Genomic DNA, 72,089 nt, shown 5'->3' on the forward strand with positions numbered 1-72,089 from the left:
CCGGTTACAAGAAGAATTTCTTGTAACCGGTGATACCAAAAACACCTCATAGAAAAAATCACAGATGTGATTGAAAGTCACAATAAAACCTTTAGAAGGCCACATGTATGCCTCCTTGCCTTGAAATAACCAATAGAATAAGAAGAGGTGAAGGACTCCAATTGTCGTAAAAGACAGTGATGTAGAAAATTGCTACAGATATTGTTGTGCAATGGATACTTTGGGAACCTTCAAAAAGAGATGCTGGACAATAAATTTCTATGCCAAAACATAGATTAATAGAATAGATGACTCATTCTATTAATAAAAGTTGCAAAAATCTATGGGGAAACAAAAAAACGGCCAAAAGCTTCCTTAAAGACCATTGAACATATACACCCATGGTTATGAGTCTGTGTTAAAGCTACTAGCAATACAAATAGCACATCAATGCAAAAACTCTCATTGCTCACACTCGCTCTTCCGGTGACCAAGCACATTACTATAGTAACAAATGATTTGGTCTAGAGGACCATGAGGTGGTCTCTAGCAAGGGCAATAGGTTCTAGCATCAACAGTAGTGAGATATGCAATCATTGCCATTGGTTGAATTGGAGCTATTGCCATGGTCTAAACAGGAATCGCTTGGGGTAGGAGTGGTGTTCTACAGGCATTATATCTATAGTTATCACAATGATGTGAGTTGCCGTCTAGCATATTGCACACCATAACTGGATAAGGCCACATTCATCTACTCCATGGCCATTGTTATGGCATTTGGAACACCAGATACCATGATGCAACTATGGCGGCAAGGCTTCAATGCAATCTTCAAGTAAGCGAGGGTTAGTGAGACCATGTTCTATGGAAGATGTCTTGGTTTTCTTGAGAGATATTTTGCACTCATGATGTTCATGGGCTCTTTCTTCTCTACTACTATCATTAGAGTTTGTATTGGAGCTCTGGTCAGCTTGTTAGGTTGATGGTTCATGCTTGGTATGGATCAGCATGCGCTCAACATGGTGGGCACCATCAACAAGTTGGTCGAAGTTTAATGCTGCCATGTTTGAAGAAGCAATTGCTTGTTTCAATTTACGGTTCAACCCATGCACAAAGTATGAATTCAACACTTTTAGGGCAAAGTGTTGTACTTGTGGTAGGCAACTGGTGAGGGTACAAAACTTGGCAATGCAGTAGTCCAAGGTGAATCTTTTTGATCATTGCATCTAAGTTTTGCGAGGATGTCAACGGTTGTCTTCTCTATGTGATAGCAAAGAAAAAAGGCTACACAAAGGGTATCAAAGTCTGGGAATGGGGTAATGGCATATTGCACAGCCCAAATCATATCTTTGCTTTGAATCAAAGCTAGGAACATAGTAGGAACATCACCATTTTGATGGCTTCTATTGGATACACCACTAGAACATTGGTCTACCACTCACTTTCAAACAACATTACATGTGCATCAACATCCTAGTTGGGGAATTCAAAGAACTTGGGGTACTTGACCATCATGATTCCATATTGAGCATGAACACAAATGGGTAGACGGCAAAAGACAATCAATGGAGGGTATAGAGGATTGGCATTACATTTGGATCACAATCCAACAAGGAAAAAAGAAGGAAAAGTTAGCCGCCCGTGAAAGCCCAAAGGCCAATTTCTACATGTTAGATATCAAAGCTCCATTCTCGTGTAGCTATGTAGGAACCAACTAACTCTACTTGTAAGCCCCCCATATGAGGAGAAGGCATTTGAGTAGCTCGGTTATCCAGTAGGTCCTGGTTTGTACACCAGATGGGGGCCATGTGTGGCCTAATGGCTGGACAGCTTCAGATAGAGTTGGCACCTGCCAACTAGGCTACATGCAAGTGCAAGAAGATATCCCATGACTGACCGCACTGAGGGTAGACAGAGCATTTCCTGGGGCAGTCCACTCTCGAGTTGCGGGGCCCTTTGGAGCCCTAGATGATCCCGGATGGCTCTGGGCTGAATGGAAACCAAAGGTGAGTTGCTCTATTCTACACCACGATTCTAACATGTGATCAGTGGCCTATTTCGAGACCGAGACCTATAGTCGGCCGTTTTGGGCCAACTAGGTCGGTCTCCCAATTGGGTCTAACTGACTATGACTAGTGGCTATATCAGAGCAAGCCCGTGAAGCCCATATTCATCACTAGCTATAGCAACCCTGATTCCTTAGCATCCAGCCTCCGTTCTCTACTATTTCCAGCATGTCATCGAAGCTTCTCAGATAGGAGCGCACAGTTGGGAGGGAGCGCCATCTATTGTATCAGTTTTACAGTAATCAAATTTTTGATTTTCCATACTATCTGTTTTTCTCTCTTGCATATGAGATCCTATTATCTGTTGAGCACAGACGTTGTATTGTTTTCACATGGTATTAGAGCTTGGGCTCTAGCAAGAAGATTTGGTAGTGTGTTTTTGTTCGCGAGTAGATTGTGAGAGATGGCCCAGCCTACAAGACTATGAATCCCATCGTTCGACAAAAGCAAAAAGTTGGATGGTACTAACTATCCACTCTGGAAGTTCAAGATGAAGACCATCCTAAGCGCATATGAGCTTTGGGATACTGCTACTAGGGTGGAGTGGAGCCGGTTAGGAGATCGGATCTAGCCAAAGCAGGACAACAGATAGTACCAACTATGGATGAGATTCTTGCGTGGACAAGAAGAAATGCAAATGCGCTATGTTCTATTGTCTGCAGTGTCAGTGATTCTATCATGGCGTTAATTCAACATGTCACCACAGCGAAGGAGGCATGGACAGTGGTCTTGAAAAATCAGTACGAGAACCCAAATCAGACACAGATTTAGAATCTGGAGACACAATTCACAAATGAGAAACTATTTGAGTTTGAAACGGCAGAGAAGTTCATCACCAGGATGATAAAAAGAGAAAGAAGAAGATCAAGTGCTTCTATTGCAACAAGGCAGGGCACAAGCAGAATGAGTGCCAGAAGAAGATTGCAGATCAGAAGAACGGAGTAAAGAAAGAGTCCAGCAATAGCATGCAGGCAGTACCAGTAGAGCTGTTCATAGCAATTGAGGAGATTTGCACGGAGGCAGTTCATGTACCTATGGATGAACCTTGGATTATTGATAGTGGTGCATCATGCCACATGACCAGTTGTAAGGATTGGAATACCTCTCTACATCCGGTAGGGAATGACATCCTGGTAGCAATCGGTAATGATGTAAAATGTCCAACAAAAGGAAAAGGTACGATTGCTCTCAAGTCAGATGGAGTTGTAAAACAATTGTTTGATGTTCTTTATGTGCCAGATATCAAGAGGAACTTGTTGTCCGTTTCTGTGATCACGGATTGGGACCTCAAAGTTTACTTCAATAAGAATGGCACATAGATTTTGGATCTTCATTGGTAAAGGTACACAGCGCAACAACATCTACAAACTCTCAGCTTTTAGTGCTCGAGCCGATGTGAGCAACACTAAGCTGTGGCATGAGAGGTTTGGCCATCTAAACCTTAGTTCTTTAAAGGAGATGCATACAAGTGGAATGATTGCAGACCTACCAGAAATTACAGATCTACCCGATGTATGTGAAGCTTGCATGATGGGCAAGCAGCATTAGCAGCCCTTTGTTAAAGAGGCCAGCAAGGCAAAGGCTCCTCTAGAGCTCGTTCACATGGACCTCTGCAAAAAGATGGAGACGAAAGCTTTGGGTGGTTCCTACTACTTCACCACGCTGATCGATGACTACAGTAGAAGGACATGGATATACTTCTTGAAGACTAAAGATGAGGCTTTTAGTAAGTTCAAAGAATGGCATGTAATGGTTGAGAAAGAAACGGGGAGGAAGGTGAAGACGTTGAGATCAGAAAGAGGTGGTGAGTTCACATCAAGGGAATTCAAAAGTTACTGCAAAAGTCACAGGATCAAGAGGTAGAAACCCCCGCCACATACATCATAGCAAAATGGAGTAGCAGAGCGCAAGATGTGCATCATCTGCGAAATGGGTAGGAGTATGATGAAAGGGAAAGATTTGCCAAAGCCTTTCTAGGATAAAGCATGTAACACGGTAGTTTACATTCTGAATCATAGCCTCACGAAGGCTGTGAATGGGACAACTCCATTGTAGGCCTTTTCTGGTAACAAACCTTTAGTTGCACATTTCAGAGTTTTTGGATGTGACTATTTTGTGCATGTCCCTGATGCTAACAAGACCAAATAAGAACCGAAGAGCCAGAAGTGTATTTTCTTGGGCTACAGTGAAGAGGCGAAGGGTTACCATCTCTATAATCCTATTACCAAGAAGGTAATAGTAAGTCGTGATGTGGTCTTCTCAAAATAGCCGCATCAATTGGAGGAGGATGTTTCCTTCCTAGATAACTAGAACCAGGATATCCATCCAGTACAACCACCAACAGCAGACCGAACTCTCCCAATGGTGCTTGGGAGGATTCAAGATAAAGAAGAGGAAGAAGAGCCTATAGAACCACAATGGCAACAGCCATTCTTGAAGTGGGTAAAGCACCTTTTGGATGGCAAAGAACCTCCAACCATTGAGGAGGAATCATCCGAACACTACCGGTCCAAGAGATTAGAGGAGCAAAGAAGGGGGTAGGAACACTTGGTCAACTATGCTTTGATGACAGAGGTGATCCACGCTAAAGAACCCAAGTGTCTTGAAGAGGCACAGGGTGATGATAGGTGGATGGAGGCTATGCAGTCGGAGTATGGCTCCATAATGAAGAACAACACTTGGGACCTTGTGAATCGACCACCAAAACACATGGTAATCGGCACCAAGTGGGTATACAAGACCAAGTACAAGTCCGACAGCACATTGGATAAGTACAAGGCTCATCGGCTCATGGCAAAAGGATTCACACAAGTGCATGGTTTTGATTATTAGGATACTTTTTCTCCCACAGCTCGACTAACCACAATTTGCAGTGTTTTGGCTTTAGTAGCATAGGAAAGTTGGCCCGTGTTTCAGATGGATGTAAAATCCACCTTTTTGAATGGAGATCTCAAGGAGGAGGTATACGTGGAACAACCACTAGGTTTTGTGATCCCTGGTTCAGAAGGTAAAGCCTGTAAATTGAAGAAGGCACTTTATAGGTTGAAACAGGCCCCACGAGCATGGTACGAGTGGATTGATGCCTACTTTTTGCAAAATGGATTTAGGAGGAGCTCATCTGATGCAAATTTGTATATCTACAGAGAAGGAGGTAGGTGTACGATCGTGGTCCTTTATGTGGACGACCTTGTCATAATAGGGGACCATGAAGAGAAGATCTCACAGATAAAGCAGTTGCTAGGAATAGAGTTTGAAATGACAGACCTCGGACTAATGCATTTCTATTTGGGGATTGAAATTTGGCAAGATCCAAAACAGATCATCATCTCACAGCTGAAGTATTGTAGAGAGATACTAAAGGCATTTGGCATGGCTGAGTGTAAGACAGTTGGCACCCATGTGGAGGTTGACGTGAAGCTCTCAAATGAGGATTCATCACCACTGGTGGATGAAGCGAAGTACAGAAGGCTTGTGGGCAGTTTGATTTACTTGTGCAACACATGGCCAGACATCAGTTTTGCGACTGGTGTACTAAGTAGGTTTTCTAATAAGCCCCAAGAGAACCATTGGAGGGTAGGGATGCGGGTGCTGAAATACATCAAAGGCACACTTGATTATGGCATCACCTATACCAAGGACCTTGACCAGATTTTGTGACTCGGATTGGGCAGGAGACGTGGACAGTAAGAGATCAGTGACAAGTTACTGTTTCTCACTAGGATCTAGAGCTGTGACATGGGTCAACAAGAAGCAACCCACAGTTGCTCTTTCTTCTACCGAGGCTAAGTACAAATGAGCATGTTTTGCTTCTTGTGAGGCAGTGTGTTTGAGGAGGATTTTAGGGGACATGGGTGCAGTGCAGAACAAGCCTATGCAATTATCATGTGACAATCATAGTTGCATGGCAATTGCCAAGAACCCGGTGTACCACGCTCACACAAAACACATTGAGATTCAATATCACTTTGTATGCGAGCTCATCATGGATGGAGAGGTCAACTTGGTGTATTGTCTGACTATAGAGAATGCTGCGGACATCTTCACGAAGGCTCTTGGAAGAGACTTGCTGGAGAGACATCTTCATCAACTTGGCATTGGGCCGAACTAGTAAGTTCACTTGCAGGTGGACATTGATGGGGGTGTTAGATATCAATGCTCCACTCTCGTGTAACTACGTGGGAACCAGCTAACTCTACTTGTAAGCCCCCATATGAGGAGAAGGCATTTGAGTAGCTCGGTTATCCAATAGGTCCTGGTTTGGACAGTAGATGGGAGCCATGTGTGGCCTGATGGCTGGACGACTTTAGATAGAGTTGGCACACTACCAATTAAGCTACATGCAAGTGCAGGAAAGCATCCCATGACTGACCACACTGAGGGTAGATGGAGCATTTCTCGGGGCAGCCCACTCTTGAGTTGCGGGGCCCATTTGGAGCCCCAGATGATCCCGGATGGGCCAAATGTTAGTTGCTCTATTTTGCGCCATGGTTCTAACATGTGGTTGGTGGCCTATTTCGAGACTGAGACCTCCAGTTGGTCATTTTGGGTCAGACTAGGTTAGTCTCCCAATTGGGTCTAATTGATTATGACTGGTGGCTATATAAGAGCAAGCTCGTGAAGCCCATATTCATCACTAGCTACAGCAACCCTAATTCCTTAGCATCCAGCCTCCATCCTCTACTAATTTCAACATGCCATCGAAGCTTCTCACATAGGAGCGCATGGCTGGGAGGCAGTGCCATCTATTGTATCAGTTTTACAATAATCATATTTTTGATTCTCCATACTATCTGTTTTTCTCTCTTGCATACGAGATCCTATTATCTATTAAGCACAGACGTTGTATTGTTTTCTTACACTATATGCATCTACCCACATGTAACTGAAGGAGTAAAGATGATGGAAGGATCTGATGATGATGAATAGGATTTATTTCTTTGGAACAACTTCGATATAATGGCTCTCTTTGAGGTGGAGGTAGTCTGCATCCTCAACAAGTACAATTTCCATCAAGAAAGACCACCACTAGATGATGATCTACCAGTTGCGGATGATTTGAACCCTTTACCTCAAGTAGTTGATGATACTCTAGCATATATCCTATAGCTTATTCAGGCTAAACAAGATTTTGAAAAGGAATGGTAGCACTCGAGATGAGTGACAAAATATACCTTGACACAGAGAATGACTGACAAATGGTCCGCATCAGCGCCAAACTCAGTCCAAAGCTTTGGACAAAACTAAAGGAACTATAACTAAAGGAACTCCTTGCCACGTTTTTCAATTTCTTTGCATCAAGTTACATGGATATGAAGGGGATAGACCTTAATCTTATTAGCATAGAATTTTCTTGAAAGATGATGATGCAAAATCCATTACTGAATGAGCCCGAATTATTCTAAGAAGCTAAAGGAGGATATCAATAAATTCTCCCAGTTGGGATTCATCTACCCAATTGATCGTGAAACTTAGATCTCCCCAATTGTAATTGTCCCAACAACTGCAAGCTCAACAAATGTGACTGGTCCTTTCCCTCTCCCTTTTATGGATTCCACGTTGTATGCTATTGTTGTTGGACACAAGATGTAAATTTCATTCCTTGATAGGTTTAGTGGATACAATCAGGTCTGAATGGCCAGGGAATACTAAGAAAAGATGGAATTTATCACCAAATAGGGAGTCTTCATGTTCAACCAACATCATGACATTCGTCTAAAAAATACACCAACAGCATTCCAATGCTTGGTCCAAGAAGTGTTCAACAATAATCTCAATTCATTAATGAGAATATTATTGGATGATTTTAGTGTCTTTGGGGACAAAATCCTACATATTGGTCACCTCCAAATGTTCCTTACCAAATGCCATGCTATGCAGCTTTCCCTCAATCTAACAAAGTGTGCCTTCACGATCAACAACGAATGTATACTTGGACTCATCATCTCAAAGGATGGTATTTCCTTGAATCTAGATAAGTTGAGTGCATTTGCAAGGAAAAACAACCCACAATGAGCAAGAAGTTAGCCTGATTCCTTGGCCAAGTGCGGTGGCAAAGCCACATGCTTCGATACCTTGTGCATGTGGCTACCTCTCTCAATGTGCTCCTCAACACCAAACCGTCATATGGTCATAGGATTGTGATTGGGCTTTCCAATTCCTCAAGCTGATGCTGGCCGAAGCCCGAGTCATTCAACCGCCTTATTGGAAGATTTTCTTCCACATCTTCGTCGATGCCTCCGATATAGCTATTGACACAGAGATATCGAGCTCCACTCGTGATATGCCAAGGTGGCCATTGTGCATTTATGTCACCGACTTGTTAGTTGCAAATGTGGTTGGTACACCGCCCATGAATAATAGCTAAATGACAACTGTCTTTATGTACTCTAGTTAGTGGCTCAGTTAGTATGCCACCTAGGTTAGCTGAGTTTGGTTTGAGACCCACATATAGGTTTCACGTATTCCTTTTGTACTGAAAAATAGATTCTTTTGGCTTTTATAACTAAGAAGAGGAAAACTGTTTTCAGCCTCCACCTTTGTGTGTATTCCCCCATTGTGTATGTGAGAAAGCCGCAAGTGAGACTCCTTACTTCTCTCCCACTCTCTTCACATGGTATTAGAGCTTGGTTCATGGTAAAGAGGTCAAGAAAGAAAACCAAGTTCATGATGTCTTAGTAAGAGGATCAGAGTTGTTTCCCTTTTTTGAGTTTGGGAGCAAATCTCTACAGGTAGCATAGCCAAAAAGTGCAAGAGTGCACTGTTTGATGCCCTTTACAGTGTGGTGAGAGGGTAGTATATGCTGCAGCAAGGGCAAAGCCCTTGGTGACATTATTTTTTTGATTCAAAGCCATTTCGAGGCCCGTTTTAGTGGTGGAAGTTTTCCGTAAGCACTCAAAAAGGTGCCCTGTTTTTGTTGTGCGACCACTATTTTGCAGGTCGGTGAAAAGTTGCTGGCCTATGCATAGAGATATTGAAAGTGATAGAATCATTCTTATTTCTTGTTGATGTAAAATCGTCACTAGGAAGTGACTATGTGGTCAAATACCACTTTTGTCAGTTTTGCAGATTTGCTCTTATGAGGCAGAAGTTGTGTTTTTTGCAGTGACAAAATATTTTTGCAGTGTTCTGTAATGGCATCTGATGCTCTTTCATAGATAGTCACTGAAAAGCTTGACAAGAACAACTTCCTAGCATGGAAGTTTAGAATGACGAATTTCCTTAAGGGAAAAGGCTATTGGGAGTTCATTACAGGAGCTGAACAAGAACCATTTATTCCTAATGTTCCCAATCAACATCAGTTGTAGGCATTTAAAGGATGGCATGAGAGAGCTAGAAAAGTTATGTACTAGCTGTCTATCAGTATTTCAGATTCTATGATTGTGCATATTCAGGATGCAAGCACACCGAAGGATGCATGGGATACTTTGACAAAAGTGTACAACACAAATACACAAGCCAGGAAAATGCAGCTCAGACAGGAGTTGCATAATGTGTAGAGAGAAAATATGAGCATCAATGACTACCACATGAAGGTGAAGAAGATTGCAGATGCACTTGCTTCCATTGGGTCGCCTATGGAAGATGATGATTTAGTTTCTGTGACCTTGAATGGTCTAGGAAAGGATTATGCACAATTCCGGACATCCATTGCCGTCCATGAAAAATTTCATGATTTTGAGGAGTTGATTGCTCTTCTAATTTCTGAAGAGCAGAGAAATGGTGGTGCATCTTCTCTAGGAGAAACTTCAAAAGAAATCATCTTCTACTCAAATGCTAGAAGAGGTAGAGGCAGAGGTAGAGTAGGCTGATCTGGAGGCCCTCGCAGAAATCAGAATATGCAGCAAATTCAAGAAAACCAATCCTATGGAGGAGGACGTGGTAACTTTAGAGGCAAGGGGAGCCAAAGAGGTCGTGGTGGATGGCAGAGAGGCCAAAATGCAAACAGCAATGTTGAATGCTACTACTGTGGTAAAATGGGTCATATGGCTAAAGGCTACTACAAAAAGTAGAATGACATCATGAATGGAAAATTGCAGCAAGGCAATTATGCATCCTCTAGTAGACAGAGTGATGATAGAAATGAGCATTTGTTTATGGTGCAACACATGACCAATTCTGTGACAAGTGCAGAAGAAAGCAATGATGTGTGGTATGTTGACTCAGGTGCATCAAACCACATGACAGGTCATGCAGAATGGATGCAGGATGCAAGGAAAATGGAAAGACCAGGATTTGTGGAGATTGGTGATGATATTGCACATCCTATCTGATGTATTTCATGTCCCAAATATCACCAAGAACCTGGTTTCTATTGGTCAAATGGTTGAGCAGGGCTTGTAGGTCAAATTTAATCCTCATGGATGCTTTGTTGAGGATATGAAAAATAAAGGTCGCTTGATAGCAAAAGGGAAGAAGAAGGGCAGGATGTTTACGTTGGATGCGGAAATGCATGAATTGAGTGCAACAATATTTGCACATGGGATCGGTGTAGTTGCAGATACTGATATCTGGCATAAATGCATTTGTCATGTTAATGTACAGTGACTTAAATTAATGCAGGCCCAAAATATTGTTGCAGGATTGCCTAAGTTCAAGGTTGCAGAAATGCATAAGGTATGTGAAGCCTATCAATTTGGAAAACAAGCAAGGAAACCATTTCCTAGACATGTTCAAGAAATTAAGAGGCCATTGGAATTAATCCACTCTAATGTGTGGACTACTAAAGCTACATCTATTGGAGGCTATCATTATTTTATCACTTTTATTGATGACTACAACAGAAAAGTTTGGGTGTATTTTATGAAAAAGAAAAGTGAAGTGTTTGGGCATTTCAAAGCTTTTAAAGCTATGGTTGAGAAAGAAACAGGCCTGCAAATAAAATGCCTAAGGTCAGATGGAGGGGGAGAGTACCTCTCAAATGAGTTTGCAAGGTTCCTATAGGAGCATGGCATAAAGCAGCAATATTCATGCATCATACCCCACAGCAAAATGGACTTGTAGAAAGAAAAAATAGGCATATTAGAGAGGTATCTCGTGCCATCCTCAATGAAAAAGACCTACCAGATTATTATTGGGCTGAAGCAATTGCTATAGCAATCTACATAATGAAGAAGACTCCCACTACGGCAATACATGGCATGATGGTAGAGGTGTTGGTAGGCTGAAAGGAAAGCAAAGAGTAAACACAAACTCAGAATACTTGCATTATTTGCATTATGGAATGAAGAAGAGTGAGGTCCTTAAGTAGGCACCTCATACATGCTCAGTGACATCACTGATGACTTTAGAGCTCCACAATCATCTCCTCAATCTGCTCCCAGATTCTCTCAATCATCCTATGTGGCTTTCCACCACCTAACTGTGCTTGTGGGCACCTAATTGTGCCTCTCGCACTCACACATAGAAACCAAGGTGTGCTTGAGGCATACACCTTGAGATATCCCAACAAACCCCCCCTCAAGGGAATGCCTCAGGCTATGTCAAGGATACATCTAGTCTCACACTTTCATCATTCAGTATGAGACAAGAGTGATACATGACTAGGACATGTCTGGAGAAGTACATGACTAGAGGAGTACATGTCTGGGCATGTCAAGGACCGACCTTGGTCAAAGCTGATCCGCACTTCATCACATTTCAGTCACATTTGGTCACACTTTGGTCATTCAGTATGAGACAGGAGTGGTACATGACTAGGACATGACTGGAGTAGTACATGCTGAAGGAGTGCATGTCTGGGCATGTCAAGACTAGACCGACATTGGTCAAAGCTGATCCGATCTTGGTCAGAGTGAAGTATTGGTGCACTAGATTGTAGCCATTAAGGGAGCACAGGTGATGCACATGGGAAGCAGTCTAGCAATTAAGGGAGCACATGTGGTGCACATGGGAAGTTGTGCCACTAATTGAGCTCGCCACAGCAACTAGTGTCAGGTGCACTTGGAGTAGAGAGGAGTGCACATAGAGTACTCAACTCACCGAGATGAAGCAGTGGAACGGCTAAGGAGACAGAAGACAACCATAGGAAGGAGGGAAGGAGATTTCCAACTAGGAGGAGCCAACAAGGGGAAGGTGAAGAGGGATGAAGAGGGAGGATTGGGGGCATTCCAACATAGGCACATTTGGATTGGAGCATAGAGTAGGAGTGGAGAGAGAGAGAGAGAGAGAGAGAGAGAGAGAGAGAGGCTAGTCTATTCAAGAGCTCACCTAGTGTGTATCTTCTCCTGGGTGTATCAGCCATCTAGTGTAACTCTCCTTGGTGTATGATTCATTCCTTTTAATGAACTATGCTTCTTCCCATCTCCACTCACTACTCTGACACTTCTCCCTACTATGTTCTCCTCCCCTCATCTCCCTTCACTTGGTATAACAGACCCTGTGTCATGTGGCTTGAGTTTTGTTCCAAATCATGGGTTGACTCTTGTGATTTCATTTCGCTCGTCTTTTGCTTTGCTTACATCACTCTTGTACTCGTATCGATCGCAGATCGTTGACACCATCATCTAGCACTCACATCACGCACCATCGGTGACACCATTGGCACATCCTACTTGCTCCTCCTTGTTGAGATATTGAGCTCCACTCGTGATATGCCAGGGTGACCGTTGTGCATTTATGTCATCGACTTGTTAGCTACACATGTAGTTGGTACATCGCCCATGAATAATAGCTGGATGACAGCTATCTTTATGTACTCTAGTTAGTGGCTCAATTAGTATGCCACCTAGGTTAGCTGAGTTTGGTTTGAGACCCACATATAGGGTTCACCTATTCTAAAGGATGGCATGAGAGAGCTAGGAAAGTTATGTACTGGATGTCTATCAGTATTTCAGATTCTATGATTGTGCATATTTAGGATGCAAGCATGCCGAAGGAGGCATGGGATACTTTGACAAAAATGTATAGCACAAATACACAAGCGAATAAAATGCAGCTCAAGCAAGAGTTGCATAATGTGCAGAGAGAAAATATGAGCATCAATGACTACCACATGAAGGTGAGAAGATTGCAGATGCACTTGCTTCCATTGGGTTGACCTTGAATGGTCTAGGAAAGGATTATACACAATTCCGGAGATCCATTGCCGTCCGTGAAAAATTTCTTGATTTTGAGCAGTTGATTGCTCTTCTAATTTCTGAAGAGCAGAGAAATGGTGGTGCATCTTCTTCAGGAGGAACTTCAAAATAAGCTGTCTTCTACTCAAATGCTGGAAGAGGTAGAGGCAGAGGTAGAGTAGGCTGGTGGCAAAAATCAGAATATGTAGCAAATTCAAGAAAACCAGTCCTATGAGGCAGGGGGAGCCAAAGAGGTCATGGTGGATGGCAGAGAGGCCAAAACGCAAACAGCAATGTTGAATGCTACTACTGTGGTAAAATGGGTCATATGGCTAAAGACTGCTACAAAAAGTAGAATGACATCATGAATGGAAAATTGTAGCAAGGCAATTATGCATCCTCTAGTAGACATGGTGATGACAGAAATGAGAATCTGTTTATGGTGCAGCACATGACAAATTCTGTGACAAGTGCAGAAGAAAGTAATGATGTGTGGTATGTTGACTCAGGTGTGTCAAACCACATGACAGGTCATGCAGAATGGATGCAGGATGCAAGGAAAATGGAAAGACCAGGATTTGTGGAGACTGGTGATGATACTGCACATCCTATTGTGCAAATTGGTAAAATTCCTTTGTCTATGCAGGATGGGAAAAAGAAATACCTGTCTGATGTATTTCATGTCCTGAATATCACCAAGAACCTGGTTTCTATTGGTCAAATGGTTGAGCAGGGCTTGCAGGTTAGATTTAATCCTCATGAATGCTTTGTTGAGGATATGAAAAATAAAGGTCGCTTGATAGCAAAAGGGAAGAAGAAGGGCAAGATGTTTATGTTGGATGCAGACATGCCTGAATTGAGTGCAGCAATGTTTGCACATGGGACTAGTATAGTTGCAGATATTGATATCTAGCATAAATGCATTGGTCATGTTAATGTACAGCGACTTAAATTAATGCAAGCCCAAAATATTGTTGCAGGATTGCCTAAGTTCAAGGTTGCAGAAATGCATAAGGTATGTGAAGCCTATCAATTTGGAAAACAGGCAAGGAAACCATTTCCTAGACATGTTCAAGAGAGTAAGAGGCCACTGGAATTAATCCACTCTGATGTGTGGACTACTAAAGCTGCATCTATTGGAGGCTGTCATTATTTTGTCACTTTTATTGATGACTACAACGAAAAATTTTGGGTGTATTTTATGAAAAAGAAAAGTGATGTGTTTGGGCATTTCAAAGCTTTTAAAGCTGTGGTTGAAAAAGAAACAGGCTTGCAAATAAAATGCCTAAGGTCAAATGGAGGGGGAGAGTACCTCTCAAATGTGTTTGCAAGGTTCTTACAGGAGCATGGCATAAAGCAGCAATATTCATGCAGTCATACCCCACAGTAAAATGGACTTGCAGAAAGGAAAAACAGGCATATTGGAGAGGTATCTCATGCCATGCTCAACAAAAAAGACCTGATTATTATTGGGCTGAAGGAGTTGCTATAGTAGTCTACATAATGAACAGGACTCCCACTGTAGCAATACATGGCATGACGCTAGAGGAGAGGTATACTGGTAGGAAACCAGATATTTCTCATTTGAAAGTTTTTGGTTGCATTGCCTATGTTCATGTGCCAGATGAGTTGAGATCCAAGTTGGATCCAAAAGCTGAGAACTGCATCTTTATTGGTTATTCTCTGCAGCAGAAAGGGTATAGATGCTATAACCCTTCTACTCATAAGTTTACAGTGAGCAAAGATGTTGTTTTTTATGAGATGAGAAGCTGGTATAAACCAGTAAATGTGATTGATGATGTAGATGCACAAAATGGTGATGCTGCACAGAATTCACAGTAGCAATCACAAAATATTAGTGGGCCTGTAGTGTCCTCTAGCAGTGGTTCACATACTTCGCCATGGACAGGAAAATTGAGATCAAGAGAATCTCCTCAAAGCAATCCAGATAGTGGTATGCAAGTATCATGAAAAGGAAAAGAGAAAGTAGATCAGCCCATGGTTGATGTGAATGCAAGTCACTCTTATGTGGATGGTGAATCCAGTGGCTCAGAACAGAGCCTTGATGATGAGTTGGGTATTCCTTCTATTGTTACCCCTAGAGTAAGGAAGACAAGGGATGTTTTGAGAGCACCTGGTAGTGAGCCTATTTTGTGCAGGTCTACTAGAGTTAAGTATCTTGTCGATAGGCTGAAATATGATGGATTTACAGCTATTCACTATGCCTCTATGGTCAAAGTGATACAAGAACCAGAACCCACTTCTTTTGAGCAAGCCATGGGAAAAGAAAAATGGGAGAAGGCCATGGATGAAGAAATGGATGCCTCGGAAGAAAATGGTACATGGGAATTGGTGCCTTTGCCTAAAGACAAGAATGCGATTGGCTGCAAGTGGGTTTATAAGGTGAAGCACAATGCAGATGGTTCTATGAATAGATACAAGGCAAGATTAGTTGTCAAGGGGTATGCACAGACATATGGCATTGATTATGAAGAAACATTCAGTCCGGTTGCAAGGATGGCAACCGTAAGAGCAGTCATTGCTATGGCTGCATCAAAGGGATGGTCTTTGCATCAGATGGATGTAAAGAATGCTTTCTTGCATGGTGATTTGCAAGAAGAGGTCTATATGGAGCAACCACCAGGTTATGTTCATGCTGTTCATCTTGCATTTTTTTTAAGGTTGAAGAAAGCCTTGTATGGCTTGAAGCAAGCACCCAGAGCATGGTCTGACAAGATAGGACAGTATCTTGTCACTATTGGCTTTTAGATTTCCACGGCAGATTTCTCACTTTATGTGGGAAAAACAGAGAAAGGCATTATGCTGCTTGTGATTTATGTTGATGATTTGATCATCATAGATGATAGTGATGAAGATATCCTTCATGTGAAATGCTATTGAAGCAGAAGTTTGAGATGAAGGATTTGGGAGAGCTGCATTATTTCTTGGGCATTGAGGTGATTAGATCCACAAGTGGGATATGGCTCTTGCAGAGGCAGTATGGATTGGACATGCTGTCCAAATATGGGATGACAGGCTGTAAGCCTATTTCAGTTCCTTTGGAGCAGAATGTGAAGTTGAGTGCAAATGCAAGTGAGCTTCTGGAAGACCCTACTATGTACAGACGCATAGTAGGAAGTTTGATTTATATGACTATTACTAGGCCAGATTTGAGCTATGCTATTGGGTTGGTAAGTCAGTTTATGCACGCTCCAAGGAAACCGCATTTGGATGCGGCTAGATGCATACTGAGGTATGTGAAGTCCACATTGCAGTATGGACTATTTTATGAGACTGGGGTTCATATACAGTTGCATGGATACACTGATGCTGATTGGGCTGGTAGTATTTCTGATAGACGATCTACTAGTGGATATGTGTTCTCTTTTGGGAGTGCTGCAGTCACTTGGAGCAGCAAGAAACAGCCTACAGTTGCCTTATCGAGCACAGAGGCCGAGTACAGGGGTGCAGCAATGGCTGCATGTGAGGTAGCTTGGTTGTATAAGCTACTTTATTATATGCATCAGATGGGCCAGTTGTCATTTATTGTGACAACATGAGCAGTATACACTTGGCAAATAACTCAATCTATCATGCTAGAACAAAGCACATTGAGGTGCATTATCACTATGTGCGGGAGAAGGTTCCAGTAGGTTCTATTGATCTAGTTTATGTCAGCACAGAGGATCAAGTAGCTGACGGGAAGTAGCAAGCTAAGGGTGTCCACTTTTTGTTCACTCCCCAATCCTTAGGAGGTGGAAAAACAAGCTTTTTAGCACACAAAAATGCAAATCTCACGTACTTCCCTATGGATCCAGTCTTTGAAGTCTTCAGACACAACATCACACATGCTATTGTGCACACAATGGTATAGTCTGATTGAAAATTCGATGCACACACAAAGAAATTTTTTGTGTCACACGGCATGGTTCTAAGGCAGTCACACCTTTGTCACGAACAGAGAGTGTCGTATTAAATTCTAAATTTCTCACTCATTTTAGATTAAATGTTATTGAAACTTTGTAGGTGGTCTCTTTACATTATGTAGAGCTTAACTTGATTTATTGGTAATTATTTGAATGATTTATATAATTATAAATAATTATTTATAATAAATAAAGTCATAAAATACATGCATTTTAGTAGCACACCACATTTTTTTAGTATTTTGAATAACTAAGTAAATCCAATTCAGTGGAAGGTTAGTAGGCACATAAGATTGTGTGGTTCAATCATCAAATCCCAAATCCAATGGTTAGATTTAGGAAGATTGAAGTTTTATTTTTACTTTTACTCCTTAGAGGATCAACAAAGAATATTAAAAATAAATCTAGTAATTCTCAAACATGACCAAACATTTCAAAAGTGTCAATATTTTTAGTCTCCGCATGATGAATACGAGGAAAAAATTTTGGTTAAATTTGAGTAAGGGAAACGTACAATATGGCCTCCAAGACTGAAATCTCCCTTTTGTGGGGGAAAAAGGGCCACCCAAGCCTAATACCAAGACAAGGTAGGCTTGGTATTAGGCTTGGTGAGGTAGGCTAGAGCATCACCGACCCTAGTGGCAAGCCATTGGAGTGTTCATCCTGCCCATGTGGAAGGCTGAGTCATCTATTTTTACCTTGCAACCATGCCACGTTGTTAGACCGCATGGTGCCATGTCATCAAGGAGATGTGACATCACTCCATGCCATGTCACCTTAGATTGCCACACGTGCTGCCACATCAGCCACATGTGCCAGCTCATCATTCCACATCATAGGGACTCTTGGAGCCATGTCATCACACCTTGCCACCTTGGCATACCTCGTCAACATTGCCACATCACCAATCCCTCCACCTCAATTTGCCATGTCAATCTACCACCTCATGAATGCCAACTCATCATGCCACATCACATTTCCATGTCATGGAAGAGGCTCATATATTCCACACCATATTGCCACATCATCACCATGCATGGTGCCACATCAGCCACATGTATACACATCATGATGATGGCGAGCCACATCATCAACATGCATGGTAAGTTATACATGCATATGATTTGAGTGTGTGAGGCATAGAATACCTTGATCGAGGTTTATGACCACGATGTGCATGAGGCATAGAATACCTCGATTGAGGTTTATGACCACGATGTGCATGAGGCATAGAATACCTCGATCGAGGTTTATGACCGAGGCATAGAATACCTCGATTGAGGTTTATGACCACGGTGTGCGTGAGGCATAGAATACCTTGATCAAGGTTTATGAGTGAAGCATAGAATACCTCGATTGAGGTGTATGACCGAAGCATAGAATACCTCGATCGAGGTTTACGACCACGATCGAGGTATTTGGATTAACCACAAAAATTAATTTCAAAACAAAATCCAACATAATTTAGTAGCCAATTATTTCCAATCTTAGCACCTTCTCCACCAATAATAATCAAGAGCAATCTAGTGGATGAGTTGAGGCTCTCTATAAGACACCACATTTTGGTTCATTTCACCCATTCTTAGCCATTCTTGCCTCCCCATCACTTTGTCACACCTTCCATCCTACTTTCATTGAGAATGGGTTCTCAAAGCCATAGAGCTAGTAGACGTGAAAGATGTAGGAACCCCCCCCCCAAATCTCATTGACGAGGAGTGCAAGCGAAAGGCTCGTGAGCACAAGAGAGCCTCTAGAGCTAGAGCTCGTGCTGCCACCACCGACCCACCTCCACCTCTACATCCCACCTCCACCTCCACCCCCACCCCCACCCCCACCTCCATTGTCCCCCCCTCCACATCCTCATCCGCTCCCCTACCTCCAGCCTCCGCCCTTCCCCTAGCCACCTACATTTTGCCCTCCACCTCTACCTCTTCCCCCTCCACCCTCCCCCGTCCCCCGTCCCCCTCCCCCTCCCCCTCCCCCTCCCCCTCCCCCCCTTCCCCTTGGCGCCTCCCTTGCCCCCTCCACCCTACCATCTCCCATTGATCCCCTTGCCCCACCTTGCAATAGCAGTGTTGCTTCACGACGTGACTTGCCGAAGTCCACTATCCGTCATCGTACTAGCAAGATCATGGAGTCTTTTTTTAGTGACCTCATGCCAGCTTCGCAGTCTGCTCTTCTCACATCCTTGATTGATCACCCTGACTTGGTAGAGTGTAGGAGGCTTGCTGGTCTTGGTGCACGTAGAGATAGGGTTGTATGTAGCGAGGTCCTTAGCAGTGTTCGACGAACTCCAGTGATGCCTTGGTAGCACGTCGTGCTATTGTGGCTGCCATTAGTAGACCTCATATGATAGGCCATGTGCGTACCGCTTCACGTCTTCTTCAGATTACACTGTGCACATTGCAAGCAGGCATGATTAGGAGGTAGAGTCTAGAGGATAGTAAGACTGATGCTCTTTGGGCTTCGAGTGGTCGTGTGCCTCACAACGATCGATTGTTGGATGATTCCACTAGGTCCTTCATACAACAGTTTTGGGAGGAGCATTGCAGAGCATCCCCGGTTTTCAAGAAGGCATTGCAGAAGAGGGTGTCACGCGGTGTATACATTGAGCATGGTGCATGTTTTTGGAGTGTACCCAGACTGAGTTGTACACTCAGTTTGTAGAGGTGCACCCGAAGTTCAAGATTGGGCACAGGTCATTTGAGCGATGCAGGCCATGGTTTGTGCGATGCTCTCAGGAGCGTGACACATGCTGTTGTCGCTGCCATGTGGATTTTGGATTGATGTATGACGTATTCCGTTCCCTTGATGGTCATAGGGGAGTGGTTCCTACTAGCCGTCGCGACTTCATTCATTCCATATTGTGTACACGAGATGGTGATGCTTTATTTCACTCCCTTGATTGTGTGGAAGCACGTGTACTTTGTGTGGTGACTTTGCTAGAGTGCCACGAGTTGCACTAGATACTTGTGACATGCAGATGGTTCGTTGGTAGCAGTACGAGTACAGTACCCTGACATTAGATGGTGGTGCACAGTCGAGGAGGTTGCAGCTTGTGGGGAATGAGACACCATGTGTTGTATTCATTGACAGTTTTCGAGGGAAGCTGTACCGCTACATACACCACTCGCACACTGCGAAGTGGGAGGATCGTCAGTTCCGTGCATGTTTGAGGACATTTCCTATAGGGGTGGTTGTCTCAGTGGTGGACTTTGTGGAGAATTATACCTTTGCACCACAGCATGAGATCCAATCGGAGTATTATTTCTCGGAACAGGTGACGTGTGATTGAGTTATTGGTTTTTTTATGGCCTCATTATATTTAATTATTTCAGTAGTCTATTGCAGGTTGCTATATTTGTGCACATTAGCTATCGTCATGCATAGGCTCATGTGGATGGCATTGATAGCACCATGGACTCATGCGTCATTGTGCGAGAGTATCACTTCTACATTAGTGATGATCGATCGCATGATGCCCATTTTGTGTAGCATTGATTCACTTTGCATGATAGTTTCTTGAGGGATCATGGTGTCACATGTGAGCGGCACTGGCTCTGGTCAGATGGCTATGGTGGTCAGTTCAAATCTCCTAGACAGTTTTATTGGTTCTGCAGATGGCACCATGAGACAGGCATTCCGATCACATGGAGCTACTTTGAGACAGGGCACGGTAAGGGAGAGCACGATGGTGCAGGTGCTTGCGTGAAGCGTGCTTTGCGTCGATACCAATTGCATCATAGTGCTGATCGCTTCAAGGATGCACATGATGTGGTGCGGTGGTGCAGCCAGCACTTATCCACTAGTGCTATGCCCTCCTTTCAGTCGCATGACGATAGGGTGGTGAGCCAGTATTTTTGGTGCGTGGACATTGGGAGTCTTGATTGGTCTAGGCCTTTTGATTGTCGTTCAGTGTCTGGCACTCTTGATTTCCATTCCATCAGGAGCATAGGTGAGTCTCACCCTGCGATATTTTCTTGACGGTTTGCATGTTTTTGCTCCGCATGCATTGATGATGATTGGGGAGGGTGCTCCATGATACCATGGGCCGATCCATGGGCACGGCGAGTGCTTTCTCCCTTCTAGCCTTGGGAGGAGGTACATGATGATCAGGATGCGGGATTCAGTTCCTCTAGAGATTATGACCAGCTTATAGATATTTTGTGTATTGGTGATATCTTCGCGGTCATTGCTTCGGAGGGCAATGAGGAGGGTGTGGATTATTACTTGTTGTGATGCTCTATGGTGAAGAGTGTGCTGAATGAGGATACAACGGATGGGCATGGGATGCACTTCAATGCTCATAGCATGATCATAGGTGGCCACTATTTTCAGCAAATACAGAGGCGTGGTCGCTATATTGAGTTCCAGGAGTACATGGCGGATCAGGAGGCATACATGTATCCTCATATTGTTGTTGCGATCAAGATTACTTTGAGTCATGTTCGCACTCGCAAGGCGACGTCCACTCCACGATGGCGCCTTGCAGTGGAGGATCATGAGAGCATACTTGCAACTATTGGCATGAGAGCCAATCTTGAGGAGTAGCACATTACATATCATAGTTTTGGGATCGTCAGTTGATCATATAGATTTTTTTTGGGTATCACTACTTGATTACATATTTTTGTATTCGATATGTATCTATAGGCTCACTGTGTGACCGTACCATTGTAATTTTCATGGACTCATATTTTGTATTTCACTAGGATGGTTTTATACACATGTTCATAAACATCATTGTATTAGATTCTATTTTATACATGATGTCCGTTGTCTTCTAATGGGATTTGTTGTTTTTGTAAAACAAAAAATTGTTTATTAGTAGTAATATTGTAATTGTGTTTTGTGCTTTAGGACATTTTAAAAATGTGACTAAGAAAATTCACGAACGTACTAACCAAATACACATGTGGACTTATCTGTTGGGGATGAAACTTCGCACGGCTCTTAGGCTACCCTAGACCTACATCCATGCAAGATTTGGTCTCCAACTGATTTGGTATGTGCCACATGGAAGGTATAATGCATACATTTTTACAATCCCTACTAGTGACTACGTATGAAAAATGGCGCACGTACTAACCAAATACGCATGTGGACTTATATGTTAGGGATGAAACTTCGCACGGCTCTTAGGCCATCCTAGACCTACATCCACACAAGATTTGGTCTCCAACTGATTTGGTATGTGCCACGTCGAAGGTATAATGCGTACATTTTTACAATCCCTACTAGTGACTATGCATGAAAAATGGCGCACGTACTAACCAAATATGCACGTGGACTTATCTGTTGGGGATGAAACTTCGCGCGGCTCTTAGGCTACCCTAGACCTACATCCATGCAAGATTTGGTCTCCAACTAATTAGGTATGTGCCACGTGGAAGGCATAATGCGTACATTTTTACAATCCCTACTAGTGACTATGCATGAAAAATGGCGCACGTACTAACCAAATACACATGTGGACTCATTTGTTGGGGATGAAACTTCGCACGGCTCTTAGACTACCCTAGACCTACATCCACGCAAGATTTGGCCTCCAACTGATTTGGTATGTGCCATGTGGAAGGTATAATGTGTACATTTTTACAATCCCTACTAGTGACTACGCATGAAAAATGGCGCACGTACTAACCAAATATACATGTGGACTCATCTATTGGGGATGAAACTTCGCACGACTCTTAGGCTCCCTAGACCTACATCCATACAAGATTTAGTCTCCAATTTGATTTGGTATGTACCACGTGGAAGGTATAATGCGTACATCTTTACAATCCCTACTAGTGACTATGCATGAAAAATTCGCGCACGTACTAACCAAATATGCACGTGGACTCATCTGTTGGGGATGAAACTTTGTACCGCTCTTAGGCTACCGTAGACCTACATCCATGCAAGATTTGGTCTCCAACTGATTTGGTATGTGCCACGTGGAAGGTATATACATTTTTACAATCCCTACTAGTGACTACGCATGAAAAATTCGCGCAAGTAGTAACCAAATATGCACGTGGACTCATCTGTTGGGGATGAAACTTCGGACGGCTCTTAGGCTACCCTAGAACTACATCCACGCAAGATTTGGTCTCCAACTGATTTGGTATGTGCCACGTGGAAGGTATAATGCGTACATTTTTACAATCCCTACTAGTGACTACGCATGAAAAATGGCGAACGTACTAACCAAATACACACGTGGACTTATCTGTTGGGAATGAAACTTCGCACGGCTCTTAGGCTACCCTAGACCTACATCCATGCAATATTTGTTCTCCAACTGATTTGGTATGTGCCACATGGAAGGTATAATGCGTACATTTTTACAATCCCTACTAGTGACTACGCATGAAAAATGGCGCACGTACTAACCAAATACGCATGTGGACTTATCTGTTGGGGATGAAACTTTGCACCGCTCTTAGGCTACCCTAGACCTACATCCACGCAAGATTTGGTATCCAACTGATTTGGTATGTGCCACGTGGAAGGTATAATGCGTACATTTTTACAATCCCTACTAGTGACTACGCATGAAAAATTCATGCACGTACTAACCAAATACGCATGTGGACTCATTTGTTGGGGATGAAACTTCGCACGGCTCTTAGGCTACCCTAGACCTACATCCATGCAAGATTGGGTCTCCAACTGATTTTGTATGTGCCACATGGAAGGTATAATGCATACATTTTTACAATCCCTACTAGTGACTGCATGAAAAATGGTGCATGTACTAACCAAATACGCATGTGGACTTATCTGTTGGGGATGAAACTCTGCACGGCTATTAGGCTACCCTAGACCTACATCCACGCAAGATTTGGTCTCCAACTGATTTGGTATGTGCCACGTGGAAGGTATAATGTGTACATTTTTACAATCCCTACTAGTGACTATGCATGAAAAATGGTGCACGTACTAACCAAATATGCATGTGGACTTATCTGTTGGGGATGAAACTCCGCACGGCTCTTAGGCTACCCTAGACCTACATCGACACAAGATTTGGTCTCCAACTAATTTGGTATATGCCACGTGGAAGGTATCTGAAACACCTTTTCAATGCTTAATGTTTACAATTACTTCACACGGCATTATTTTTAAAATACCTTATGTATTAGATGTGTGAATTGAGATATCTGAAATTCAAAATCATACTCCTAATTTTAAATACGCACGTGGGGATGAAACTTCGCACGGCTCTTAGGTTTAGTGTAATAATTACAAGCATTGATATATACGAAATTCAATATGATATTCAAATTGATAAAGTTCATAGCACGAGAGAGAGAGAGAGAGAGAGAGAGAGAGAGAGAGAGAGAGAGAGAGAGAGAGACCTTATACTTGAACACTTTTTCAATGCTTAATGTTTACAATTACTTCACATGGCATTCTTTTTAAAATACCTTATGTATTAGATGTGTGAATTGAGATATCTGAAATTCAAAATCATACTCCTAATTTTAAATGTTTATGTTAGATTTGAACAACCTATAAACTGAGATAAACAAAGTAAGAAGAACATCATGAAAGTACCAAAATGCTCATACATCATAAAAGTAAGAACAATATCATGAAAGTACCAAAATGAATGTGTACATCATCATCATCATCATGCAGAAGTGCATCCCTAAACAAGATATGTGTGAAGCCTAAACAATCATTCTGAATCAGAATCTGATAACTCCACATATGATCCTCTAGTCATCCTCTGACGTGGCTCCTGTATGACCCGCTGCCCAACCATCCGCTATGTGCCCTCAGGCAAAGCCGGATCAGATGGGCCAACCTCATCTCTTGCATGAGATGGGCTAGCCTCATCCTGATGAAGAGGAGGGCATGCTGCACGAACTACCGCTGCCATCTTTGCCTCCCTCATCTCCTTTATCTATGCACGCCTTAGCTCCCAAAGTCATGCATCTGCGAATACTTGTGCCTCAAATCCAGCGCGAGTAATCGTCTCTACATGTAGAAGATGCTGGTCTCGGCCCTACCCAAGCTGTTGCTCCACCCATTGCTGCAATGATACCTGAAGCTCTGCCTCTCGCTCGATACGGCGTGCCTCCTCTGCTCGTGCCTCATCACCTGGCATGAAGACTTAATAATCAATTTACGTAATGAAAACTTTTAGCTGGCCAATTTTGATTGAATTTTTGCAAAAGCTCATGACAAGGTTTCATGGAATCACATAAGTCTTTGTATTTGTCTATGTAACTATATCCATACATAGATCTACAACCTTCCCTAGTTCCCTATTTCTATAGTTTCACGTGCCACCTAAAGGGATTGCTATCCACATGACCTACCCTCTCCTATTTGTTTGATTGATTACACTTAGTCACGTACTCCTTAATGAGGTAGGATGTCGTTGGAATCATCCTATGCACCTAACGGTAGATGGGCCAAATGTGTGGCTATGCCTACAACAGTGCTATGTTGCAAATTCAATTCGAATTTACAATTATTTACAAGTTGTTTACTTTAGAAAGTCGGTTTCTTCAAGCTCATTCTCCTTGTCTATACTACCCACCCTTGCTGTAATTAATAGCAAATAGCTTTTGTTCTAGATGCTCCCTCCATTTTTCGAAGCTCTAGACTACCATGGGCTCTACTAGCATGTCAAAGTATATAGTAGAGGTGTATTTTTGGAAGAGAGATGTAAAGATACTGAGTGATAGAAAGAAAATGTTATGTACAATACACTAAAATGGACTACAAGGAATAGATGCTAACTTGAAAGATATAACCCAAGGCAAGACCTGCATCCTAGAATATTCCACATGAAGGTGGACAAATGCACCTCTCAATAATTGCAAGTGGAAGTCAAATTGCACCTCTAAACATATGCCAAACTAAAGTAGAATAGCATCTTGAAATGTATACAATATATAGGAAATGATAATATTTATAGGATAGAGATAGGTTATGGTCATTGAGATAACCCTGGTTATACTGCTTGACTTGGAGCATCTGTTGAATGATTGGTTGGCATGACTGGCTCCTAGCTAGTTGGGAATAGCTAGCCCTAAACAACGTTTTTACTAGGCCTTAACTAGATCATCTTGCTCTAGCTTGTTAACTCAGCCTACTTACTCTACCTAAATTATGAAACAACTCTTAACCAACTATATAATCTATAATATTCCACATAAAGATAGATAAACGCACACCGCAATAATTTCTTTTTTTTTAAAGATGATTTCTAAAAACAAAATTTAAACGTTATATTTAATTCAAAACTTCACTAATTTAAAAAATAACATAAAAACTACTTTAATCTCTTTTTTTTTAATAGATGATTTTAAAAAATAAAATATATACTTTTTGACATTTAAATAAAAACTTCACTAACTTAAATAACATAAAAGCTACCTTAAACTCTTATTTTCTTTTTTTTAAAAGATGATTTAAAAAAATAAAATTTGAACATTTTTTTATTTAAATAAAAATAGCACTAATTTGAAAAATAATATAAAAACTACTTTAATCTCTCTTTTTCTAAATAGATGATTTTAAAAAACAAAATATATACATTTTCACATTTTAAATAATAAATTACGTAATTAAAAAAATAATTTAAAAAAAATTTAAAATGCATTTGAAATTTTGAAATATTTTATAATTAAATTAGATATTCCTATAAACTAAATAATATAAAAGCTACTTTAAACTCTTATTTTCTTTTTTTTAATAGATGATTTCTAAAAATAAAATTTAAACGTTATATTTAATTCAAAACTTCACTAATTTAAAAAATAACATAAAAACTACTTTAATCTCTTTTTTTTTTAATAGATGATTTTAAAAACAAAATATATACTTTTTGACATTTAAATAAAAACTTCACTAACTTAAATAACATAAAAGCTACCTTAAACTCTTTTTTTTTTTTTAAAGATGATTTTTAAAAATAAAATTTAAATGTTTTTTTATTTAAATAAAAATAGCACTAATTTGAAAAATAACTTTAATCTCTTTTTTTTATAATAGATGATTTTAAAAAACAAAATATATACATTTTCACATTTTAAATAAAAAATTACGTAATTAAAAAATTTTAAAAAAAACTTTAAAATGCATTTGAAATTTTGAAATATTTTATAATTAAATTAGATATTCTTATAAACTAAAATTTAAATAAATTTTCACCTTAAAAAAATGCTACATTAAAAAAACCTTACCTGGAATCTCCTGCTCCGTCCATCTTCATCGTTGTCCGTCGCTGCCGCAATTCCGTCGAGCTCCCACAAATCCATCGATTTCGATGAGGAGGAGCTCGATCGAGGTATGAAGAATGAGGGGGGTCCCTCTCTTTATATACAAAAATTTAGGGTTTCACTACCTCGATCGAGGTATTTCACATACCACATACATATCGATCCATCATACCTCGATCGAGGTATAGACATGCCACGATACCTCGATCGAGGTATTTGACATGCTGCATACACATTGCTCCATCATACCTCGATACCTCAATCAAGGTATTTGACATGCCACATACACATCGGTCCATCTACCTCGATCGAGGTATGGACCTGCCACGATACCTCAATCGAGGTATGTCAGCTTACTAGCCGGATGCCACATACCTCGATCGTGGTATCGGACATGTGGCCAAGTCATTGGTCCAGCATACCACGATCGAGGTTTCTGGACTTGCCACAGTACCTCGATCGAGGTATGTCATCTGCCATGTCGGATGGCACATACCTCGATCGTGGTATTTGACACGATCGAAGTCATCTATCCACAACACCTCGATCGAGGTATGTGGACTTGCCACAATACCTCGATCGAGGTATAGCTAGCTTGCCACAATACCTCGATCGAGGTATAGATGGCATGCCACGAGACCTCGATCGAGGTATAAGCTCGGTTCGGTGAAAGAAAGTCTAGGACCTCGATCGAGGTATTGGCTTGGCTCGGTTGTCCTCGTGTGTGAGTTTCATTGGAGACAATACCTCGATCGAGGTATTTCACACCGAAGCAAAACCTTTGTATTCTCACTCGAGCGGGTGTCACACTCACCCGAAAGTGGTTCGGAAGTGGACACCCTTAGCTTGCTACCTCCCTGACATATTCATGAAGGCATTGGGTACAGAGAAGCTGCACAAGTTCAGAGACCTGCTTGGTGTGCAGGAATTGAGATTGAGCTCAAGGGGGAGTGTTGAGATATCGAGCTCCACTCGTGATATGCCAGGGTGACCGTTGTGCATTTATGTCATCGACTTGTTAGCTGCAGATGCGGTTGGTACACCGCCCATGAATAATAGCTAGATGACAGCTATCTTTATGTACTCTAGTTAGTGGCTCAGTTAGTATGCCACCTAGGTTAGCTGAGTTTGGTTTGAGACCCACGTATAGGATTCACCTATTCCTTTTGTATTAAGAGAGAGTTCTTTTGGCTTTCACAACTAAGAAGAGGAAAACTATTTTCAGCCTCCACCTTTGTGTGTATTCCCCCATTGTGTATGTGAGAAAGCTGCAAGTGAGACTCCTTACTTCTCTCCCACTCTCTTCACACTCCTCACACCAGTGGGCCTAGGTGTCTGGTAACACTTTCAAAAGTTGTAGAAGCCCCTAGGAACCCTCTCCGTGGAGACACCATTTCTTCATGTATAACTTATATTGGTTGATCAGTTTGCAATCATTGTAATAAAATTCACTAAGAGATAGACGTCAAGACGTGGAAGAGGGATAGAGCTACTTATCCAACTACAATGTTAGTATTTAGCCACTCTCACACCCATACATTCATGCCTAGGCTTCTATCATATGAGAGAGTTCGACATCCCCTCTCAATTCTACCATGTGGCACATGATTGTGAGAATTCCATACTCACCCATAGTACATACAAGACTACATTGCATGTGTTGAGCACATGTCCTCAAAGGCCAATGTTACGTGCATATATTCTTCTCTTCCCACTAGACAAGTCCATGCACATTCTCGTAAGTCCTATGAAATGTTTGAAATACATACGAGGTCTCAATGTCTCCTCCTTCTGCATGCATCCATGACTCTTTTATCTTGCTTAACATATTTGAACTCCATATGCTTTTCACCATTGCCATCCTCACATTAATGATCAACACAAGACTATCGTGGACATAATCTAGCTTCCATTAACATGCTTTAAGCTTCTCTACAAAACATACCTCCTCCAACTCATGAGGATAGCAACACATCCTCCATATGGTAATGAGGGAATTTCTCTGAATGATGGTGGATGTATAAGGAAAAAGGAAGGAGGGTCTTACCTCTTGCACCTTGCCCAAAGGCCAGGGTAGTCTACTCCTCTTCAAATGTAGAGAAAAAAAAAAACAAAGGAATGTCATATCCAACATACCCACCATAAAGAAAATGAGGATACAATCTTGAATCGAGTCATGAAAATAAATCACTACTAGAGTAGTGACAAAAGATAAGAGTAGGCGCCCTCATCTTCCCTTACTCTAAAGCTCTCCCACAACAATACATGAGAATAACCTCTTGATCATGAAGAGATTTTGAAGAAATATTTTCCATGTTTGTAAACTCTCACCAATAAGAATTTCTTAATTCAATAAAGGCCAATAAATGAAGAAAATTATTGCCAATAAATGGCATCACAACCAGCTCCGTTTTTAATGCCAAAAAAAGTGAAAATGAGCTTAGTCAACTATACAATTGACTAGCCTAAAAGCACTTCATAAAGGGTCTTAAGAGGCCATAAATTGAATGGCCACGTGTTATTTAATGAGTGGGAAAAGAAAATATTAGGAAAACCAAGGAAAAGAAAATGTCGAAGCATTGCACATAGCTCTAGCAAGGTGTTGGCGATGCTTTATCCTTCAAAAAATGACTAGTAGTTCAAAGAGAAGGAGGGGACTAACAACAAGGGCAGAAAACCTTCAAAAATAGGTAACTCCAAGAAATAATACCATGTCAACAAGGTAGGATAAAAAATCTCAAGAGAAAGAATCTCACTAAGGTAGAGAAACATCAAGATATGGAAGAGGGAGAGAGCTAACTTATCCTATTACAACATTTGGATTTCATTCCACACTAGGCTACTTGGATTGCAATCCTTATCCCCTAATCCACTCACCCAATCCTTATTGGCTTATCCTTCACATGCTTAGCCACTCTCACACACTTACACTCATTCCTTGCTTCTACTGCATGAGAGATTTCAACACTTTAGTAAGTTAGTTCCCATACAAGAACGACAACCTGCAAAATAGGAACCACAACACAAGATTATTCAATATAGTACATGGAGTGAGTGAAATGACTAATCCTATTTTATGCCAACCAAACTGAGAACTCATGAAAGCTTGCCTGCCAATACCATCTTCCCATAGTTAAGCTTATGCACCATTTCAGCTAAGGCCATTTATTGAGTTTCCACAAGTAGCTGCAATTGTATATCAAGTCTAAAGTTCTAAATTATCACCATTATTTGTACCACATATTACATCTAATGCAAAATTAAAATTTGGTAGGCATCATGAATTTTTATTATAGGGGGTTAAGCCTTCAATAAGGTACATTGGCTCTATTAGAAGATATTTACTTATTTTCTTATTTTAGATGTACGAAATCTTTACAAATCCTTAAAATGACATCATCATGTCATGTTTTACTATCTAGCAAGTGTTTATTATCATGAAACCTAATAATTGTAGGTGCCTTCCATTAATAATTGCTAGAAGATGAACAAGCATAATAGAATGAATCTTGTGGAGCAAACAGTTGAGAGGTTACATCTTTGAAGTAATCACATCAAGGTCTTTGTTAACACAAAAGGTGGTTTTCCCCTTTAGTTAGTTTCTTAAGTCCATTAAGCTTCATGAGTAATACGTGACCCTTCTTGTCTCACTTCAAAAGCACTTCACAAGGGATACATTTCTTTCTTTTGTAGCTGTACATTTGTTCTTTCTCAAACTAATTTAGAATTACCATGATTCTAGAATTAATTGAATGAGTTTAAGCTAATTTGGTAGGCGACTAGTGTGATGAGAAAACTTTGAGCATACATTAGGACATGTGTAACTATTCACAATGCTTTATTGAAAAAAAAGTGAGTGTTGGGACAATATTATTTAAAAATGTATCAAAAGGAATGATTCACTCAATCAAGATAAATACCCATGACTTTTCTAAGTGTGGGTAGACTTGCAATGCATATAATAATATACAATAGTATAAACCTTGAAGACTTGCATAGTAAATAACACTTCATTCTTTAACTCCCAACTTATTGGTTGCTTCTTTAGTGCAATAAAGTTTGAATATTTGCCCAACCAAACTTTTGATAATGCTCTATGATCCAACAAGCGTTTTGAGATTCCTCCTCCTATTGGGTCACTATTAGGAGTAGTCTTGTTTGCCATGCCTCTTGCATTATGTATCCATTAATATGCACCCATTAAGACAAAAAAAGATGTTAAAGTTGCAAGCCTCCATCACAGGACACGACTTTAACTTTGATATTGCAACTTATGTAGTGCACATTATTTTAGAACTATTCTTTTTTTATAGATGTATAAATTGTCTCATGATAAGGTAGCACGTGCAGTTTAAGTAGTCATTCTCTTCATGTCTCTATCCACACATGATGAAGCGTGCAAGCACTACAAAGTAAAGAGGAGCCTCCCTACAATAGTATACGTTCAAATGATAATTTGTCTCAATTTTGAATAAACAAAGGGGTGCTGCTTTTGTGAAAGCACGGGATTATGCAAGAATTGTTTACGTTATTTAATAAAAGCAGTAACATGGAGGATTGTGCAACTTGTAGAGAGGTAGTTGATGAGGAAACAAAAACAAAGAAAATGGAGATTAGTGCAAAGTCCACCAATGTCATGAAGTGTACAAAGTAAACAAGGTGAACACTCCACAATATGTCCTCCAAAGGGTTTTAGCCAACCTAATGTTCGATACTAAACAAATGATGGCAAGAATTAATCCTCAACTTTATGGATGTGGGGAGGCAATCCCACCATGCACATTATGGGAGCACTAGCTTGTGGTGGGCATTGCATGTTGACTTGATATGGGTGGGCATTATCTATAGGGTTGTTTTAAAATGATGCTCTATCTACAACTTGGGGGTTCACCAACGAACACTTGTGATTTTAAAAAAATGAACATTTGTGATTTTAAAAATAATTTTGAGATTTGTGTCTAAAATAATGCTAAGAAAAGGGGTTATTAATTTGATTTTTAAACAAGAACATTTATGATTTGTAAAAGAATTAGAAATTTTCATTTGTAGAATAATGGGTCTTTAAGTCGACCCTTTGAACACTCATGCTATTTATTATTTTGAATAGTGGAACTCGTGAGCTTGATGTATGCAAGTTCTTCTAGCATGAAGCGGGCCAAGGATCATTGGATTGAGTAAATTTGTCCACTACATGAAACTTAACTACCTTTGCCCTTCTCCTTGTTATTTTAAGAACATTAGTGTTCACAAAAGTAGACCACTATCTGAAGTGTTGGTGAGCCTTAGTTCTAAGTTAACTCCCAACTTAGAGAAAGAAGTTATAGGGCACTCATTGGTGAGAGGGATCCCCACATCACGAATCATAACACTTCTAGAGATTAGCCATGGGTCAAAAGTTGGAATTTATTGGATCCTGAGCGTGGGCTCCCTAGCCACTATGCGATTTACGGATGTGGAGTGTGCTTTGTAAGCAATTTGAAAAGGTTGGTACTTCAAGTGCAGCCACATCATGAGTGAATTAAGAAGCGAAAGCGAATCAACACTAGTGCTAGCTAGGCAAGGGTGAGTGTAGGAAGAAGAGATGAGAGTCGTTGAGATGCATAAGGGGCACAAGAGAAAGGGAAATAGTAGGAGGAGGCCCAGATCATGTAAGGAATCTTGGCGTGAGATGGTCATTTTTATACTACACATGACATGATTGTAGGTTCGTAAATGGAAGGGGATTTTGTAGTTTTGGGGAGTTACGGGCCATTTACAGACACGAGGTATCTAATATAACTATGGTATGTACATGTAAGGAGGGGACTTTTCAAATCAAAAATTGCAACATGTATACATATGGAAGAGGGCAAATTTTTAAATATAGGGGTATTTTAGTTGTGTGCTTGATTGCAGGTATTACACGGTCTTTTATAGAGTGACCACCCCTAAGAATCCTGGTGATCGATTGTTATGCGGAAGCCCAATTTTGAGAGCCTTCCCTTGAGCGTTGTGCACTTTCCCATTTGTGGAGGACAACACGAAGGCAACGAGCCAACTTTTTTAAGAAGCTTGAAAATTTCCAAGTGTGCATTCTTGTGCCAAATTTTGTGAATATCAAAGGTGAAGATTAATCTTCCGTAGGCTCGGTCCTTCATGGATAGGGAATCAGCTAGAGGACACCTTTCACCAAGGGAACAATGGTGAGCGATGGATGCCGTGAGCCATTTTTACCCTGCCTGAAAGGTGGACTGGAGCGAATTTTCAGCCGTTTAAATGCTCAGGGGGAAGCTACTATAACCACATGACATGCCTACTATAACAGGTGTGATGAAGAGAGGCAAAGTGAAAATACGATATGCGCAGGGAGGCTCGCATAACATATGTGGGATTATAAAGGTTTGATAAAGGCAAGGCAGTGAGGTGGGTGAAGGGAGGCCGTTTGAGTGGAGTCGGGTAACGCATCATTTTTTTTTGAAATATACAAAAACTAAACGATGATCTCAGTTTAAACAGCTTTACGTAGTGCATGCTGAGCTCTCGTGTGGCTATGGCTATGGCTATGGCGTCCCTCCACCACCCTCCCCTCCCCCTTCCCTCTGATCGCCATAGCCAGCATTTAGAGCTTCGCCCTCCATCTCCCACCTTTCCTTCTCACCTCCAACCCTCTCTTCCCAGCTCCCCGCCACCTCATGGCCACCCTCTCGCCTCTTCTCATCATGACCTCTTCCATCGGGACCGGCCTTGGCGTCGGAGTCGCCTCCTTGCTTACCTCTACATTAGCTACTTTCTCTCTCGTTGGGGAGACAGGTTCCGCCTCTCTACCGTGATTGTTTCTCGGTCTGACAGATCATGGGCGCTCAAATTAAACATTAAAGCAGCTCTTGATTCAGCAACATCGAAATAAACTGAATTCAGTTTAAACACTAACTTCTTCACAGGGATACACCTTAGCACCTAGCGAATCCAGGTTTTACAAGACAATCTAGAAGCAACCGTAAAACGGAGTTGAATGCAATATGAATATGGTTAGATTTACAAATAACAGCTCCTTTACGCATCATTCATGTTGCAGTTTTATAGGATGGTTTGTTTATTGCATATTTTTGACGTTTCCGTGCTCGAGAACATCGAAGTCAGATTTTAGACACCTTGGGGATATATTATTGGCTAACATGCCAGCCTATCCACCTCATCTAAAATTCCAGAAAGGAGCTTGAGAGCGTTCGTCAACAGAAACTGAGGGATGGGCGAGTATAAGTAGAAAGGTACCTCCGTGTAATATCCTACTTTTTTATCTGCAGAATGTGGGAATTTGCTATCGGCTTATACATGATTGAGATTTGGAAGGAATCGTTGCTGCTTGTTTCACTGTACGGTCTCGTGGAAACTGCATCAGTAGTTGCTCTGGGACCAATTATTGGCGAATGGGTTGACAAGGTTCCCCGTCTAAAGGTGAGATTTCATTTCTAAGATCGTTATGTCGCAAGGACGTTGCATGCACAGCTCTCCTGAATCCCAAACTAAAGAAGGTGGACATAATTTTGCTGACATACGTTTATGGGGCCTCATTTCTTCATAACTTCAAGTGCAAAAACGCTTAGAATGGATTACTTTCATTCTACACAGATTTAAAGCAATGGAAATTGTTCCCAGTTTGACAATAATCTCGCTTTTTTCTGATGTTTTCCAGACAGTTTCCCCTTCATGGACACTGCTGGGCATTCTAATTCTTTCACAATATTTAACATCTTGTTAAGAGGCGCCTACATCGCCATAAATCGCAAACTAGCATACAGTTTGTTATGTTGACAAATTTGTTTGGGATAGTACCCTATTAACTGTAAAAATTTTAGGATTCGTGCAACGTCCTCTTTTTCTGATCTTCATAACATCCTTTACATGCAGGTAATCCAGGCTTCTGTAGCAGTCCAGAATGCTTCTATAATTGCTGCAACCCTGACCATATTGATATTGCTGCTACATCCTTGGCCAATAGCTGGAGGCAAGTTCAAAGCTTTTGCCAGTCTCGTGGTACTGGTGAATGTCCTTGGTGGAATTTCAGGTCTAGCAGGACTTGCTACAAAGATCTCGCTAGAGCGTGATTGGTAATCATCTCCAATGTGCAAGAGTGCCAGGCCAGCATTTACTATTTATAGTTAAGATTTTTTTAAAAAGGTTAGCAACATTACCAGGAGAAACGGTATACTAGAAACAGCTAGGGTTTAAGTCAAATTCGTTTTTCCAAACCCGTCTTCTCTTAAGAGTGATATGCACCAATATGCCCTAGAACTACGCTCACAATAGAGAGCGCCATGTATTGGGATCTTCCTCTTCCCTGTTCTTCCCCGTTGCCGTTCATCAGACATTCAGAATGAGAAGATGCCAATAGAGGGGGAATGTTAAAAGGTAGACATGATTGGTGATAAGATGGGGATTACACTTTCTGGGATATCACAACAAAACCAAATCAAGCATCATCTACCAATCACAGATATGATAGGTATGTATAAAGCAGCAACAATTTTCCATGTCAACAAAGGGATCATTTGTAAAGGGCTTGAAGTATTAAAAGTATTTAGCAACTCTGGTGATTATGTTTTAAGTCGATGTGCATTCCCATTTTTGATTCAAAAACGTTTGATCTTCTTGAATGAAACAATTGATCTTACTGGGAACCAGATCACGTGATGTGGAGACTTTCTTCCCTTACTATGGAGACCTAGCCTTAGATAGATTTATGCAGGTTATTGTGCTCAACCAGGATATGCTAGAAGAATCTCAAGAGGAATCTCTAGTATTGGCCTAGTCAGCATCGAGCAACCATTATATTTATCAGGACCTTAAGAAAATATTCATACGTCTTCTTAATTACCAAGTGCATGGCCATGGTTTTTGGTACACTGTGAGAGAAGTTGGCCAGATCCCCTCTCAATTCCCCACATGTAAGCATCAGTTTCTTTTCAAAGATGGGAATGTCAAGCGTTGTCTCCAAGCTTGCAATCATTTAAAAGGATCTGCAGGTTCATCATGGCTTCAATTTGGCAATCTTGAGAGCCAATTGGTCTCACTATTTAAGAGTCAAATGCAGGCTTGGTCATGGCCTTATTATCAAGAGATCATCCATCTGCTTACAAGCTATCGTCCTCTTGTCCACAAAGCAAGTGTAAAAAGTATCACATTTGGTATTGCGGAATGTTAAAACATACACTACACTAGACTTGTAGGTTGTCATTCTTTATTGGACGCCAGGCCTGGTCTCCAGGGCTCACCAAAGGCTCACGGAAGATTGTGGAGAGAGTGCAAAAAAGGTTTCTAATCGCAGAATCAAGTTTCTGAAGGAACATAATGGTAGGGAGAGAAACAAGCTAACACTAGGAACAGAAAGGAAAGATAGCAAACATAATAAAATGGAAAGGAAATGGAAGCAAACAATGAACAAATACTCACATGTAGACCAAAGTAGCTTGTACTTGAATGAGTTGAGTGATTTGACAAGTGACCAAGTACAATGCCTTTATAGGATAGGCGCACACACACTAAGTACCAAATGTATATGGGATAGCTCCCAATATGACACGTGGCACTCCTAGACACCTAGTACCATAAAACTCACACTAGGACTCACTAGAGCAAACAAAAACTGACTCAACTTGACTCCATTTCCTAACACCCCCCATGGAGGAAAGGTGAGTGACTACTAGAATGGAACTAAGGACAGAACATGACAATGATGGTCATCGGACTGTACGATGATAGTCTCGAACTAGACATGGCTCCCATGCTAACTGCTAACGGGATGCTAACTCAGAGGCAAGCGAGCATGGCTCAAAGGCTAGTGAGCATGGTATAGACTCAGAGGCTCACCTAGCATGGCTCAGAGGCTCATCATTCATGGATGCATGACCAACTCAAAGATCTACGAGACCAATGCACCAACATCCTGGAACTCACATGCCAAGCTTGATAAATAGACCTATCAAAGCCAATACATCCACAGTACATCCCCCTCTTGGCTCGACGGGCTAATGAGAGACATGGAGCCACACACCATAGAAAACCCATACATCATTTTAGGAGGACTATCCAAGGGAGAGAACCTTTACTGACTCAACACATAGGATTTATTGCATCATTTTTGGGAAACATCCCCAGGGCGGAGTACCCAAATACAACATGCTTAGAAAACAAATGGATCATCATCTCCATCGTCCTCTGAAGGGAGAGAGAGAGCAGTGAGAGCATGAACTTGTGTCGGAGGGTTGTCATCTTCATCGTCACTAGTGGCAACAACTGGCAAGCTCCTTAGTTTGTTGTTTGGCAAGTTTCTGGTAGCATCTATCCTTCGTATGACCAAGCTTGTTACAAAAGGTGCACTTGGGAGGCTTGAATGACTTCGTCTTTCCATGTGCTGGTGGAGGCCTGGGTTTCCATTTGCTGGTGGAGGCAAGAGCCTTTGTAGTATCTAATGAATAGATAGGAGATTCTTTGTTCCAGTGATCTTTTTCAAGAAGAGTCACCATATCATGAAAGGTAGTCGTGGTGGCAAGCCTAAGTACTTCAAGAGTGTGCTCAAAATGAGTGACTCCTTCACGAGGACAGCCATTTTGTCCTTGTCGTCCGAGGAATACTCCAGGCTAGAAAGTTGTTGAACAAGAGATTGCATTTTTGCTAAATGTGCCCTCAAGGTATCACTATCCTCCATTTTCAACTTATAAAATTGCAACTTCAAGAAAACCTTGGAGTTTGTGATATTCTTATCAAAAAGATACAAGAGGACAAGGTTTGCAGACTATGCCCATCACAGGACAAAGTAGACTTCACAAGCATACTGAGGGACACAAACACATGAACTGTTGTTGTCGACAGCTATATTAGAGTTGCAACATGGAATTTTTTCATAGACTTACCTTTGACATTTGTCCTATAGATCTTGTTGGGTCACCCATATGATGGGCTCTTCTACTCCTCCCTTTGCAGAGCTGCTAACTATTGGTGATGGGAAGAAGCATAGTTCATTAAAAGGAATGAATCATACACCAAGGATAGTTACACCAGATGATTGATACACCCAGGAGAAGATGCACACTAGGCAAGCTCTTGAATCTAGCCTCTCTCTCTCTCCACTCCTACTCTATGCTCCAATACGAATGTGCCTATGCTGGAATGCCCCAATCCTCCCTCCTTTTCCCTCTTCACCTTCCCCTTGTTGGCTCCTGTAGCTGGAAATCTCCTTCCCTCCTTCCTATGGTTGTCTTCTTGTCTCCTTAGCCGGTCTGTGACCTAGGTCTGATCATCCTTGGGCCTTGACACCTACTCCAATGACCAAGATGTAAACAAGGTGTGACCCAGGTGTGACCCAAGTGTGAATAAGGTGCATGACCCCTCATGACCGAGGTCCATGACCAATAAAAGTACAGCAGTTCCTGTTGTGAAGAGTTGGTTTAGGTCCTCCTCTTCCACACAAACAGGAGAACTCTTGTGCTTTAAGGCATACAGAAGCCGCTTGTGATCCTCGCTGTGCTCTTGAATCTATCCTTCATGGGAGAATAATTCTCCTGAAGAGGAGGCAAAATATATAGCCAACATATCATTTCTAGCAATGGAGGACAATCGGTCGAAAAGGGTAACTTACTAGCTGCAAAAATAACATCACCAGGTCGCGTATAGAGTGGGTCTTGCTCAGTATCCTCCACACTCTGATCTGGTGTCACTCATCGAGATACCCAAGGAGGTGTCCTCGTGTCAGCAGTGGTCCCCAAAGTGAGATTCAAATCCAAGAGTCTGCGTGCGTGAGAATCCAAGGCGGAGGTCAGTGCACTCATAGCGACTGAAGGTTGTCCAACCAGATGATCCCGTGCTGAGGAGGACATCTGCATTCCTGTGCACCTCATAGAAACTGATGAGATTATAGTGTCCGTAAAAGGTCACTATTGCAGTGGAGGTAAGGGCTGATGTCATCCCTCAAGTAAGGCTTGAGGAGGGCTGAGGAGTGACCTGGAAAATATCATCATCGAAATCTATCTCTTCCTCAATGGAAATGGATGGAAGGGCACCAAAGGTAGGCCCAAGAGGGGGCGGTCCAGAAAAATGTCCTAGAGATGGTGGTGTAGAAGGAGAAGCAACAGAGATGGTAGAAATAGAAGCAACAGAGAGGGAAGATGTCGGGGCTGAAGTGATTGCCAGTGATTCATGTGGGGAAGAGGCAGATGTGGTGGGGGGAACAATAGTAGACGAGGGTATACCAAGAGGGAAAGAAGAAGTATGGGAGGGACGTGGTACAAGATGAGGTGCTGCAGCCTGCCCCTGATGCAACATGCCTCCACTTTGTTTCACATAGGCTCATTATCTCAATATACACAGTTTTACTAGATTCTACTTGCTCTTTACAATGGTGGTTTCAGATTCTGTTGTATTGTCCAAAGACCACTCCTCATGACGTCCTTCAAAACTATAAAGCAAACATTTCATACATGGTGATAAGATAAGATCCAATTGATTCTATTCAAAAAAGAAAAGACACTTTAATTTGTGTTAGAAGGCCTGCCCTACTATTGTTGGTTACTTCTGATAGAAGAATTTGATGTCAATGGATGTCACTTTGAAATTTTATACAAGGTACAATGATTGTAATTTCCAACTTGAAATTTGATGTTGTTTGGCAGGGTGGTTGTGATTGCTGCAGAAAATTCTTCTGCAAACCTTACAAGAATAAATGCAATGATGCGTCGTATTGATCTGTCCTGCAAGTTTTTTGCTGCAATTTTCGTGGGATTTATCATGAGCATGGGGTCTCTGTCAGCTTCTGCCATTCTGATAGCTATGTGGAATGTAACATGTGCTGGTTTTCAATACTGGCTTTTGCTTACCGTATACAAAGAGACACCTGGCCTCCATGAAAGAAACATATCATATTGCCAAATAATGAATGCAGAAATGTGCCCAGGAATAGATGACGAAGATCTAATGGATGTTGCCGAAAAAAATGGAGGACCTTCTCCATATACTTTTTATAACAATAACTTTGCCTGTGAGAAGATCTGGACCCTACCCTTATTTGAAGCTTGGAAGGCATACTCGAGGCAGGAAGTGATGCTTGCAGGAGTGGCACTATCCCTTCTATCTGTCAGTGTTCTAAGGTTGTGCATTCTTACTTGCATAGTTTAAGTACAAATTCATCTAGATGTACTATCTTGTGGTTTATTTCACGTGGTATGTGCATCAATGAAACAATGCAGTATTACAGGTGCTTAGTTTTTACTTGTGTGGTTAAGTACAAATTCATCTAGATGTATTATCTTGCGGTTTATTTCTCTTATACATGCATCAGTCAGTATTGCGTGAGCTTGATTTTGCAATGTTGAACTTGGGAACTTGACCCCCTTATGGCATTCTAATAGTGCTCCACTGCAGTTTTGGAACTCTGATGACTGTGAGTTTGAAATGGAGAGGGGTCCCTGTATATGATTTGGGCCTTGCTCGTGCATCTGCTGCTCTAATTGGCATATGTGCAACCTTATCTTATCCATTTCTACATGCCCAGCTCGGCACATTGAAAGCAGGACTTTGGGCCTTATCAATTCAGGTGAAAGTTGAACCAGTCCCAGCAGATGTTGTGTTCTGGTCGAATCTTTTCAAAGGAAAAAAATTAATGCCCTCTTGAATCCTTTGAAATTTTTTGAGAATATGAATTGGATATACAGAATAGAGATTTGGAGCACTGAAATCAGTAATTCCTATATTTTGTATAGAGGGAGAACAAAATCTTGCAATACATTTAATGTATCACTTGATTGGGATGCATATTTAGGTGGTTAGAGGAGCAGGGTTTCAGATTTCCAGATTTTATTCATAATACATAGATTGGTTTTGTGCATGGAGGGAGCATGTTTTATAACCTTTTTTTCCTTTTGGGAGGCTTCAAAGCAGGCTATGCATAGCAACCAAGATTTTGGCCATTCTACTCTCGGATTTTGAGAAAGCTTACAACAGAGGAGGGTACCTACCATATTTTGGTTTTTTAGATCTCAGGCAGATATTTTTAGGTTGAGACTTTCCCTTAGAGGCAGGATAAGGAGCTTTCGGATAGTGAGATAGTGAGCTCACAAATGACACTAATGCTTTTTGGGCTGCCACTCCCTATGGCTTTTGGATATGTGATGAGACAGACACCCTAGATTGGGGGGATGATTTTGGTTTTGCTTGGATTCAAAGGGGTGTCTCCGTGGAGACCGATCACTCTGTTGGGTACTTTGTACAAAATCTTAGCAAAAGCAATCAGCCTACGGTTGCAGCCCTTTCTTCCAGATCTTATACATGATACGCAGACGGGCTTTGTGCATGGTAGGAGCATCTTTGATAACATCTTCTCATTGTGGGAGGCTTCTGATTGGGCCATGCATAATGGCCATATGCTTGCCATTCTACTCCTGGACTTTGAGAAATCTTACGACAGAGTAGAATGGGGATTTCTAGAGGGTACTCTCATTCGCTTTGGATTCATAGATGCATGGATCAGAGGGGTGTCAGCTCTCTACAAATTCTTATTGGTGCAGTCAAGGACACAAGTTTCAGATTACTAGATCAGTCCGTTAGGGATGCCCTTTAGCCCCCTTTCTCTTTTTATTTGTGGCCGAAGCTATGAGCTATTACCTTAGAGCTCAAGCTGATATTATAGGGCTGAGGCTTCCATTGAGGCAGGAGGATGAGCTCTTGGATAGTGAGTTGGCAGATGACACGGCTGTTTTCTTAGATGCCACACCACAGACACTCACCTCGTCCAAGACAGCCTTCGATTTATTTTGCACTGCAACAAGGGCTCGTATTAATTGGAACAAATCCAATGGCTTTTGGATTAGTGATGAGTACATTCCAGACTGGGGGAATGACATAGGATTAACTTGGATTCAGAGGGGTGTTTCCATCAAGTGACTAGGATGCCAAGTTGGGGTGGGCATCTCTTCAGCACAGCAGTTTGCTCCCGTTTGGAGAGCATCAGGAGGAAACTCATTTTTTGGAGTTCTGCCAGACTTGACCTTGCATCCAGAGTAGTGGTTGTGAACCAAGTATTATTGGCTACTACCTGGTTTGCTTGCTCATGTTGGTGCAAATCTAGAGGTTGTATCTCTCAGCTCATGAGACGTATCAGGAACTTCCTATGGAGTGGGTTGAATGGCGTCTCAGATGTTGTAGCCAGAGTGGCTTGGGAGACCCTCATTCTCCCCACACGGGATGGAGGTCTCAATATTATTGATCCAAACTTGTAGTGTATGGAGATCTTCCTCAAGGATCATGCCGCCCGGCTCCTCAAAGATAATTAGGCTACTGCTTTTATCCATTGCCAGTGTTGTGATGAATGCCTGGACAGGAGCATTGGAAAGATTTTTTCTTACACAACATTCAGTCTTGTACACCTTCTCATCTTAGATCTCCCTCTTCCCCTCTGATGGCTGCCATTTCGAAAGCTTGGGGCAGCTTCAGAGACACTCTTCAGAGAGTCCCATCCTCCTCTTGCGAATAAATAGACAGGCAGCTTGTCATGTGGAATGACTCTATATTGGATAATCATGGCAGATCACTAGGAGTTTCACATTATATGCAATGGTCTAGATGGGAGAGGGAACCTGCTTTCACAATAGGTGCAGGGCAAGCTTCAAGAGGATCAGAGATTCTTATCAATTGGCCACCTCAGAGGGAGTGCAGTCAGGATGCAACAAATAGATGCAGCCATACCAACAGAGTGGATAGATACAGATGACATGCCAATCACGGAGTCCACTTGGTTGGGAGCTTTTACGGGGACAGGTATTCCTTTACAGGTTATTGCCTTGCGGGATGCACATGAGGAGACCCTTGTCTTTGATGTTCAGTCGGGAGGCAAACTTCTCAGATCTTCAGATGATATTATTTTGGAGGTTGCCTTTGAGCCTGTTATTGTAGATTACATGGAGTGGGGCTCGGATCTCACAGTGGTATCTTGATCCTGACCCTGTTCTCTTGGCACTTGCGTCTTGGAGACTCTGGTTATATGGTGGCTGCCCCATTAGGTTCTTGCAATGGGATCCAGGGGAGTGGGAATGGATTGATGAAGGGCACTGGGAGAAGAGCATCCCCTTCTTTCGTTACATAGTCAAAAATGCCAGGAGATTTCAGCTTAGTAGTAGAGGTTGGAGGCCCTCCAGAGCTCCGCATTGGAATAGTTTTAAGATTTCTGCAGATGTGCAAAAAAACTTATGGAGGAGGCTCTGGAAATCCCTCAGGAATAGAACGATCACTCTTTTCTTTTGGCTTTCTATTCATGGAGGGATTGCAGTGAACCTGTGGAGATCCAGAGGTTCGGGGCTGACCCTACTTGTCCTCGATGCTGCGCAGCAATTGAGTCAATTAAGCATTGCCTCTGCGAGTGTAGACAGGTGAGGACGATCTGCGATGTGGAAGGGTGTTGCTAAGATATTTAGCATATGTCATAGAGCACTCTTGTTCAAGACTTGGGGATCAGTGGCATGGTTATCTCTTATTGGCCCTCATGTGTTTTTCGAGGGACATGACTTAGACTTGCGGCCTTCATTATATGACAACACTCTGTGGATTCATGTTCTCTCCAAGATGTTCCCTTCACTCCTTTCAGAGCTACTCATGCCTCGGCAGACACATCATGGGAGATTCTGACTAGCATTGCAGCTTGGCATATTTGGAGGGCCAAATGTACAGAGGCGATGGAGGGTTCCCAGGTTCAACCTTCCTAGTCTATGGTTAGTATATGGGCTGATATTATACACACACTGATGGCCATCTAGGCGAGCATGTAGGGGATCCTCTAGAGCAGCTACAGCTAGGAGAGATACTTTTTTCATAGTTTAGAGAGGATCTTCTTTCTTCTCTGAGTCTCCTTCAGGGTTGAGGTGGCATTTTCAGCCTCCACCTTGGATTTTTGTTAGCTCTTTTTTAGCTGTTTTTTTTTTCTCACGCATGTCATGATATACTCCCGCATTAGAGCTTGCTCTTGTGGTTTTCATTTATACTTCATGAAATAATCTTTTTGAAAAAAAAAAGGCTGTCTCCGTTAGATATTTGGGCTTCAAGTTGGTGTGGGCATATCCCCTCGTCGCAGCAGTTTGCTCGTGTTGGAGAGCATCAGAAGAAAATACATTTTTGGGTGTTTGTGAGTAGACTTGACCTTGAGAGCAACCATTGTCAACCAAAGTATGTTGGCTACAGCCTGGTTTGATTGTCCTTGTTTGTGCAACTACATCACTTAGCTCAAAAGACCGATCATAAATTTTTTATGGAGTGGGTTTGATAGTTCAGTAGAAGCCAGAGCCAAGGTAGAGAGCCAAGGTAGCTTGGGCTCGTATGACTGCCATCCTGAAGCTTGGGTAAATTTTAGAAGTTCTTTGGAGAATTCCTCCCTCTTAGGAAGAGATTGATAGGCAGTCTATCATGTGGAATGATAAGATTATTGACGATCATGGCAGACCCTAGATGTTTCTAGTTATATGCAATGGTCCAATTGGGAGAGAGGAGAGGCCTTGCTTCCTCTATGAGCTCTTGGAAGGATTTCAAAAGCCTTCTGGAATAATAGATTTGATATGGCTAGCCTAAAGAGACATGGTAGCTATCTAGGAACGGAATGGAAATATGGAAAGCATAATGAAAGGCAAAATGGAAAGGAAGGAAAGTACAAGTGCAAGGCAATAACCAAAATACTCACAATGTATTGATAGCTTGATGTTGACTGATCTCATAGACAATAGACAAGTACAACACTATATAGTGTGACACTAGACTCTAGAAAGTAGTGTATATGGGATAGCTCCCAATATGACACGTGGCATGTCTAGGACTCACTAGACTATAAAACACACCTAGAACACTCATTTTAGACTCACTTTGGCTTCATATTCCAACATAGCCACCTCAGAGGAAGCAGAAGGACGATTCAATAGATTGATGCAGCTTTGCACTTGGATTGGGTCCTTACAAATGAGAGATGACATGGCTGCCCTAGATGATGGGGAATATTTTAAGGACATGCATCCCGCTCTACTCCAAAGAGATACAGATGAGGATGCCTTGGTTTTTGATGTGCACTCTAGGCCCTGGGAATAGGCTATCTAGGTCCATGGATGAGGATATTGTCATGGATGCTTGTTTTTAGCTGATAAGGATTGTGGGACATGTGGAGCAGTGTTTTTGGGCTTCATAATGGTATTTGAACCTTCATCCATAGAAACCCCCTTGGGCTCATGGAGTATTTGGCTTTATGAGAGTATCCCTGTACAGTTATCCCCCCCTCCCAAAACAAAAAGGACTTTTATTAGGTATGAAAAAAACTCCAAGAGCAAAGATCAGGGAGAAATACATACATTCTAAGCATGAACATCCTAATAGGGTAGAATCAAGGTCATGTAAGAAAGCTAGAAGAATCCAAGGTTCAGGATAGAAGTGTCACCTCTCCATATAGTTATATTTTTTTTTCATGAAAGAGATTTATATTAAGTATGAAAAAAGCCCACAAGAGCAAGCTCAAAATACATCATGGATGGCATGAACAAAAAGATCACCCAAAGCGGGTTCTAGCTCGTCGTGTTGCTACTCTTTGCTGACTTGCAACAGTACATTGGCGCCTCATTCAAGTACTTACGTGACCTGCTCTTCATCGCCTCTACTTAGACTTCAGCCTCGTCCATCTCAACAGCTCATGTAGAGGCGTCACAGGTGTGCGTAGAAGATTGACGACGTAGGCTCTGTCAACTGCTTTGATCACGCAAAGCTTCTGACCTACCCAAATTCGACATCCGTTCATCTTTACATGCATCCGAAAATAGCTGCCCTTGCCTGTAGACTGATTTCCTACCCTACATAGTCTCTGAAACCCTAAAAAACGCCATTTGCAATTTCTGCTCTGATTTTTTTTTAAAATAGTGATATCATGCTCTGAGGGTTCTTGGCTGTAGGAACACTCTGATACAAGAAATTTTAAAAAGACCCAAAATAATTTGAACCCTGATTTTTTGCTAAGCTCTAATTTTCCAATTTTAAAGCTTTTCTGCTTTTTGCATCCCTTGAGCTGTATTGAAGTCTCCTACATGTAGACATTTGAGGATTTCATAAAAATTTTGTAATTTCATCACTATATTGTACATTCATTTGGGAATTTTGTCCCTTTTGGGCATAATTGCCTAAATTTGAAGTTTCCAACCCGACCTTGGTAATTCAACATCTCCAGTTTTGAGATTCATGGGCTGATCACCCTTGGTAGCTGCTCCTATGGCCTTCATTGACACATCATTCGAGGGCATCCTCGCCTGGTTCTTCTTTTTTTTGCAAAAAGATTGCTTCATTAAGTATGAATGAAAGCCGCAAGAGCAAGCTCAAATGCGGGAGTACATCATGTCATGCATAAAAGAAAAAACAGCTCAAAAAGAGCTAACAAAAATCCAAGGTGGAGGCTGAAAATGCCACCTCAACCCTGAAGAAGACTCAGAGAAGAACGGAGATCCTCTCCAAACTCTTTTAAAAAAATATATCCTGGCTGTAGCTGCTCTGGAGGATCCCTGCATGCTCGCCCAGATGGCCATCAACGTGTGTGTAGTATCAGTCCATTTACTGGCCATAGACTAGGAATGGTGAATCTGTGAACCCTCCATCGCCTCTGTACATCTAGCCCTCCAAATATACCAAGCTGTAATGCTAGCCAGAATATCCCAAGCTGTGTCTACCGTGGCATGAGCAGCTCTGAAAGGAGTGAAAGGAACATCTTGGAGAGAGCATGCCCTGCAGGGCTGAGATAATGTGATCTCCAATGTCATCCTAACGGGCAATTAAAAAAGAAGGTGAAACTCCGTCCAAACCTTGGCACTTGCCCTTAAGAAGGGCAAGGAGTGCAGTCCTGAATTCTATATTGGTGAAAGACACATCTAGCATGACTCTCATATCTGATTTCACCAATAATGGAATATTCTACCAAATGAGAAACCTTGCATCATCTCTAGTATGTGTATCCACATCTGCTGCAAAAAGAGAGGCATAAAAGTCAGTAGCTATACGCAAGGCAACATCGGGATTTGTCTGCAATACTTCGTCTAGGTCAATAAGATGTGTGATACTCTGTCTACTATGTCTTGGGCCATGAGTAGAGAATAAATAATTATTGAATCTACCACCCATTTGAGTCTAAGAGAACTCCCGTGCATGAAAGGTATACTCTACTCTTTGATCTAACAATATCTTTGGTATTCTAGTGTGTGCCCTATCCTATATATGATTGTACTTGTGTGTCACATCAACACACATCAAGGAGTCTACATCAAGCTTTATCAATGTGAGTCTTTCCATTTTGGTCTATTGCTCCTTTCCATTTCCTTTCAGTTTCATTATGTTTCCATTTGAGTATTATCTTCTCATTTCCATTTTGGTCTATTGCTCCAATGCTCATTTCCATTTCCTTTCACTTTCATTATGTTTCCATTTGAGTATTATCTTCTCTCTCCCTAGCCTACCCTCTGTCTCTCCCTCTCCCTCTCCACCATGTTCCTTCATGTGGTATCAAAGCCATCCTTCCTCCTCCCTTTCTTTCTTCCTCCATCCTACTTCTCCTAGTCCTTTCCCTCTTGCTCCTTGCTCTTCGAAGTGATTGAGGTCAGGGAGGACCAAAAAGAGGAGCTACTCTCCCTCTTTCCTCTTGGAAGGTAGCCCTTCTTCCTTCATCCTTAGCCTCTCCATGAGCTGCTGATCTACATCAGCTTTGGAGTTGTATTCGTGGAGCTGCTACATGATTTGCTGCGGATTTCTGCTGCAACTATTAGCCTCGAGTTTGCTGCATATTTATGCTTAGATTTGGAGCAACTTGGTCACCATTCTTGTGGGCATTAGTGGGCATCTTCGTAGAGGAAAAGACAGCTCGTTTTTTGCTCAAAAAGCAACCCGTTTTATGCTCAAAGACAGCTCGTTTTTTCTGTTTTGGGGGCGTTTTTGTGAAGGAAATAGTTGCTTACTGTTGTGGAGATGTTTCTACTACTGGTCGTCCTAAAAACGACCTCATTTGGAGCTCGTTTTTGAAGAAACAGCCTACTTCAAGAGTGTTGCTGCTGCTGTTATTCACGCCTCAAGAATGCCACCATCTGCCCTGACTGCAACGTGAGTTGCTGCCTACACTATTCCAATTGGTCCGATGCCTTTTCTTGGCTGTTTTCTGCCCTGACTGCAAGCTGACCTGCTGCTACAACCCATACTAGTCTAGCCTTTGCTCCGAGCTTGCACTCCAGCCCGTATTGCTACAACATTTGAAGCAAACTTGGAGTATTCTAAAGCGGGAATTGTCATTGAAATTTTTTCTGGTAAAAATTTTCCAACTTGGCAAACCAAGCTGAGGCTTCTGCTTATGAAGTAAGGTGTGTGGAAGGTGGTTATTGTCAAAGACAAGAAACGTGAATTTGATGAAAAGAAAATTCTAGCATGGGAAACTCTCAATGACAAAGGTCTTTCTATCATTGGTTTGGGTTTGTCTGATGACGTTATTCATCACTTGGATTTTGATGACACTGCACATGAATTGTGGGACAAGTTAAAGCGCTTATTTGGCAACAAAATTGTCAATTCCAAAGTGTTTCTCAGACAATATTTCTTTAAGCTCCTTCTCAGCCTTGGATAGTCCTCCTAAAATGATGTTTTGCTATATATGGTGTGTGGCTCCATGTCACCCTATTTTGGAGCCAGGAGGGGGATGCATTGTGGGAGCCATGTATTGGCTTTGATAGGGTCTCTTTATCAGGCTTGGCTGAGTTCCAAGATGTTGGTGTATTCCTAGACCTATGTAGCCATGGTGAGACGTGATCCTGTGAGTCATGTTGAGTCTCAAGCCATGAGAGTGCTTGGATCAACCTCTGAACATGCTCAAACTTTAGCTCTGAGAAGCTACATGGGATGCACAGATTAGTAGTCCATCATTGTCATGTTCTGTTCTTGATTCCATTCTAGTAGAACATGGTGGAGACAGAGAGGGAGAGGGAGAGGGAGAGAGAGAGGGTAGGCTAGGGAGAGAGAAGATAATACTGAAATGGAAACATAATGAAAGTGAAAGAACATGAAAATGAACAATAGACCAAAATGGAAAGACTCACATTGATAAAGCTTGATGTAGACTCCTTGATGTGTGTTGATGTGACACACAAGTACAATCATATATAGGATAGGACACACACAAGTATACCATGTATATGGGATATCTCCCAATATGACACGTGGCACTCACACATAAGACTCTACTAGAACTCCTAGTAGAACACACTAAAACACACTCAACTTAACTTCATGTTCTAACACCCCCGCATGAAGGAAAGATGAGGTAGAAGTCTCTTTCTTGGGGAAAAAAAAAAAAGAGTGTACTAGGTGTCTAGTAGGTGTTTTTTAGTCTAGTGAGTCCTAGGTATCAAAGCCTCCCTTCCTACCTTCCCCTTCTTCTTGCTCTATCTAGAGGATGAGAGAAGCCCGCAAATGGAAACAACCCCTCCCCTCTAAGGTAGAGCCTCCCTTCCCTTAGCCTCGCCATGTTTCCTCACATCAAGTACTCCGGTGTCCTAGTGATTGCTCCTGGTCCTCGTTTGTGAGTTCAGCTCACTCCCGCATCAGTTCGTGGTTCTCCCTCAACATTGGCGGACATTCCTCGTCAGTTGGTCGCCAAAAACTTGTTTTGGAGCAGTCCAGTAGCTGTTTTTTGACCTTTTGAGGTCCGATTTTGACGTTTTTTGACAATTTGGCACTGCCCAAACATAAACGACCCTGTCCCGTACCATTTCGATGAAAAAAAATCACTTTTTTATCTGTACAGCTGTACGGATGTCCATACGTCTGTACGGACGTCTGCAGGCGGATGCGCGATAGTGCTAGGAGTTCGTACAACTTGTCAGAAGGCGATTCCGAGTAGTTTTAGGCTACTTTTGGCATTTTTTGCTCAGATTTGGACTCTCGTGACCTCCACTAGTGATTTGAGTTTCTCGAGCTTACCCACAAGTCATTTCGACTGTACTGACACTCTGGTACATTGACTTGAGGCTTCCGACAGCGGGGAATACTCTTTTCACCTCGTCACCTATTGTACATTTTTGCTCATTGTTTTGAGCACTTTCACTCATTTTTTTGAGCCTCTTCTACACATTCAGTGACTCTCTGATCGGCACATTGAGAGTCATGAAGTGATCTCCCTTGGTAGCTGCTCCTATGGTCTTCATCGACACATCTTCCGAGGCATCCTCGACATGAGCATCTTCGACACATCATTGATGAGCAGGATGTGCACACTTTTGTGCGGCAGCTACTTCGGGCACATGGGTTCTCTGCCCTTGCTATGCATAAAATGAATGAAATATATCTTTAGTACTTCTTATTTGAGTCAAGGGTACTCTACCCTAGGTTGTCCCCCAAAATGAATGCAAATAAATCATGTGTGTTGAGTCAAAGGTTCTTTGCCTTGGATAGTCCTCTTAAAAAGATGTATTTTCCTATTTTGTTTTGGTATGTGGCTTCATGTCTCTCATTATCCCCTGGAGCCAAGAGGGGATGTACTATGGGAGCCATGTATTGGCTTTGATAGGTTTAGAGGGGGATGTATTGTGGGAGCCATGTATTGGCTTTGATAGGTCTCGTTATCAGGCCTGGCCGACGAGTTCTAGGATGTTGGTGTATTCCTAGACCTATGAGCTGGTCATGTAGCCATGCTATAACATGAGCCTTTGAGCATGTTGAGTCTCAAGCCATGAGAGTGCTTGGATCAACCTCTGAACACGCTCAGACTTTAGTCTCTGAGTTACATAGGGTGCACAGTTTGATGACCATCATTGTCATGTTTTGTTCTTGGTTCCATTCCAATAGTCCCTCACCTTAGACCATCATTGTCATGTTCTGTTCTTGGTTCCATTTCAGTAGTCTCTCACCTTGCCTTCATGGGGGGTTGTTGGAATATGAAGCCAAAGTGAGTAAAAAATGAGTGTACTAGGTGTCTAGTGGGTGTTTTATAGTCTAGTGAGTCCTATGGATGCCACGTGTCATATTGGGAGTTATCCCATATGCATAGGCGTTCATATGTGTGTGTGTGCTCTTATATAAGAGCTGTACTTGTCTAGTGTCAAATCAATCAATTATCAAGCTACAAGCTCTTTGGTCTACATGTGAGTACTTTCATTTTGGTTCATTGCTATAGTCATTTCATTTCCATTTCATTATGTTTCTCTTTGAGTATCACTTCCTCTCTCCCTAGTCTACTCTCTCTCTCTCTCTCCACCATGTTCCTTCAACTTAAAAATTACATTCAAACATACTAACCCACCTTTATCTAGAACCCAACCATCATCATAGAATCTATCAATTCCCTACACCTGCAGAGGGGGATGCTCTGTCGATAGGGATTCCCACAACAACATTCCCAAAGGTGGAGGGAACTCTTTTTGCAAAAAAAAAAAAAGGTTGGAGGGAACAAAACTACTCCTTGATGTTTGCAAAATCTACCAGTTCAAGAGAGTATCTAGACCCTAACCTAGACCACATTCCATTGAATTCATGGAGGATTTGGCTCTATGGAGGTGTCACCATAAAGTATTTGTAGTGGGACCCTAGGGAGTGGAAATGGATTGATGTAGGGCACTAAGAGAAGAGACTCTCCCTCTTTTGCTACACGATCTGTAATGCAAGGAAGTCACAACAAGCCCTGAGTCACAGGGCAGATAAGGAGCCTCTTGATCTGCAAATGGTAAAGGATCTGGAGCACGAACTCTAAGCAATACCTAACGGGGGGCAGCAAGTGCAAGATGCACAACTAGATGTACAAGACGCCCCACTAGTGCTGGATGTACAAGACATGTAGCTTGTGCTACACGTACAAGAGGTGCCAAAGGAGCGCTACAGGGAGGGGGCATACCAGAAGACTTCTTGGGCCTTTGCTTCTTTTCTTTGGGCAATCTCTAGCAAAGTGACCAAAGGTTCTACAAATTCTCCACTGGTCCTGCCTGCTTGCGATCTCAACTCGCTGCTTAAAAAGGGAGCCATCCGAACACTGGAGTATGATATGGTCATTTGAAATGTTATGGTTAGACCCAATGACCCTAACTCTAGGAACCCCATCAGATTTGATCGCCTCCACTACAAAAGAGGGTAAACTAGGAAGGGGGGGAGCTACCCATGTGGCAGCCTGTGCTGCTAAAATCGCAGCCTCCTGATCCCTCTGCCCCCCACACGTCTACAGGTGTCACCTGTCGTCATTTGGGAGCTTTACAAATGAGGAGTTGACCCTTATTCTCTGACACTACTCACCTCCTTGTGTAAGGCTTTGCTATGTATTGGGTTTGTTGTGCATTTTGCAGTGGATCTCTATGACTAGCCCAAACATAGCTCCAATCATGGCTAGGAGTCATAAACCTATGGAAGATCAGGAAATTTAAAGAAGAGTGATAAGACCCGTTGGTCCTCCTGTACAAGGTGGAAACCCAATGTGACGGGTGTAAGGAAAATCCTCTTGGAACCAAGTGCCAAGGAGCTCGCCCTAATAAGCAGAGTGTTCATGGTCTCAAAAGCGAATTAAAAGCCACCTGGAAGAAGCATTGTCTGAACAAACGAATGACAGAAAGGCGGGGAGTGTGATGTGGAAGGGTGGGATCCATGGATGCGTGTGAAGAGGGTGGTGGAGCTCTCGGACTACACATCCTTTTGGAGTTGCAGAAAAAATGCAAGTTCTCGTGGCCGGTGGAATTGGTCGAGGTTCAGCTGAATGGGAAGCCATTCGTCAATAAAAGGCGGGAGGCTGACTCAAAGAAAGTAAAACTCCTTTTGTTGCTTTTGGAAGAGGATAGGCAGGGGTTGGAGTAGAGGGCAGTCTGAGGGGGAGAGGTTGAGAGAAGGGGAGGGTCTGAGTGAGGAGGGCGGAGGGGTAGAGAGGAAGGAGGAGAGGGGAGCGGCTGAAAGAGTTAGTAGGAACTAAAGGAGTTAGTAGGGGCTGAGAGAGTTAGAGAAGGTGTAGAAAGCAACATAGGGGGCAGGAGGTTAGCAATAGGTTAGAAGCAGCAAGGAGATAGTAGCAGCAAGGAGGGGAAGGCAGGGAGGTTAGCAGGCAGCAAAGCAGAGAGCTGCAGCAGGTGGGGATAGACGAGCATCGGGGAGGTTAGTAGGCAGCAACAGGTGGGATAGAAGATTCATGCAGAGGGGACTAGCAGCAGGCAGGGAAGGCTAGCAAGGAGATGGGAAGGGGCAGGAGGAGCAGGGAGTTGGGGGGAGATGTGATGGGGAGGAGCCTCCTCAAAATGTGTGTTCAGAGGATTCTTAAGGACGCTATCTTTGAGGAGGGGGCTAGCCTAAAGCTCCAATGGTGCAGCCTGCGACATCTGCCAAACCAAAAACCACCTGAACAAGACCTCTATCCAAGAGCCAAACATTAGATAAATGCCTGAAATGTCAAGAGATAAGACAGAAAGCGTCCAATCCCGAGCCTAACTTCTTGATGGATGGGATCCATCAATGCATGTGGCAAGAGTAGTGGAAAATTTCCTGCTCCGCATCTTTCTGAATCTGCTGCAACTCGTATTTTGAAAAGAAATATGTTCTCACAGCAGCCCATTCTACGATCTTAGATGGAAGGCTGACTTGAAAACTTTAGAAAGTCTGTCTGTCACTTGCAAGTGTCAGCAAGAAAGGGAGGGCAAAAGAGGAGGTCAGGGTGAAGTGTAGGTGAGTAAGTGAGGTGAAGTGTGGGTGGAGGGTGACTGAAAGGAAGGTAGGCAGGAGTGTATGGAGCAGGCAGGAACGTAGGCTTTATTGAAACTTGGTGAAAATACCAAAAAATTGTGTTATACTCATTGAAGCTTTTTGAGCATTACAATCTTGTCAGTTTATTGATGCATTATATTATAACATTGCTAGATAGCTTAACTGCGGTACTCGTCAACTCAATATGTTTCATGTCATTTGGAACCTTGGTGGTCTCTTCAATATTTATCCTTACTAAAGTTTTTGTGTTTCTTTAATTCAGTGGGGCTTTCTCTCGTTATGTGTGGTCTCAATCTGGCTTCATAGCCTAACAGCTTCTACAGCATTACTTATGGGTGGTGCTGCTGCTGCACGTGCAGGCCTTTGGATGTTTGATTTGTCAGTGACACAGCTGATGCAAGTATGTAAGCTCTGAGCTATGGTCCCCATGATTAATAACAAATCGTAGGAATACTCTCCTTCAAATGTGAAATGTGAACCCTTGCATTTTTTTATTTTTTATTACATGTATCTTTTGTTAAATATCAATGTTATATGTAAGTGCCTATAGTTAAATGTCACATTTGTTGGATTATCACAGGAGTCCGTGCCAGAGATTGAACGAGGGGCAGTTGCAGGAGTACAAAATTCTATGCAATCATTTTTCCAGCTGCTTTCCTTTGTCGTTGGAATGGTTATTCCTCATCCCAAGGTACAACAAAACTCAAATAAATCCTGTCGAATCCTGTGTCTTTAACCTCTCCCCACCTACCCCAAATTTGATAGACATAATGATGCATGATTTCATACGTTTCCAGTGTGATTCTCTGATTTTATTATGCCTAGCAGGACTTTAGCAAGCTGATTGTGATGTCGTTTGGATCAGTAACCTTAGCAGCTGTTCTATATACCATTCAAGTATATCGTACTCAATCAAATAATCTTTCTAGAATCTCCTGAGAGAATATGATTATCATACCATTGCAGCTGTCCCACAAGGAATTGTACTCGATGTGTGACCTTTGAAGCATCAAACTCAAGGCAACCATTGATCGCCTCATTTATTCAGGCTTTCTAGAGCCTCATTGTATATACTATACATATCAGAATGGTGTTTGTCAAGCATTATTAGGGGGCTTATGCTGAAATTGCTATGTAAAGGCTTCAACTTGTGTGACCAAAGTTGAGAACAGAACTCTGCTGCTTATCTGTCCTTACAAATCTATTTGTAGTTGTTCAGAAACTCTAGAGCCATGTATCTGCATGGCTAGAACATTTTCAAATGTTTTTACTCAAATGTGTATGCAACTTGTAAGATGTCTAATGGTCATGCTTTTTGTCTTGGCAATGCTCACTTGCATGCTAGAGAACTGGTATAACTTATAGAAGGCATCCAAGGCTCTAGAAGACAATTTCATCTCTTGAATAGCAGCACATATCTACATACAGAAACAAAAGGAGGGTATAGCCTCCAATTCGCATCCGGATAATGGGACTGTCCTATACATGGGTTTTAAACAATCATCCAAGGGTTGGAGTTTCTCTAGCTCCTATGAAGGGTATTCTGTTTGAATTATTTTTTAAATAGCTTTGTCTTATGTGTGTTCCAGAGAAGATGTTGAGTGTCTTAGTTGGTGTGCAGTCAGTACATGCAAGCATGACATTGTAACCTGTAGTTTGAGCAAGGAATTATTGATATTATCAATTCACACAAAGAACTTGATTACAAAATGTAAGTTTCAATGGGTGCCTCCATCTGAAAATATCTTTTACAGAATCTACTGCAAGAAAAAACAGAAAACTGTATAATTCTCTCCATAGTTATTATATAAATCTCATTACAGCTCTTAGGTTGTTAACCAAGGGCAAGGCATGGAATCCCTTGGCGCATGACCACATTGACGTCCCATGAGATGCTTAAAGGCTTCTATACTGAAAACACAACGACAAGAAAAAGCCTCTCCTTTTCTTCAAATGAAAAATGCCAGCTATAAATTAATCTCTATACATCAATAAAGATTGGGTGTAATGTAAAAATACATAGCATTCTTTTGACAGATTTATATATATGCAAATCATCAAGGTTTGTAAACAATTGAAATACATGTCAGTACTTAAGAACTTTCTTGTTATGAAAATCTTATGCATAAGCCCTATACATATTCATACATGTTACACACATAGAGCAAGATAGAGTGAAATTTATCTATTCTTTGATTGATATTCATAGATTCACATTTATATTGATTCTTGTATTATATTGATATATTCATGTTTATATTTGTATTTACGTAGGGAGAGAGAGAGAGTGAGATAGAGAGAGATTTATTTATTCTTTTATTGATATTCATATATTTACATTTATCATTATTCTTGTATTATATTTATATATTCATGTTTATATTTGAATTTACGTATGTTTGTGCGTGTGTGTGTGTGTGTGGCCTTTTTGTAATATAAAGATACATGGATTTCACTTTTAAAAAAAAGTGTGTGTGTGTGTGTTTGTGTACAAATATAAATGTGAATATATAAATATTAATAAAAGAATGAATAAATCTCTCTCTATCTCACTCTTATCTACGCTTATGTGTGTGTGTGTGTGTGTACATATAATGAGATTTTTTAATGTATGTAGCTGCCTGTCCCCTTTGTGGGGGCTCCTCTTTGTAATATAAAGTTAACTGGATTTTACCCAAAAAATAAAAGTGTGTACATATATATCTTTACACACACACTTTTTTTTTTGTGAAATACATTTGTATTTATATCAAAAAGTGCATTTCCCAATTAGGGACACAATTACAAGATCAAAAGATAGCATTGTATGACAAATATGCTAGATGATCCAAATGATGAGCATACAAACAATCCAATAATGATTACTGCAGTGATGTTCAGAAGAAGTAGTACTTGACTAGAGATGGCTCATATACTCTATGGTTTCTATCATTCAATAGAGTCCAAAGTGCCAATAGCAAACCCAAGTGAAAAGGCATACATCATAGCTTTTGACATATTAATAGGCATTTGTCCAAAGTGTTGGCCACCAATATCATGCAAGGAGGACTTTTCTTGCTATGGCTTCCCCTTGGAAGTGTCCTCCTGCAATACCTTCATCGACTTCACTAAGGATTAGCATGATCTCATGAGGCATTACACATCTTCGTAAAACTTGATCCTTGCCCATCTTATATAGTTGTCCTGCAATGAGTTGATAGGGTGCAGCTTTTAAAATTGGTTTTCTGGCATCCACTGCTTTCATTTCAGGGGGTGGTCTTCCTACCAATAAGTACCCAATGATATCTGCACACCAATCTGGAAAAGCATCTATATAAAATAGTGTGGCATCTGGCAAGTCATCTTCTACTCCAGTGGCTTCTTCTCCCGACTTGACACAAGATATGTGATCGGCAATGTAGTATTGGGCACCTTTGCGAACCACTATTTTGAAGTTGAATTCTTGACAAGAGGAGCCATTTGGTTATTCTTCCTGTTATTCATGGTCAATTCACAAGATAAAGCAATGCTTGATGGTCGGTGTAGAAGACAAAGTCATTTGCCAATAGATAGTGTCGAAATTTCTTAACACTATACACCATTGCTAGGGCTTCTCTTTCTGTGGTGGTTTAGTTGATCTCTGCATCATTGAGTTGTCAACTGGCAAAGTAGAATGGGTAGTCTTTCTTATGTTCACCAGGTTGACAAAGCACACTCCCAATTACATACTTGGAGCCATTAATATGAACATGAAAATCAATATCCCAATTAGGAGATATAAGGATGGATACTGTTATTAGTGCCACTCTAAAAGCTCAAAGGCTTGGTCGCACTCTTCTATCCATAAGAATTCCACTAATAATTTGTAAAGTGGTCTGGCTATCATAGCATACCGCAAGATAAATCTTCTATATCAGCCGGTATGTCCCATAAAGACATGTACACCTTTGGAATTTGTAGGAGGCAATTTCATGATGATTTTGATTTTATCCATGTCAGTTGCAATCCCATTTTGAGAAACGATGTGTCCCAAAACAACTCCGTGGGTGACCATGAATTGGCATTTTGTTGGATTTAGGGAGATGCCATACTCCCTACATTTGATTAGAACTACTTCAAGACATTTGAAGTGGTCTTTTTTGTTCAAGTGGATGCACAAATCATCCAAGAATACCTGTAGAAACTTATACACAAATGACTTAAAAGCTGTGAACATGACTCTTTGAAATGTGGTTGGGGCATTACAAAGGCCAAATGACATGACTCTATAGGCAAATATACCCCATTTTGTAGCAAATGGTATTTTTGATTGGTGAGCATGAGCAATTTATACTTGGTTACAACCACTAAAGCCATCCAAGAAGTTGTATATCTTTGATCCATCTACCTTTTTCAATATTGTTTCTGTTAAGGGTAGGGGATAGTGATCCCTGATTGTGGCGGCATTCACTTTCTTTAAGTTAACACATATTCTTAGCTTCTTGTTGTGTTTAGGCACAATAACGATAGGTGAAACCCAATCAGTATGCTCTATCTCATAGATGAATTCGTCATCTAAGAGTTTTTCCAGTTTGTCATAGACCATGGGGCCATATTTTGGATTTGTTCGATAAAGTCCACATACCTTAGGGTGAGCACCTTCCCTAATAGGTATCGTGTGTACTGCCACCTTTGGTGTAATTCCATTCATTTCCTTATATGATCATGCTAGGCAGTCTCGGTATTCTATTAGGAGTGCTTTGAGCTTTGTTTCATTTTCTTGTGTAAGCTACTTCCCAATGAATACCAATTTTTCTTCCTCCCCTTCAAGGGCGAGGTTTATAGTGCGAGTTTTGGCCAGCCCCTCATAGATTGGAGTCTCTCCAATGCTATTGGTTTCTTGAGCTTCAGATTCTCTTAGTGGCCTTGGCATTGCTATGGGGACACTACCACTTGTGTAGTTCTTGAAGTACTCCGGCACTTCTCAAAGATTAGCCTCCGTTAATGGTGTTAAACTAGCTTGACATGTGCTATGGGTACTGGGTGGCATAGTATCATTAACTAATTTTTTAGGCTCTTGAGGACTTTCTTTTTCTGAAGTCTCATTATCAAGCTTCATTCGCACATGTGGCTTAAACTTTCAAAACTTCTTACATTAGGAACTGGGGGGTAAATTTTCCACTGGCAAAGTATTCCCAAGTAAGGGTTCATTTGCTGTACATACTCCTTTAAGTCCATCAGGGGACCATTCAAGAGGAGGTGGCTCAAATTTTGGGGAAGTTGGCATGGTAACATACAACTCGACAATCCTAGTTTGGACTTGTTTAAACTCATTAAAGTGTTCAGCCTTGGATTTGCGGTGATATCCTCCAACTTTCTTGCGAGATCTTCTGCTACTATTCAACTTTGGGAAGCTGGACCACCATTAGGGCATGCAGAATGGCTAAATCATTGTCAAAGACATGATCTTCGAATTGAGCACTTTTAGCCTCTGCTTCAAGGTCCCAAGGAAAATTTGAGTCCTTATTGGAATGGATAGCTTCTTCAGGTTACCTATTCTATTCAAGATTAGACAATTGTGACTTTGTCCTCCTCAAGCCTGACTTGTGTTCCTTCATAGCACATCAAGGCACTAACATAACTCAACCAACCAAGGAGATATTCAGGTTTGTAAACACGCTTAAAATTCCTTATGTACATCTTTGATGGCTATTGATTGATGGCACGCTAACAAAAAATTGCTATCGTTATCTCATGAGTCTTCAATTGTTTAGGTGACATAACGATGGACAAGTAGGATAGTCTACTTGTCAATGACCAAGATCATGAAAAGTGAAAGTATAATCATAGGTCGATGTAGAGGTAAGGGAAGGATTACATTTGAATTGTACAATTGTGTGCAATAATATGGCAATCATTTGCACACAGAGAAGGGGGGAGACCAAGTTTGGTAGCCTAAGGTCTCTATGGCTTTTTCCTTCAAACCGCCCCCCCCCACCCCCACCCCCATTTCCACCACCTCCATCTCCACCTCCTATCATCTCTGTCCCCACAACCTCTAACTTTTCTGTCCATTCCCCCCTACACCATCACTTTTCCATCAAAACTCCCCCACTTCCATCACTGTCACCTCCACCACTCAAGGTAATCCCCCTACTTGTCTCCACCCCACCATCTCTCTACCTCCCTCTACAACCCCTTCCTCTATCCACCCAACCATCTCTCTACCTCCCTCCACACCCCTTTTCTCTCTCCACCCCACTACACCCCCTTTCTCTCCCTACCCCCTTCCTCTCTCTGCTCCACCATCCCCCTACCTCTGTCCACCCCCTTATTGCCCTACCTCTCTCCACTTGTTTCTTCACCTCCTTCCTCTCTCCACCCCAACTCCTCTCTCTCTACCTTTGTCTTTCTTATCTCTCTCTTCACTCTCTCTCTATCTACTATCTCTCCTCTCTTTGCTTATGTCTCTTCCTCTTCTATATCTCCTCTGTCTAGGTTTTTGTTAAGATGCCATTCACTATTCCCAAGGGCTTTTCACGTAAATCATCGGCAAGGCGTATGTTAAATTTTTTTTTTTGCATTGGTGGGAGACCCCATTCATCATAGAGATTCTTGGATAGGACATTCACGCCTGCTCCACCATCCACTATGGCTTGGACTTCATCATAGGCTTTATGGATCAAAGACACATTCATCATATGCGTATGTTGAAATTAGCCTTTTGCATTAGTGGGAGACCCCATTCATCATAGAGCTTCTTGGATAGGACATTCACACCTGCTCCACCATCCACTATGGCTTGGACTTCATCATATGCTTTATGGATCAAAGGCACAGTGATGTTGCGTATGCCATCTCTCTCACCCATCCATACAGAGATATCTTCTATGTCTTCCATAGGTGGAGGGTGATTTGCTAGTTCAATCCATCCTTTGAAAGTCTCTCAGAGATTGGGACAATTCCTTAATAGGATTCCAATGGGAATTGACATAGGGAAATTTAGAATGCAAGAGAATGCGGCACCTTCAAGTTGGCATGGCTGTACATTATGTTGTGGATTTTGTTGCTGGAACAGAGGTTCAAGTACAGTGTCAATACTTGGTGGGGCCAAGTCAAGGATTGGATCTTGTGCTTGCTTCTAAGCCTCAAATTGAGCTTGTTCCTTTTGCACCCATTGTTGAAGTGCTTGAAATCGATCCTTCTCCACTTCTGCATTAGGATATGGAGCTTCTTTTATTTGAGGTTTGGGAGCTAATGTGGATGAGATTGGCTGTTCATTGCTTGGCAGAGGTAGAGGCACTTGTGCTTTCTTTTGAAGAGGTCGTCTTGATTGAATTGGAATATTAGGGCCCTTGGTGGCTTCTTTTTGCCGGTGGGTAATTACATTCATAGGTTGTGATAATATGCTTGCCGGTCCTAGACTTTGATGGTCCACCCAAATAATGCCAATTGGGACATTAAGCTTAGCCTGATTTAATTGTGGGACGTTATTTTTCATGGGACAATCCATACAAGCATGGTCTATGCCACAATCCCTGCAGAGTGGTTTGAAAGTAGCGGGGCTACCACGATGAGGGCACTCTGCAATCTAGTGATTCTCTCCACAACCGTAGCACTTGATTGGCACTCGATATGTGTTGGGCCGAACTTGATTCACATAGACAGGTATTAAACCTTATGCTCATTCCACATAGTACAGTGGGTACTCAACTTCATACTCAAATTGCGAATCCACTTCCTTGGCTTGAAGTTATTGTATTGGAAATGCTGAAGGAGCTAGATTTGGCACTCTTGGATATGGTTGTGGAAGTAATTGTGGAACTTGGGTACAAGAACAGGATTCAGTCTCGGAGCTGGGGGTACTTGTGCAAGTGCCACTTGCTTGTACACTGGGATGGGTGCCAGTTGGTATTGTTGAGGTAAGGGTGGGTTGTTGCACATGTTGAAGATGCAACTATTTTCGTCATGTCCATTGACTATGCAGATGTGGCTACACAATCTTGGTGATGGATTGGTTTGTGCAGTGATCCTCGCTCTTAGGACGGGGCATTCATTTGCTATATGATTGGCCATGCAGTGTGGACACCATACATTTTCTCATCATGGAGGATAAGTCTGAGGGGGCAACTGAGACATGTGAAGCTTTTATTCCATGGCCTGCATCAGTTCTTCTCTTAGCTTCATGGTCATGGCCTCTAGGCAATCTTCATTAGATGTTTCGGCAATGGACTTGGATTTTCCCTTTTAAGAGAGCTAATCTCATGTACTAGCTCTTCCATCATCTCTGCTAGTGTTAGAATCAGTCATGCCATCCTCGATGTCAATGGCCGCCGCATGAGCAGCACTGAATGTTTTGTAACTTTTAATCTTTTTCATGTCTTTGTGGATTTTCTTCCTTAGGCCTGCAAATGAACCAGGCCGTGAGGTAGTTATCGGGGCGCGGGTCACATTTGGCAATTAAGAATTTCATCTTGCCCAAGTACGTGTGTACATCTTCTCGTTGACCTTGTTCAAGCTTGCTTACTTGGAGAGTGGGATCATCTTGTAGTCTCTCCATTTGAAAACGCCTCTTGAATTCAGTTTGCAGCAGGTCCCATGCGGCTCTTTCTTCCATTGAGAGGTCTAGGTACCATTTTGAGGCTTCATCGGTTAAGGCCATGGGGAACCACGCGACCTTGGTTTCATTGGATTGATTCCCCTAGCTCGGCATCATGCGGCATCAAAATGCTAGAGGAATTGGGCTGGATCGCCCCTACCATTGTATTTGGAAAGTTTGAGTTTGCCTAGGGGCCTACCTTGATTGTTATTATTGCGGCCAAAATTGTTGCAAGGGTTAAATAATTTGTTCCCCTTTGCTTTGAGTTCAAGGTCCCCATCATCGCGACAATGGTCTGCCATGTCGTGTCTTGGAGAAGTCAAAGAAATTGTTTGAATTTCAAGGGGGGAATTTGGGACAGAGGGTTGATGGAGGCATTGGCTGAAGCGTAGTTGCATGTAGATTTGTCGAGAGGTGGAATGGGTGCTTCGGTCACAAGTGCGGGTGTTGATGTAGGTGTGTTAGGGGGGTTAGAGATGTGTTAGTGTAGTAGGGACCGCCATGTTAACAATCTGCCTAGGATTGTCCCACGTGAGTAGGGAAATGTGCCAGTGAAGATGGATCATCAATCGGAGGTCACAGTGAAAATTTATGACTAAATTAGTGCAAAAAGGGGCCCACACAGGGGTGCAAATTAGTGAGTGCTAGGGATGCTGAAATGGTGTGCAAAGGGATGGAAAAATGCCCTGTAGCGTGGTGTTTTTGTGTGTGAAAAGGAGGCTCAAAGAGGGCTCAAATTGGGTTCAATTTGGCCGCCAAACGGGCGAGTTACGAAGGGTTAAAGTGGCATGAAATGTGGCCCTTTTTTGTGTGGGGGGGGTCCCTTTGGCCAAAAGTGTGGTGTGAATGGCCCTAAAGTCTAGCTAGGGTAGACTAACTGACCTAGTCTAGTTCATCTAATTGAACCAACTAGTTGGTCTAACTGTTAGTACCTAACCTTGACCTGGTTAGTCTAACTGTTTGTTAATTAAACCTAAAGATCGTTAACCTAGCTAACTGTAGTTAACTAGCCAAACTAATCCAAGGTAAATTAACCTAGGCTAACACTAACCTAACTTCACTAAACCTAAACTAACCTATCTAGGGTTATCTTTAGGGCAGTTTTTAAAAATAAATAAATAAAAATAAACGGGGGGTGTGGTGGCAGCAAGTGGCTAGAGGAGGGGGAGGGGGGGGGGGGCTATCACGAAGGCATAGAAGGAGGTGCAGAGGGGGTGGGGAGGGGAGAGAAGGGTGAGGGGAGAGGGGTGGTAAGGGTGAAGAGGGAGGGGAGGGTTGGAGGGCACCGAGCCCCATAAAGAGGAGTGTCGCCATGGGCACTAGGCGCCGCGGGTCGACGAGGTGAGGCGAGTTGGGTGCTGCCTATATGGGGAGCACTGCCGCTACTATTGGGTGGAGCACTGCTGAAGGGTAGGCATCGCTGCCGATTGGCGACCTGCATAGATGCTGGCCCGCCATCGCCGATTGGTGGGTCTATAGGCCCTTAGGCTTAGCCCTTAGGGGTGAAAGGGGGAGGTGGATCAGGTGGTGGGGGGGGGTGTGGGGAGGGGGGGTTGGAAAGGGTAGGGGGTGGGGGGAGGGAGGGTGGAGAGGGAAGGAAGGTGGGGAGGGGCGGGGGGGGGGGGGGGGAGGTGAGGGCGGGTGGAGAGGGAAGGAAGGGGAGGGTGGTGGTGGTGGAGAAAGGAGCGGGGGTGGTGAGGGGGGGGTGGGGGGGGAAGGAAGTGGTGGTGGATAGGGGGTGGAGAGGGAAGGGGTGGAGGGGGGGGGGGGGGGGGGGGAGGGGAGAGGGAGGGGAAAGGGGTGGTGGTGGAGGGGGGGAGGTGGTGGTGGAAACTTTAAGGACATAAAACTTTGATGGAAATTCAAAGGGAGGAGGAGATGGTTACCTACAACGCTCTCCCAAGTCTTTCTCGATGTAACAAGATTGTTGAGGGCGAATGGACAATGGGTGGATGGCTAGGTTATCGCTACGAGAAGGGCTTGAAATAACTCACCGTGTGAGGATGGGAGTAGAGTGGTGGTTGATGGAGAGGGAGGGGGGTCTTACGTAGGGCTCGGAATGGGGCAGAGGATGGAGGCTAGATGTGGAAGAAGAAGAATGAGGGGGTGGAGTGGGTTTAATAGGAATGGGTGTAGGGTTAGGGTAAAACCCTAAACTCTTCTTGGGCCATAACTTTTCATGGTTAGCTCGGATCGCCTTCTATAAAAAAAATGTTTGAAATTGCAAGCTCTACGCATTGGTGTCCATTATATAGCCTGAATTTTTCATCAAGTGGATTATTTTTAAGAAATAAAGAAATTTTGTTAAGGTAGTAACCCAAGGTTGATGCTTGGGGTTGATATGTTTGACTAGAGTTGAATTTTTTTAAAAACTCTCCTTGCCCTTGAGTGCTATGTTCATGAAAGTTCATAATAGTCTGTTTTTTACACATACTTACATATGTTTACTCGTTACTTGAGACGCTAGTCTCCTCGACAGTGGCACTAAATGTTCACAGGAAGAGCAGGGTATTCTCAGTATGCAAGGTTCTGAGGCTTTTTGTCTCACCTACAGATATATCGGTGTCATCGTTTTTAGGATAAGTGTAGCTTAGGACCTCAGGTCTCGTATTCCGATGAGAGACGTAGGCTTAAGTGGAGTAAGCAAACATAGTGCATGCATGTGTGAAAGGGATGTGCATCATCATGATTGGGGTAATGAAGGCTTTCGCCTTCATTGGTGGTTGAAGAGTTTAGGAGGAGTTTGAGGGTTAGAGGGAGGTTCAGGGTTTAGAAGGAGGTTCTAAGGTTTAGAAGGAGTTCCAGGATTTAGAAGAGTTTCAGGGTTCAGAAGGAGGATCCAAGGTTCAAGGTAGAGTACATGGTGGAGAACTCGTGTCCCTCGTAGATCATGGAGGTCAAGGGTTGAGGGAGTAAGGGTTTAGGGGGAGCATAGGAGTGGGAGAGGAAGAAGGTGTAAGAGCACAAGGGAGGCGAAGAGGGTAGAGAAGGGAGAAGGAGGAGGGAGGAGAAGGGAGGAGGATGGGGAGGAGAAGGGAGGAGGAGGGAGGAGGAAGAGGGAGGAGGAGGGAGGAGGAGAGGGAGAGGATGGGTTGCAAGTTTGGAGGAGAGGGGAGGAGTTGAAAGGTTAGGACATGCTTTTGGATGTGGAGTACAAGGAAGCATGGACACTTGGAGACAATTGCTTGGAATACCAAAGTAGAACTCAACACAATGCCCCAAAGAGTTCAGGCTTCATTCCACTATGGGGTATTTATACAAGTTGGAGAGCTTCTCTCTCTGCATGTAGGAATTGTAAGAGATTCTCTCTCCACATGTAGAACTTGCATCTAGAAGTTACATGTCATGTAGGAGTTGCAAGTAGAACTTGCATGTTGGAGATGCATATTGAGGATTCCTAAGAGAGATTATTCCTAAGTAGAACTTGCATGTTAGAGATGCATGCTGAGTATCCCTAAGAGAGATTATTCCTAGCCTTATGCAAGTACAAGCGGAGCTTTGCCGCTACTCTAAACACACCTTCTATGCTACCTAAGTCCAATTGGCACAGAGACAACAATCAAGCTCATGGACATATTTTAGAAGACATATTCATCATCCTCATCTACCTCTTGAGGGAAGGATATATTTTAGAGATGAGCAATGAGAGCAAAAGTTGGTGTTTGAGTGTCATCTTCTTCTTCTTCACTAGTGGCAACTACAGCCAAGTTAGCATGCTCCTTGGATTGTTGTTTGGAAAGTTTTTGAAAACAATGGTCCTTTGTATGGCCAATCTTCTTACAATATGTACATTTGAAAGGTTTGAATGGATTCTTACCCTTGGAATATAGTGCCTACTCATGGACATCCTTGTGCGTTTGTTCATGATGATCAAGAAGCATTGCAACCATTTCATCAAAGGACATATCCCGTGCTACACAAAGCGCTGGTATGATATCACGATACTGAGGAATATACTCAATGCTGAAAAGGAGGGTAGCCACCTGATCATCTTCCCCAACAGGGGCCTTCAAAGCAGCAAGTTGGGTGATGAGGAATTCCATATGATTCAAATGAGCATTAAGCGAATCTTCATGCTTCATATGAAGCTTAAAGAATTCTTGTGTGAGAAATGCTTTGGAATAGATAACTTTGCTGCCAAACAAGCACTCTAGATTGTTCCACAATTCATGTGTAGTGTCATCAAAATCCAAGTGATGAATAATGTCATCAGACAAACCCAAACCAATGATAGAAAGACCTTTGTCATTGAGAGTTTCTCACGCTAGAATTTTCTTTTCATCAGATATAGGTTTCTTTGTCTTTGCCACTAAACACCTTCAAAATCTTTTCAATGACAAATAATTCATGCTTTGGAATACTCCATGTCTGCTTCAAATGTTACAAGCTAAAGGGCGAGGAGTAAAGGCTAGAATAGTATGGGTTGTAGTAGCAACTCAACTTGCAATCGCATTAGGAAACGGCCAAGAAAAGGCATCGAACCAACTAGAAATAACATAAGCAACAACTCAAGTTGCAATTGGGGTAGATGGTGACATTCTTGACGCATGAATAGCAGCAGTAGCAACACTCTTCAAGTAGGTTGTGTTTTAAAAAATGGGCCCTAAATGGGCAAATTTTGCAAGAGATTGGGGGCAACTGCTATGGTGACGATCCAGCAGGATAAGCCTATTTTTATAGATTTCCCATCCCCCCAATCGGCTGGAATTCTAGGCAAATTTTACAAGAGTTTGGGGCAACTGCTATGGCGATGATCCAACAGAATAAGCCTATTTTTATAGATTTCCCATCCCCCCGATATGGGTATGGTGATGGTCGTTGCAGTAAATCGATGGCGGCAGTCGATGGGATGTGGCCAAAAGACCACGACCGGTGTGATACGAGATGATGACGCATTGTGCGATCTGGAATGGCGACAGTCGGCGGTGTCCTTCCTTGGCATCAATTGGCAAGATGTTGGGATCGTGACGGGTGGTGGGATACTTCTTTGCAATGACTGACGTGATGTTGGGATCGCGATAGTCGGTGGGATACCATTAGGGTTATGATCAGCATGATGTTGGGATCGCGATGGCCAGTGGACACCATTATGGCGACGATCAGCATGATGTTGGGATCGCGACGATTGGGGGGATACCATTATGGCGACGACCGGTAGGATACTAACTGTGGAAAAGAGTAAAAGCAGGAGAGAGTGTTGTGTGGGGGGGGAAGGGTGAGTGAGTAGAGTGCACTTGTGCGGTGCGAGCATGATTGTGAGGTAGCATGCAAGATTATCAAAAAATGCAAAAATGGATCCTAATCACCTGGTGCTGACTGTGTGTGAGCGTGTGGTGTGTTTGACAGGGACTAGTGGGCTTCGGATGTGTCGGGTGAGATGCCTACCATATTGACTCACCTAGACCTGGACTCGATGATTATGATGAATGCAATGTAGGCAGACGTCGTATGGTGGCATAGCATGTAAGGAGCCATGTAGAGGAAGTGTCCAGCTTGTTTTAATGTGTGGCCACTTTGGACCCCCATAACGCTGCTATGAGCTTATGCTCCCAGTCGATACGACTGGCTTCTACTGTACATGTGATGATCTTATAGCATGTTTTGTTGGAGCTCTCGGCCAAGCCATTTGCCCTAGGGTAGTATGGTGTTGACTTCCTATGTACAATCATAAACTCACTAGTCGGGATTGCTATTGTTTCGTTGAGGAAGTGAGTTCCTCAGTCATCACTAACTAACTCCAATGGACATCCAAACTGCGTAATGACTTGTTCATATAAGAATTTGGCAATTCAACCTTCATCGTGGCTCTTCCTTCTACCCACTTGGTGAAGTGGTCGATGGCCAGGATGGTGTATCTGGCCCCGGTCCCCCTAGTTGCTAGGCTTATGGGACCAATGAAATCGATGCCCCATTTTTCAAAGGGTTGGTCGATTCCGGTCAGGGGCATCATGTCTGCCTTGTGTGAGATTTGGATATGCTAGTAGGGGTCGCATCATTTGATGAATTCGATCGCGTCTCCGAAGAGTGTCGACCACCAGAGACCAGCTTGTAGCATTTTACGTTGCAACATCAACAACAAAATGACCTCCTGCAATTCCTACGTGCTGCAACATCAGCGAGACAAAATGACCTCCTGTGATTCTTGAGTGGGCTTCTTCAAGCACATCGATGTATTCATGTTCACACATGCATCTTCGCAGTATGCCATCCTTGCCCATGCGGTATAGTTGGCCTGATATTAGCTGATATGGTGTTGCGCCCTTAACGAGTTTGCATGCTCTATCCTTCTTAAGGGCCTGGCCTAGGGGTAATCCATTGGCCAAGTAGTGGTCAATTTTAGCAGCCCATTCGGGAATGATGTCAAGGAAGAAGAGAGAAGCATCGGGGAGATCATATTCTACTCCCATTGGGGCCTCACCATTTGGGATCCTCAATAGGTGGTCGGCCAGGACATGGGTTTTGCCTTTACATACAATGACTGTGAATTCAAATTCTAGTAGGATCAACATCCACCTAGTGATGGATCCCATCATGCAAGGTTTGTTGACCAAGTATAACAATGCTTGATGGTCCACAAAGAAGACAAACTTGTTAGCCAACAAGTAGTGCCTGAACTTCTTTACTGCATAGACCATGGCAAGACCTTCCCTCTCGGTGGTAGTGTAGTTAAACTCGGCCTTGTTTAGTGTTGAGATATCAAGCTCTACCCCCGATATATCTCCTGGATGACTATCATTTATGTCACCGCCTATGTTAGTTGTACTCGTGGTGTAGTTAGACTACCACGTATGTTTTTGGTTTGGGTTCACATATGAACCACGTATTCTAGGTTTGACATATAGGGTATTTCCCTCTTCTATTGTATGGTTGTTGTTGTTGTGTGCAAAAGTGAAGAAAGGCTTCACCCTCCAACCTTGTGTCCTCTCTCTTTTGTGTGTTGTGAAGAAAGCTGAACTTGAGTCTCCTATCTCTCTCCCTTATTCTTTACATGGTATCAGAGCCTTGTTCGTGGTAAGGAGCTCAAGAAATCAAGCCAAGTTTGTGGTGTCTTGGTAAGAGGACCAGTGTTGCTTTCCTATTTCGAGTTTGGGAGCAAATCTCTGCAGGTAGCACAGCCAGAAGTGCAGGAGTGCACTGTTTCAGATTGAGAGGCCCTTCGCGGTGTGACTTTATTTTTTTGATTTGAGGCCATTTCGGGGCCCGTTTTGAAGGCGGAAGTTCTTCGCAGGCACTCAGAAAAAGGCCCTGTTTTTCGCTGTGCGACCACTGCGCGGCTAGTCGGTGAAAAGGTGCCACAGAAATTGCATCGTATGCCTGTGTGCAGAGATATTGGGAGTTGCAGATTCATGCCTGTTGCCTGTTGATGCAAAATCGTCACTAGGAAGTGACTGTGTGGTGAAATACCACTTTCGTCAGTGTTGAGGATCTGCCCCTGTGAGGCTGTTTGCAGAAGTTTTGCTATTTGCCCTTGTGAGGCATTTGCTGTGTTTACAGGTTGCTGTTGCAATTCGTGATTTGTAAAATGTCTGAGAATCTATCTACCATTGTCAGTGAGAAGCTTGACAAGAACAACTTCCAAGCATGGAAGTTCAGGATGACAAACTTCCTTATGGGAAAGGGAGTTTGGGATTACATCAGTGGTGAAACTGCAGAACCAGTTTTGGGTGCTGCTCCCACTCCTGCTGAATTGAAGGCCTTTAAAGAATGGCATGAAAAAGCCAGAAAATGCTTGTATTGGCTGTCTGTTAGCATTTTAGATTCTATGATTGTGCATATACAGGATGTAGAGACGCCTAAGGAGGCATGGGATACATTGGTGAAGCTGTATAGCACAAATACCAAAGCACGAAAGATGCAGCTAAAGCAAGAGTTGCACAATGTGCAAAGGAAAAATATGAATATAAATGAGTATTCCTTGAAGGTGAAAGGCCTTGCAGATTCTCTTGCCTCCATTGGAGCACCTGTTGATGATGAGGACTTAGTGTCCGTGACCTTGAATGGTCTTGGGAAAGATTATGCACAGTTTCGGACATCCATTGGAGTCCGTGAAACATTTCCTGATTTTTAGGAACTTATTGCTCTCTTGCTGAGTGAAGAGCAAAGGAATGGTGGTTCAGCCACCTCAACTTCTCAAGAGACTGCTTTCTACTCGAATACAGGTAGAGGCAGGGGTAGAGGAAGAGGCCGTTTTGGTGGCCGTGCAGGAAATCAGAACCAACAGCAACAACAGGAAAACCAGTCCTATGGAGGAGGACGTGGTAGTTCTAGAGGCAGGGGGAGCCAAAGAGGCCGTGGTTCATGGCAAAGGAACCAGCAAGTAAATAGCAGCACAGAATGCTATTATTGTGGAAAGCCTGGACACAAGGAGAATACATGCTATAAAAAACAGAATGACATCAAAATTGGGAAGTTGCAGCAAAGCAACTATGCATCATCAAGTGGGCATGGTGACGACAGAAATGAGCACCTTTTTGTGATGCAGCATATGGTTAACTCCATGTCAGGAGATGCTGCAGCTTGCAATGATGTTTGGTATGTTGATTCAGGTGCCTCTAACCACATGACCAGTCATGGTGAGTGGTTTCATGATGTTAGAAATTTGGATAAGCCAGGTTATGTTGAAACAGGTGATGATACTGCGCACCCAATTACGCAGGTTGGTAAAGTGCCATTGGCTATGCAGGATGGCAAAACGAAGTACTTGGCAGATGTACTTCATGTTCCAAAAATCACTAAGAACCTGGTTTCAGTTGGCTAGATGGTTGAGCAAGGTCTGCAGGTTAGATTTAATCCTGATGGATGCTTTGTTGAGGACTTGAAAAATAAGTGCCGCTTGGTTGCGAAAGGCAACAAAAATGGCAGAATGTTCACCTTGGATGTCGATATGCCTGAGGTGAAAGCTGCTATGTTTGCGCATGGGAGAGGTGTCATTGCAGATATTGAGATATGGCACAAGCGCATTGGGCACATGAATATACAAAGGCTAAAATCTATGCAAACGAAAAACATTGTTGCAGGTTTGCCTAAATTCAGAGTTGAGGGAATGCAAAAGGTATGTGAAGCATGCTAAATGGGTAAGCAGGCCAGACATGCATTTCCCAAAAATGCTAAGGTGAGCAGAAGACCTTTGGAAGTGATCCATTCAGATGTTTGGACAACCAAAACTGCTTCTATTGGTGGATGCCATTATTATGTGATGTTTATTGATGACTACACCAGGAAGGTGTGGATTTATTTTATGAAGCACAAAAGTGAAGTGTTCAGCCATTTCAAGGCTTTTAAGGCCATGGTTGAAAAAGAGGAAGGTGTGCATATTAAAGTGCTAAGATCTGATGGAGGGGGAGAGTACTTTTCAGAAGAATTTTGTGAATATCTGAAAGAACAGGGAATTCAAAGGAAGTACTCATGCAAGTCTACCCCTCAGCAGAATGGGGTTGCAGAAAGGAAGAACAGGCATATTGCAGAAGTAGGACGGGCGATCCTAAATGAGAAAAACATGCCTGATTATTTTTGGGCTGAAGCAGTAGCAACTGCTGTTTATATTATGAACA

The 72,089-nt window shown here is 42.4% G+C and overlaps 1 protein-coding gene across 1 annotated transcript; it reads left to right on the plus strand.

Annotated features, from left to right (window-relative positions):
* Positions 1-33,957: 33,957 nt before the first annotated feature.
* On the plus strand, positions 33,958-55,201 carry LOC147894075 (solute carrier family 40 member 1-like). The gene is made up of 8 exons (XM_087385266.1): positions 33,958-34,043; positions 34,538-34,688; positions 35,142-35,341; positions 39,899-40,372; positions 40,647-40,818; positions 54,244-54,381; positions 54,562-54,672; positions 54,810-55,201. Exons 2-8 carry the CDS (start codon positions 34,539-34,541, stop codon positions 54,918-54,920), a joined length of 1,356 nt encoding a protein of 451 aa, XP_087241392.1. The 5' UTR covers positions 33,958-34,043; position 34,538; the 3' UTR covers positions 54,921-55,201.
* Positions 55,202-72,089: the final 16,888 nt, after the last annotated feature.

This window comes from Dipteris shenzhenensis, chromosome 14 (genome assembly GCF_047967505.1).
Source record: "Dipteris shenzhenensis isolate YYH24624 ecotype China chromosome 14, Dip_SZ_1.0, whole genome shotgun sequence".
NCBI lineage: Eukaryota > Viridiplantae > Streptophyta > Polypodiopsida > Gleicheniales > Dipteridaceae > Dipteris > Dipteris shenzhenensis.

What these genes read in the sequence shown, in the direction of transcription:
- LOC147894075 (XM_087385266.1), top strand. Translation starts at nt 34,539, where the DNA reads ATGTGGGAATTTGCTATCGGCTTATACATGATTGAGATTTGGAAGGAA. An exon ending in ACAAGGTTCCCCGTCTAAAG is followed by an intron (nt 34,689 to 35,141) that starts GTGAGATTTCAT and finishes CTTTACATGCAG; the next exon opens with GTAATCCAGGCTTCTGTAGC. An exon ending in ATCTCGCTAGAGCGTGATTG is followed by an intron (nt 35,342 to 39,898) that starts GTAATCATCTCC and finishes GTTGTTTGGCAG; the next exon opens with GGTGGTTGTGATTGCTGCAG.